Source organism: Aotus nancymaae, unplaced genomic scaffold (assembly GCF_030222135.1).
Source record: "Aotus nancymaae isolate 86718 unplaced genomic scaffold, 86718_ANA_hifiasm-v0.15.2.pri h1tg000041l, whole genome shotgun sequence".
Lineage (NCBI taxonomy): Eukaryota > Metazoa > Chordata > Mammalia > Primates > Aotidae > Aotus > Aotus nancymaae.
Window position 1 is genome coordinate 36,262,422 of NW_026988455.1, and position 60,948 is coordinate 36,323,369.

Consider the following 60,948-nt stretch of genomic DNA (forward strand, 5'->3'; position numbering starts at 1 on the left):
GGTGATGACGTAGTTTCTAGGTGCGGAGAGGGATGGGCGTGACCGAGCTCCGGGGGTGGGTGGGGTGGGGAGGGTGTCCGGGCGAGGCGACCGGCCTTACAGTAAGGAAGGTATGAACTTTCTTCCATAATCTCTCTAGGCCTTCCTTTCACCGGTTAATGAGCGTTATCTCATCTAACTTCCTAAGGGTGAAATCTTTGAAGGCATTCCCATCTTCTAACCAAGTCCGGGCTTGTTAAGTGTTTGGTGAATTGTGTTTCCAAATGAGTCTAAAATACACTGTTGCAATTGCTGTATTGGATACTGGAGAAGAGAGAATTTATTGCACCCTTGTAAAAAGCATTGGCTTCCTTGAACATTGTTAAGAAGAAAGCTAATGGTTGCACATAATATAGGAGCCATAGGCCAGGCATGGTGGCACACGCCTGTAATCCTGGCACTTTGGGAGGCTGAGGCAGGTGGATCACGAGGTCAGAAGTTTGAGACCAGCCCTGCCAACATGGTGAAACCTCATCTCTACTAAAAATACAAAAGAAGTTTAGCCAGGTGTGGTGGCAGGTGCTTGTAATCCCAGTTACTTGGGAGGCTGAGGCAGGAGAATTGCTTGAACCAGGAAGGTAGAGGTTGCAGTGAGCCAAGATGGCCCCATTGCGCTCCAGCCTGCCCAACAGAGCAAGACTGTCAAAAAAAAAAAAAAAAAGAGAGAGAGAAAAAAAGAAAGAAACTGGAGGCAAGCCGCCCTGGGCAGTCAGTCAGCTTCATTTTGCCCCCTGCCTAGTGCATCTTGTGCTCTCGGGTGCAGCCATTTGGCAAAAATTGATAATATGATCTTGACTGATATTTCTAAAAGCTCACAACTACAGAGTTGAGTGTGCACAGTATGTACTTTGTAGAAGTGGAATTCTGCTCATAGTAGCAACACCCATGTGAGCTTGAGCTGGCATCTGATACTAATGTACTGGGTAGTGTGTGGCTTGAAACGGAGAAAGGGAGTGAATAAAACAAGTGTTCCACATGCATCTAAAACATAGTTGTAACAACTGAACAGCACTTTTCCAAAGCAAAAGACCTTTGCAATATACATGAATTCCCGGTTATCTGGACCAGTCAGAAAATAAGGCTAGAATTTTTTTTTTTTTTGGACAGAAGTTCCCTCGTCACCCAGGCTGGAGTACAATGATCATGTCTCACTGCAGTCTTGACTTCCCAGGCTCAGATGATTCTCCTGCCTCAGACTCCTTAGTAGCTGGGACCACAGACATGTACGACCATGTCCAGCTAATTTTTGTATTTTTTGTAGAGACGGGATTTTGCCATGTTACCCAGACTGGGCTTGAATTCCTAGGCTCAAGCGATCCTCCTGCCCCGCCCTCCCAAAGTACTAGGATTATAGACGTGAGCTACTGTGCCTGGACAGATTACATTTTACGGGAAACACTGTTGATTGTCTACTCTACTCAGTATCCAGTCTTTCCCTCTTTCTCAGTAACAAGAACTCAAGATCATTGAATCTGGTGCTTAGCTATAAAATGATGTTTTTAGATATTTTTACAGATAAGAGCACCAATTATAAAGTATGCAGAGGTCACCTGGTGGGGCTTTCCGATAAAGTTTTTCTTTTCTTTTTCTTTCTTTTCTTTCTTTTTTGAGCCACTCTGTGGCCCAGGCTGGAGAGCAATGGTAAGATCTTGGCTCACTGCAACCTCCGCCTCCCAGGTTCAAGCAATCACCCGTCTCAGCCTCTTGAGTAGCTGGGACTACAGGCACGTGCCACCATTGCCGGCTAATTTTTTTTTTTGTATTTTTAATAGAGCCTGGGTTTCACTGTGTCAGCCAGAATGGTCTTGGTCTCCTGACATTGTGATCCTCCTGCATTGGCCTCCCAAAGTGCTGGGATTACAGGTGAGAGCCACCGTGCCTGGCCTCCAATAAAGTTTTCCTAAGGGCCCTGAATTGACTGGGAAGCACATGGTTTGTACCCTTCCCTTATTTATTTTCATCCTGCATTGAATGCTAAGGTAATAGTTGGAGTTGCAGCAGCCATCTTGCGACCTTGAAGCAAGCTTGAGAATGGAAGTCATAAAGTAAGGTTGTTGGACAGAAAGAAAGAACCTGCATCCCAGATGAACCTGGCATTGCTGTTCTATCCCCAGACTGCCTATCTCCGTGAGGAAGAAAAAAACAAACAAAAAACCAAATATCTCTCTTGTCTTAACACTGTCATTTCTGGTTTTTGTTACTAGTTGCCAAGATAAATTTTTTCTTCAGGATATTACATGTAACAAAGTTATCTGAACACTGTGGAGATCACAACCTTACTTTAATTTGTGTATATTTCAACTTCTCCTTGTTTCAGATTTGATGAAAGCTAAATTACAGGAGTTCTTATGGGAGAGCATATGTTTAAAATGATGTAAAAAACTCCCTGAAAAAAGGTGAAGACACTGAAAAGAATTCTCTGAACATATTTTAATCTTTTGTTCCTCTTCCTTTTATAATTCCGAGTCATATCAGGATGTTTTGTTTTGTTTTGTTTTGTTTGTGAGACAAGGTCCTACTCTGTCACCCAGGCTGGAGTTCAGCGACTCAATCATGGATCACTGCAGCCTCAGCCTCACTGGGCTCAGGTGATCCTCCCACCTCAGCCTCCTGAGTAGGTGAGACTACAGGCACACACCACTGTGCCTGGACCACTGCGCCTGACGAAGTTTTGTATTTGTTATAGAGATGGGGTTTCGCCATGTTGCCCAAGATGGTCTCAAACTCCTGGACTCAAGTAATCTGCCTACTTTACCCTCCCAATGTTCTGAGATTATAGGTGTGAAGCCACTGTGCCCAGCAGTGGACTTTAATGCCTTACAGACATATTAGGAACATTGTACACGGAAATTTTGGCTAACAGAGAGTCTCATTTAATTGAGTGTCACCAGAGAGGGCTCTGTGTAGTATAACCAAACTCCTAACTGGCCATCAGTTATCAGGCTCTTGAGAGTAACTAATGCTCTCCAATTCTCTGTAAAACTCTTTGCAGCTGGTTGAGTAGCATATATCCAGTAATTATTTGTGTTTCTGCCCAAGTATCTCTGTACAAATTATACTTGTTACTGTAATGATATACTTTGATGAAATGTGTGGTTTGGTAACTTTACGAGGAGGAAAGAAAAGGATTATTTCTATGAAAACTAAGTTGAATGCTTGGAAAATTACATATAAATTTCCCATACATTTTGCTTTTGGATTAGGTGTGGGGAAGCCAATGGTAACTGGGAATCTGTTAAGATACTGCTAGCAGATTGCTTTGAAAGGATCTTTAAAAGATAGTGTATTTTGGCTGGGCATGGTGGCTCATACCTGTAAGCCTAGCACTTTGGGAGGCCAAAGTGAGAGGATCACTTTAGCCCAGGAGTTCAAGACCAGCCTGGGCAACTTTGGGAGACCCTTTCTCCACAAAAAATAAAAATGAGCCAGACACAGTGGCATATACCCATAGTCCTAGCTACTCAGGAAGCCAAGGTGCGAGTGTCACTTGAGCCCAGGAGGTCTAGCTATAGTGGGCCATGATCACGTCACTGCACTCCAGCCTGGGTGACACAGTAAGATCTTGTCTCAAGAAAAAAAAAAGGGGGGTGCATTTTGAGTGTGGTGTGGAAAAAATTCCAATGAAAAAATTCATGCGAAGCTCCGAAAGAATGGACCCAGAGGCAAAGGGGGACTTAGCCCTTCTTCTAAAATTGGTTAATTTATGAGTATTTAAGTATTTTAGTTGAAAACAAAATATTTAAGGTGTATGTACTTGTTACTAATACTTCATTCTGTCAGGCAGTTTAAATTTGCCATTCCGTTAGGATGGATAAGAGTGCTTTTGCTGTGTATATAGAATTCACACTTAGTACAGGCGTGTCAAATAAAGGAATGGAAAGCCAAGGGGATTAAGCAGTGATTTAATGGACCAGGTAGCATTCCTACTACTGTGCTAGCCTATGCCGGGGGGAGGGGAGAGGTGAGGCAGCGGCAGGGGGGCAGGTGTTACTAATCTATCACAGTCCTCAGCTGGCTTCACTTTAATATTGAAACACCAAGCAGCCACTACCAATCAGTTGGCCCGTGAAAGGAAATCTCTTTGCCAACCATGGTTGAGAGTAGGAGAGTGATGTAGGTGAAAGTTATGGATTGGCACGTTGCTTGAGACCAGACGGTTTGGAATTGTGTCAGGAAGATACACAGGAGACCTTCCCAGGACATCCACCATCACGTGGATTGCTAGGATCCATCCGACTAAGCATCCTCTGTAGGCAGCGGTCCCTGCCTCATCACTCCATTGGTGCTTCCTTCATGGGGACTATAGTGGAGAGGATGCACTTGTCAGAGAAAGGGAAAGTCGTGTCAGGGTATTCCCCAGAATCACTGTGGCTGAGTCACCCCTCTCAACAGAATAGTGTTATGGTTGGGCCCTGGTGGCAGAATGTCCAGTTTGACCCTGGTGTCAGCACTTCCTAGCTATGACTCTGGCAAGCTACTTAGCCTCTCCAAGTTCCCATGTTAACAATAGTGGGTTTATAAGGACTATATGTAATAATGCATGGAAGGCATGAAGGACTGGTTCTCAGCACCTTCAAATCCTCCACGATAGGGTTTCATGAACATGAATCTATGAACTCCTCTTCAGAATGCTATGCACGTTTTTTTTTTTTTTTTTTTTTTTTTTTTTGTCCAGGATCTATGACTTTCATCAGATTCTTAAAGGAGTCTGGGACTAAAAGAAAATGCAAAAGCAGAGCAAAACAAAGCAAGGAAAACGGAACACTTTCTTGTTTGGAGCAGTGCTTCTCAAACTTTAGTGAACCACCTGCCGATCTGGTTAAAATGCCAGTCCTAAGGCAGCAGGTCTAGGGAGGATCAGGCTCTGTGTTTTTAAGAAGCTCCTGGTTGGTGCTGTGACTGCTGATTCATGGATCCCACTTTGAGTAGTGAGGGTTTAAAGCCCAGTTCTGGAGGCTGAGAAGTCCAAGATCAAGGCACTGGCAGATTCAGCGTCTGGTGAGGGCCTGCTTTCTGGCTCCTAGACAGCACCGCCTCTGTCTGTCCTCACACAGTGGAGGGGGCTGGAGGGATCTCTGGGGCCTCTTTTATAAAAGCACTAATACAGTTCATGGGGGCTCAACCCCTATAATCTAACCATCCCCCCCAGGAACCACCTCCTGCTATCATCACCTTGACAGACAGGATTTTAACATATGAATTTTGGGAGGACAGGAACATTCAGGTCATAGCAGCATCCACATCTTGATTTTCTTTGTAGTGTGGAGAGGCACTGTAACATGGTGATTAAAAGCATGAGCTATCAGGACAGACAGCCTAGGGTTGCTTCCTGGCTTTGTCCCTTCTATAATGTTGATGAAGCTACTGAACTTCTGTCTCAGTTTCCTCATCTGTACAATAGGGGTGAGAACAGTATCTCACAAGGAAATTTTATCTCACAAAAACCCATCTCTACAAAAAATACAAAAATTAGGCAGATGTGGTGGCACGTGCCTGTAGTCTCAGCTACTCAATAGGCTGAGGTGGGAAGATCGCTTGAATCTGGGCTATCAAGGCTGCAGTGAGCTGTGATCATGCCACTGTACTCCAGCCTGGGCTAGAGTGAGACCCTATCTCTCTCTTTCTCTCTTTCTTTCCTTCTTTCTCTCCTTCCTTCCTTCCTTCCTTCCTTCCTTCCTTCCTTCCTTCCTTCCCTCTCTCTCTTTCTTTTTAGATGGAGTCTCGCTCTGTCATCCAGGCTGGAGTGCAGTGGCATGATCTCAGCTCACTGCAACCTCTGCCTCCCAGTTTCAAGCAGTTCTCTGCTTCAGCCTTCAAGTAGCTGGGATTACAGGTGCCCACCACCACACCCAGCTACATTTTGTATTTTTAGTAGAGATGGGGTTCCATCATCTTGGCCAGGCTGGTCTTGAACTCCTGACCTCATGATTTACGTGCTTCAGCCTCCCAAAGTGCTGGAATTACAGGTGTGAGCCACCACAGCTGGCCTGAGACCCTATTTCAAAAAGAAAGAATAATAATATAAAATAAAATGTGTAGTTTAATGGATTTTGACAAATGTTTGTGGCTGTGCCATCAACATCACAATCAAGATCGAGAACATTTCCATTAGCCTAAAAGATTTCCCTGGGTCCACCGGAAGTTCCTCCTGCCCCAGGCAACCAGTGATGTGATTTCTGTCAGCACAGGGTAGTTGTAGACCTTCATGTAGAAGAAATAAATAGAACTTTACATATGTACTATTTTATGTCTGGCTTGTTTTGCTCAGCACAATGTTTGTGAGATTCATTATTTTTGTTATGTGTATCGCCAGTAACAGTAGCAGAATCTTAAAAAATAATCTTTCAGACAAAATGTCAACCATTTATTTGTACATTATAAATTAATAATATATGCACTTTGAAAAGTGTTTTTTTTTTGGAAAAGCAGCTCATAGGTTAGGAGTACTACCAAGTGCTAAAATATCTGAGTAGCTGTGAGTAATTGTGAGGACTGTGGATCAGTGGGAAGGCTGGTTGCAGTGCGGGCCCTGCTGCTGACTGTGAGTCTGAGCAAGGCCCATCACCAGCTGAGGCTCAGTTTCCCCAAGTGGACTAGTCTTTGCTGTCTCCTGAGGCCCATCGTAGGTCTGACACACATGCTGTTTTGGGGATGGCCACTGGGCAGCGGGGCCAGCAGAGGGAGCAGGAGTCAGCAGATGAACTGCAGAGCTTGGCCAGTGCCTTGAAAGGGCGCAGGCACCGCCTCATTCTAGAGATCAGCATATCCTGCACTGGACTGAATTTTAAAGAGACTTATGACTTTAGATATGTTTTGCAAAGAGATTTCTCTTATCAGGTGAACTTGAAGTTTCTTCTTTTTATTTTGTAATCTAAGAAAGATCTTACTGCCAACAAAATGGGGGCATAAACAAATAAGAGATCTCTGATCTTAGAAGCAAATACAATAGAATCACATTCAAAATTTATTTACATTAACCTTTAAAATACATTAACTTTTCATGGTTATCACCCTAGAGAAGAATTTTACAAAAATGCCAGAAAGGGCTTCTTTGGAGTATACAAGAGGATGTGTGTAGGTCGTATATAAATACTATGCCATTTTATATAAGGGACTTAAACATCAGGGATTTTGGTATCCAGGAAGGGCTCTGAAATCAATTTCCCTAAAATATCAAGGGATGACTGTATATAGTTGTCAAAAATAAATTATTTTAAAATATGCCATAATCTACAAACAGCATTGAGTTTTTAAAAGCAGTAACTTGATTCGTGTCTGAGGCCTTCTCTGTAAGCTTGGTTAAAGGGACGTTTTATCCATGAAATTCCCCTTCCTACCATCCCGACACTTTTAGCTCACAGAGTTCTTTCTGTTCTCTGTTTCCTTTGCTTCTATAACCATAACTGAGATTGCATGAAATATTTGTGGTCTTATATTTGCTCCCCAATTCTTCTCTTTATAATATTGAACAACCCAAAATCAGAGAGGGGAATTAGGGCGCATGTGGCTTGCTGAGAAACATCCTGTGGACGTTTAGGATAGCTTCAGAGTACCACCCCTACCTCTCTTACAAGAAAACATTGTTTTGGAACCACCACTTTGGTGAAAAGTTTTGTGATTTTCTAACTAACTCAGCCATATGACACATACAAATAGGGAAGGTAAATATATTATAAATGGTATTTTCCAGGCAAAATTAGAAGAGTACCAAAAAGGCAAATTGTAAAAATAAAACTTTTGCTGAGACTCATGGAAGGAGCAGTAGGAAGGGACTGAGGGTAGTGAGATGAAAATAAGGCATCGTGGCTCACACCTGTAAATCCTAGCACTTGGGGTGGTTAATTACTTGAGCTCAGGAGTTTGAGACCAGCCTGGCCAACATGGCGAAACCCTGTCTCTATTAAAAGTACAATAAATTAGCTTTGGGCATGGTGACTTGGTGTGTAGTCCCAGCAGGAGGGAGGCTGAGGCAGAAGAATCTCCTGAACCCAGGAGGCGGAGGTTGCAGTGAGCTGAGATCGTGCCACTGCATTCCAGCCTAGGTAACAGAGCAAGCCTCCATCTCAAAACAAAACAAAACAAACAAAAAAGAAAACAAAATGAAGGGTGGAAATTAAGGAAAGGCTGTCTAAGCAGAGACAACCTGTAGCTCCATCTTCTATTAAAAAACAAAACAAAACTCATTTGCCAGGTACGGTGGCTCATGCCTGTAATCCCAGCACTTTGGGAGGCTGAGGCAGGCAGATTACCTGAGGTCAGGAGTTGGAGACCAGCCTGACCAGTATGAGGAAACCTCATCTCTACTAAAAATACAAAAATTAGCTGGACGTGGTGGCATGTGCCTGTAATCCCAGCTACTTGGGAGACTGAGACAGGAGAATCGCTTGAACTCAGGAGGCAGAGGTTGCAGTGAGCTGAGATCGAACCATTGCACCCCAGCCTGGGCAACAAAAGCAAAACTCCATCTCAAAAAAAAAAAAGAACAAAAAAACTCACTCTTTTATGTCAAAAAGCGAATTGACAAACCTTTATAGAAAAGATGGATGAGTTATTTTAGCTACCTCTTGTCACAGAGGAAGAAAGAAAGCATCCTGAGTATTTTTATTAAGACAGCATATCACTGATAATAAAAACCTGACCAAAAAAGCACAAGGAAAAAAAAAGCTACAGAACAACCTTACTTAAAATTCTTGATGCAAAAATCCTAAGTCAAATACCAGCAAGTAGCTTCTAACAGCACATTGGAAGAAAGTAAACCATGACCAAAGAAGCTTATCCTAAACATTCAGGGTGGTTCACAAGTAAGAAGTCTATACAAATAATTAATCACATTAAAATGTAGAGAAGGGTCTGATGTACAGGCTGGGCTTTTTTCCTTTTTTTTTTTGACAGAGTCTCACTCTGTCACCAAGATTGGAACGTGGTGGCACGATCTTGGCTCACCGCAGCCTCTGCCTCTCGGGTTCAAGCCATTCTCCTGTCTCAGTCTCCTGAGTAGCTGAGATTATAAACCCCCACCACCATGCCCAGCTAATTTTTTGCATTTTTAGTAGAGATAGGGTTTCGCCCTGTTGCCCAGGCTGGTCTTGAACTCTTGAGCTCAAGCAATCTACCCCCTTTGGCCTCCCAAAGTGCTAGAATTGCAGGCATGAGCCACCAAGCCCACAGGTTGGGCTATTTTGAGACCTTTTTAGGGCTTGGTACTCTTTTTAGATACTAGATCAAATTAAGAAGTAAAAGGAGAAAGAAAAAAGATTTGATCATATCTATAGATGCTGACAAGTTATTTAATAAAGTTCAACATTCATTCCTGAATAAAAAGAGGCAGAAAATTCTTGATTATGGTAAACAATGTATCAAACCACGTTAGAAGAATGTCTATTATGGTAGGTTTAAGAGAAGTCCACTATTATCATTATTATTTTAACATATTTTGTAAGCATTTTTCATAAGCTTAAGCTAATAGAATTAGATCCAAAAACAAAATAGGTGATATAAATATTAGAAACAAGGAGGCAGAATTATAACATTTATATATCTAAATATTCTGAGAGAATTGTTTTTAAAAACTCTAGTACAAATGATAAGAACATACAGTAAATTGTCTGTTTACAAAAGTATACAAAATCATTATCTTTCCGCATATAAATAATATGATACAAATAATAACATAAAAATACAATGCAAGAAATGCTAAGTACATAACAATATGCTACGATTATGTAGGATTTATAGGAAAAAAAGTATATCTTGGATTTGGCAGTGGATTCTTAACTATGATACCAAAAGCACAATAAAATAAACAATAGGGCTGGGCAGTGGTGGCTCACACCTGTAATCCCAGCAATTCACTGACTGTGCTTCACAGTCAAAAACAGAAGCGAGCAAAGCAAAGCCAAAAAGAAGAAATGTGTGGGTCCTGGAGGGGGATTAAAAGACACCCTGACAGATGATCCTGCAGATTATGGTGGTGATGATGAAGCAGCATCATTGTCTGGGGTAAACACTTGAAGATGATCCTGCAGATTACGGTGGTGATGATGAAGCAGCATCATTGTCTGGGGTAAACACCTGAAGATGGTCCTGCAGATTACGGTGGTGATGATGAAGCAGCATCATTGTCTGGGGTAAACACCTGAAGATGATCCTGCAGATTACAGTGGTGATGATGAAGCAGCATCATTGTCTGGGGTAATCACCTGGCATTCATTGTCTTACAGCCACAGAAAACAGGACTTGGCCACACAGAGTGAGATTCAGAGTGAAAGTTTAATAGGTGAAAGAAAGAGAAGAGCTTTCTGCAGAGACAGGGCTCCTAGAGAAATGGGTTGCTGCTTCCATGGTGAAGTGCAGGAGGTTGTACAGGTAAGCTTGGGGAGGCTGTGTTTGATTTACATAGGATGCAAAAGATTAGTCGGACCAGGTGTGCCATTTGCATAGCATGTGAAAATCTGGCCATCCCCACTCTCATCTTTTATTATGCAGATGGATTGTCTACCTGGCTCGCACCATGTTGTATGTTCCTTTACTGTGCACATGGTGACAAGGAAAAGGGAAGATGGAGTCTCCATGTTGAACATACCTGGCCCACAGGTAGCCCTTTTGCATTGGCACAGCTGCTGGCATTCACCCATGCAAGCTTCCAGCTTGCTTATCTCTGTCTGCAGCTCAATTTTTCAGGCTGCTCTTTGTTAGAAAAGAAATGATTTGGGGGCTGCCTTTTTTGAGGGCTGCCAAGGAATCTTTTACCTTCACTATCTGCCTAGATAACTTCTTTCTATCTCCTGTATCAATGATGGAGGATATGCACAAACTATGAAGACGTCAGGTGACATTGCGTCTTTTCCTGGTGTCTTCTTTCAGTTGTACACAATCCTTTCAAATCACAGAACAAATTCCTTTCTTTGAGTTCTGCCAGGTGCTACAATCAGAAGTGCAGTGTCTTTTGTGTTGGTTATTTAACCCCTTGACACCTAGGTGTGAATGTACAAATGAGGGAATTCGGCTCTTGCTGCCAAGGGGTTAAAATCTGGAACCTCAGTTGCTACTTAATCGTAGTTCAAAACATGACAAACCTAATAATGTCATTGTTGTTATTTGATTTTATAGCAGCAGTCACTAAATTGGAAACCAAAGATTGCACCATGACCAAAAAATTCTATGGCATTTACCAGCACCATTCAGTAATACAGCATTAACCATACCTCCTTGAACTGCTTCATAACTTCTCAAGAAAAGCAGTTTGCAGCAAGGGCATATGGTGTGCACCTAGTATCAAAATGGAACGTAAGGGGCGTGGTGGCTCACCTCTGTAATCCCAACACGTTGGGAGACAGAGGCGGGTGGATCACCTGAGGTCAGGAGTTCAAGACAGCCTGGTCAACATGGGGAGAACCTGTCTTCCTAAAAAGACAAAAATTAGCTGGGCATAGTGGTGTGCACCTGTAATCCCAGCTACTAGGGAGACTGAGGCAGGAAAATGGCTTGAACCCAGGAGGCAGAGGCTGCAGTGAGCCAAGATGGTACCACTGAACTCCAGCCTTTTTTTTTTTCTGTCTTAAAAAAAATTAAATTTAATGACCAAAACCCTGCAACTTTGAAGCTGAAGAAGGTAAACCTCTTCCATTATTCCATTACATGTTGTGGAATCTCTTGAGTATAAAGACTGTCCAGTTACTTATCAGACTATTTCTACAGATGGAGTGCTTCGAATGGGGAGGGAAACTCTTCACCTGTTTTTATTGGCCTGAGTTAAGTGTCTGAGAAAGAAATCTTTGTTCTCCTGGGAGAACAACTTTACCAGAGTTTTGGCATTTCCTTTCCTTTATAAAACGTGCTCAGGGGCCGGCGCGGTGGCTCACGCCTGTAATCCCAGCACTTTGGGAGGCTGAGGCGGGTGGATCACGAAGTCAAGAGATCAAGACCATCCTGGTCAACAAGGTGAAACCCTGTCTCTACTAAAAATACAAAAAATTAGCTGGGCACGGTGGCGCGTACCTGCAATCCCAGCTACTCAGGAGGCTGAGGCAGGAGAATTGCCTGAACCCAGGAGGCGGAGGTTGCGGTGAGCCGAGATCGCGCCATTGCACTCCAGCCTGGGTAACAAGAGAGAAACTCTGTCTCGAAAAAAACAAAAAACAAACAAACAAACAAAAAAACGTGCTCAGTGAACTACAGTTTGGTAAATTGTTATGTTAACAATTACGATACCTGTAGTGTTTTATAAAGCAACTAATTTAATAAAATCACTATTGTGAGGACTTAAACAAAGATATAGAATAATTTCATCATCCTCCTCCATCAAAAAAAATTCTCTATGTTACTGCTTTGTAATCAAACATTCCCCCATCCCACCTCTGGCCACCACTGACCTTCTCTCTGATCCTATAGTTTTGTCTTTTCCATAATGTCATATAAATGGAATCGTACAGTATGTAACTTTTAAGGTAAAATTCACATAAGATAAAATTAACATAAGATAAAATTTTAAAGTAGAACTTTACTTTTTAAAGTAAAGTAATTAGCCTGGGCAACATGGCAAAACTCTGTTTCTACAAAAAATTAGCCAGGTGTGGTGGTGCACACTTGATGTCCCAGCTACTTGGGAGGCTGAGGCAGGAAGATCACCTGAGCCCAGGAGTTTGAGGCTGCAGGAAGCCATGGTTGTACCACTGCACTCCAGCCTGGGCAAAACAGTAAGACCCTGTCTCAAAAGTGAACATAAATAAAAATAAAAATAAAAATAAAATGAACAATTCAGTGCCATTTAGTACATTGACAATATTGTGCAATATCACCTCAATCTAGTTCTGAAACATTTTCATCACCCCAAAAGAAAAGCCCATACCCATTAAGCAGTTGCTTCCTAGTTTCCCTTTTCCCCAGCCTCTGACAACCTGCTCTCTGTCTCTATGCATTTATTGGTTCTGTATATTTCATATAAATAGGATCATACAAGACGTGACCTTTTATGCCTGGCTTCTTTCACTTAGAATAATATTTTTGAAGTTGATCCATGTGATAGCATGTATCAGTATTTTATGCCTTTTCATGACTGAATAATATTCCACTGTATGGGTGCATCACATTTTGTTTATTTATTCATCAGTTAATGAATATTTGGGCTATTTCCACTTTTTGGCTATTGTGAATAGTGCCGGTATAAAGATTCATGCACAAGTATTTGTTGTTAGAATAACTGTTTTAAATTCTTTTGCATATATACATAGGAGGAGAATTGCTGAGTTATATGATAATTTTACGTTTAACATTTTGAGGTGCTAGCAAACTGTTTTCCACAAAAAACATCTACATCATTTTACACTCCCACCAACAATGTCCAGTTTCTCCATATCCTTGCCAACACTTGTTATTTTCCAGTTTTTAAAATTATAGGCATCTTAGTGTATGTGAAGTGGTATCTCATTGTGATTTTTGATTTATGTTTTTCTAATAACTAATTATGTTGGGCATCTTTTCATGTGCTTGTTGGTCAGTTGTATATTTTCTTTAGAGAAGTATCTGTTGAAATCCTTTGCCTGTCTTTTAATTGGGCTGTTTGTCTTCTTGTTGTTAAGTTGTAATATTCCTTTTAATTTTCTGGATTCTAGACCATTACCAGATATTTGGTTTGCAAATATTTTCTCCCATTCCATGGGTTGCCTTTTCACACTGCTGATAGTGTCCTCTGATGCACAAAAGTTTTTAATTTTGTTGAAGTCCAACTAATCTTTTATTTATTTATTTATAAGACAAGAGTTTTGCTCTTGTCACCTAGGCTGGAGTGTGTTGGCACGATCTCAGCTCACTGCAACGTCCACCTGCCAGGTTCAAGCGATTCTCCTGCCTCAGCCTCCCTAGTAGCTGGGATTACAGGCACAAGTCACCATGCCTCAGTAACGTTTTGTATTTTTAGTAGAGATGGGGTTTCACCATGTTGCTTAGGCTGGTCTTGAACTCCTGACTTCAGGTAATCTGCCTGCCTCAGCCTTCCAAATTGCTGGAATACAGGTGTGAGCTACTGGGCCCTGCCTGTATTATTAACAATGAAGATTTCCTTTGCTAATTTGAGGTCTGACTCTTCCTGTAATTTCTTTAGTGCAGTTTACCTGTTAAATTGTTCTTCTGGTTTTAGAACTTTAGGTTCTCAGGTTCTTCTAACCTCTTTTTAATTTCTCCTGGCCTTTTCTTCTATTGTTGTTCTTTCTCTTTTATCTTCTCTGCCATTTTTTGCTTTTCTGAAATTGTAATCTCTGGTTTTACTTCTGCTTCATTTTTTTCTTTTTTGTCTTCATCATCATCCCAGTTTTCTTTGACGTCCGCGTTCTCAGCTTCCCAGTGGTCCCCACTAGCAGTGCTGCCGCCCCCTACCTTCTGTACCAAGGCTCCCACTGAGGACTCATCGGCACCCTGAGAGTCAAAGCCCCCCACCGCTGCCGCTGGGCCTGGGGGCGTCAGGGGAGAGCTAGCCGGGAGTTAGTGCTGTGGAGGGGAGCCACTCTATTTGCTGTCTTGATTGTGGTTGTGGATACTGGCCTCTCTGTATTTGGCAAGAGAACTGCACATCCAAAAAAATACATTTTACTATATATAAATACAAATATTAAAAACCAGGCTGGATGTGGTGGCTCACACCTGTAATCTCGACACTTTGGGAGGCCAAGGGGCACAAGGGATGAAAAACTACATATTGGGTACAGTGTACCCTACTGGTGACAGTGCACTAAAATCTCAGGCTTCGCCACTATACAATTCGTCATGTCATCAAAAACCACCAGTACCCCAAAAGCTACTGGAATTTAAAAAATATTTTAAAGAAAGAACTATTTCCACCTGTGGCAGAGAAAATGGGGTATAGGGTATGGACAGAAACAGACCTGGATTCTCCAGAGACCAAGGAAACCAGAAGAGAGTTTAATTTGGTTCTATGTTAGTGTGGTGTCAAAGCAGGGTGAATTTGCATCAAAGAAGTGTGAAACTTTAAAGGCAAAGTAGGTCATGAGAAAAGAGAATTAAAAAGGGAGATCTGGAGACTGTTTGATGATGTAAACCTCTAACAAGCTAATTGAACAAAGAGAGGCTGTTTCGCTGTGTTTGCCTGGTCATGGTCATGTGATCACTGCTCATATTGGTTCAGCAGGCTGTCTTGCCAATTGCTGCTATAGCAGGGACAGGGGACGGTCAGCAAGTGTGCATTGCATCAGTGACGTGGAGCCCATGCCCTTTCACTGGCCAGTTGGTAGTGGTTGCGTGGGGCTGGGGATCCCCCTCTTGGATCTTTATTGCTGGCCTCACTTCTATGTATCACACAAGTCTCAAAAAGATAGAGAAGACAATAATACCTAATACAATGAGAAAATTATTTTATCAATATGTTAAGTGAAAAAAGCAGAATATGAAACTACGTATATAGACCTAATTCGTTAAACATACGTATAGAAAAATGACTGAAATAAAACACATCAAAACAGTAAATAATAGTTGTCTAAGGATGGAAATTACAGATGACAGTCTTTCCTTTACATTTTTTCTCTTGTTTTCATTGATAAAAATGTTTTACTTCTGTAATTGGAAAAGGGGAAATAAATATAATTAACTTGTAAGAAATGTCAGTTCATCTTCCATGTTCAGAGCTCTGCACGTTGCTCGGCAACAAATGGTTGTTTGCTAATTGGTATGTAAAGGGCAATCAACATGTTAATTGTTGGCTACCTTCTCAGATCGCTAGAGGAAGTTCAGAGCTTCTCAACCTCATTTCACCTCCAAGAAAGGGGAACTCTGATGTGGGTCCAAGACCTAAAGGAGTTCTCAAAAGCCCACCTTAAGCCATGGTGAATGGAGGTGGGAGAAACTTCAAAGCCCCCTCTTTCCATGGCATGCTTCCTTTTATATCACATTCCATTACTTCCTTTTCCTTCTCTCAGCTGCTGTTAAAAGATGGACTTTTGTGTTAGGTTGTTAGGGTTGCCAAAGTAAAGTGCCACAGACTTAAATAAATTATTTTTTCACAATTCTAGGATCAAGGTGGCAGCAGGGCTGGTTTCTTCTGAGGCCTCTCTCCTAGCTGGCAGATGCCCTTTTTCCTGTGTCTTCACATGGTCTTCCCTCTCTGTGTGTGTCCGGATCTCTTCTTATACGGATATCAGTCATATTGGATTAGAACCCATGCTAACGACCTCATTTTAACTTCAAGGCTCTATCTCCAAATACAGTCATTTGGAAATACTGGGGGTTAGGGCCACAATGTATAAATTTCGGGGGGACATAATTTAGCCTATAATAGGATTGAAGTGTCTCCTTTCATAAGGAGCCAGATCTCTGCTCATAGAGATTCAGGAGAAAACCAAGGTAGGGCTTAGGAGAAAATAAGCAAAGTAGAGGCTGCTTAAACTTTCTGGGTTTGGTATAGCTCACCAGGTTAAGAAATCTGGGAGGAATTTGAGTAATCTGAACCCAGTCTGCATTTGCCCAGAGTGCTCCTCTGGGCACAGAACCCTCTTAAATCTCTGGCTGCATTGAGGCTGTTTGAGAATTTGAAATCTCAGTCATCTCCTCCTATGGCACATGGTGAATATGTCATTCTGTTGAACTGATCACCAAATTATTGGATGTGTCTACGAAAGCAAAACAGATTTGAGAGCAGAAATGTTAGAATCTTAGTAAGTGACAGGGGCTGGAGGATGAAGAGGTGGCGGGGTAAAAGGATGGGGTACTTTGGTCATAGCATCCTTGAGAGACTGATCGACAACAAGCAGCAGCATCCCAGGCAACTCTTATGGAACTTTAGTGTGATGAAAGAGATTATCTCTCTCCTCTGCCTAAGGGGTGATTATCCATAGAATGTATTCAGACTTAGCTAGGTGTGGTGGCTCGTGCCTGTAATCCCAGCACTTTAGGAGGCTGAGGCAGGTGGATCCCGAGGTCAAGAGGTGGAGACTATCCTGGCCAACATGGTGAAACCCTGTCTCTACTAAAAATACAAAAATTAGCTGGGCGTGGTGGCATGCACCTGTAGTCCCAGCTACTTGGGAGGCTGAGGCAGGAGAATTGCTTGAACCCAGGAGGCAGAGGTTGCAGTGAGCTGAGATCACACCACTGCACTCCAGCCTGGCGACAGGGCGAGACTCTGTCTCAAAAACAAAACAACAACAACAAAACAACAATAAAAAATACCAAGAATGTACTCACACTTCTTCCCAATAATAGAGATAAACCCTAAAAGTTGTGCGGTATGGTACTGATTTCTTTGATCTATCAGAGTTCAGGTCTATAAAGTTTGCCTTTGCCCAGACAGCAGATGGTGCCATTTTTCTAGGAAATTGAGCCAGATTCAGCTTGAACTGCCGTTTGGCCTTCAGCGTTGCAGGCACCGTGCTCACAGCATGTTGTATAGGGCTTCACAGGGAACCAGTTTCTGTTCTAGGAAAGTCTAGTGCTCTTACCTCCAATTGAACACACTGAAATCTTCAAGTTTCTCAGCTTAAGTGAAAACTCTTATTTTTAAAATGTAGGGATAATTAGAAGAAAATTTTAGTATTTCTTTTAGAATAATTTTCCCCTACTCCTCAACTATCTCTTTCTCACATCTTGTTCGAACATAGCAGCTGGAACCATCTCATCTTTCCTTTGAAAGGCCCTCTCACAGTCTTCCACTGTTATATATGGCGGTTGGACTAAATTCTATAGTGAAATTGTATCTTTTCAGGAATGAGTACTTCTGAACAGCTGCTTTACTTTTTTGGGGACATGTAGCTGCGTATTTATCTTTTAAAGTATAAATACATTCCTTCAAAAAATATATATACATATTCTGAAATATTTGGAAGCCACTTGCAGGTATTTTGACACATCAGCCCTAAATATTCAGCGTATAACTCCTAACAATACTTTCTTTTATGTAACTGCTAAACCATAACCATATCTAAGAAAATTAACAGTAATCTCCAAGTGTTACCTAATATCCAGTTCATTTTCAAAATTTCCTAGTTATTGCCCATATACCTTTTTATTATTTATTTATTTAGAGATGGAGTTTCACTTTTGTGGCCCAGGCTGGAGTGCAATGGCGTGATCTCAGCTCACTGCAACTTCCACCTCCTGGGTTCAAATGATTCTCCTGCCTCAGCCTCCCTAGTAGCTGGGATTACAGGTGCCTGCCACCACTCCCGGCTAATTTTGTATTTTTTTTAGGGGTTTTTCCATGTTGGTCAGGCTTGTCTCGAACTCCCAATCTTAGGTGATCTGCCCTCCTCAGCCTCCCAAAGTGCTGGGATTACAGGCGTGAGGCCTCCCATATACCTTTTATGACTGGTTTTATCCAACTGCATCCAATCAAGACTCACACATTACATTTAGTTGTTTCGTCCATTCATATATACATATATGTGTGCATGCATTATATATATACACACACATATGTAAGTATGTATATATGCACACATATACACGTAAATACATGTATACATATATACACATATAAATATATACATATTTAACAGTCACGGTCTATTGTCATTTGGATTGTCCCACATTCTAGATTTGTTGCCTCACAGGGTCATTCTTAATCTGCGTTTTTCCTCGGATGTTAGAACCTGAGGCAAGGCCTGTATGCTACAACTCTCCTTGGAAGTGCAGGACTAGGGAGCAGGAGTGGGTGTGTACAGTTGGTAATGAGGCAGGGAAGGGGAGTGAGGCGATATGAGTATGTGTTATCATGCTGCCCATTCTCTACTATTAACTAGGTTGGCTACTTTATCTTGTGTGATCATCTGAAAGAGCATGTCAATGGCTGTTTCTTAGGATGCTCTGTCTGAAGGAGACAACAGGGAAGAATGTATCCACTGGCTTTCATATTCCACCGATGCAAGAGTCATGTGCACTCTACAGAGTGTGAATCTTGCCCTCCTTTTAGTTTGTGCAAGAGCAAGCCTGGACCTGGCTGCAGAGTTTCACACCTCTGTCTAGGGGGAAGCCTGGGATGAGAAGCAGCAATGTAGGGTGCTGCCCACATAAAGTTTACTGGAGCCCAGGCAGACTTGGTTTCTGCAAGGATGCCTGGAGCTGAACACAATGTCCCTGGAGACGGGTGAGGCTGAGAGGATCTGATACATAAGTGCATCTGATGCAGTATCTTTTATATCTTTAACTAGTTCCTTTCTCCCTTGTAGTTCCTATAAACTGGAAGTCAGCTCTGAAACCTTGATGAGATTCAGGTGGAACCTTTTGGCCAGATAACTTTATAGATGATGTTGTGTACTTCATATTGCAACACATCAGGAGGCACAAAATGCCCCATTGTTTCGCTATTAATGATGCTGAGTTACTTGGTTTTGCTGTGACAAGTAGATCTCTGATTATAAAGGCCCATTTCCCCTTTGCAATTAGCAAGCAACAGGAGATACACGACACTGTCCTTTTCCCAGTAATCTTTTAACTAATGATTTTAACATCCATTGATTATCATTTTCTGAATCAATTATTTCATTGAGGGGTGCAAACTTATTAGCTGACATTCTTCTCTCAAGAAGATTTTCTAGATCACCTGAGGATTAGTTACCATTGCTCATATGAAGCAGCAAAAATAGTTCTTTTGTTTTAATTTCCAATTTTCAGAGTAAGGAGTTGAAAGTTGAAATAATAGTCATAATCTCCCACGGTGCCAAATTAATTTTGTTGTGTTTTGCCTTCTTTGAGTATTGTATATAGACTTGAGCCTTTTCATTTAGTCAATATTTAGCAATTCATTATACTTCTTGAGCTACAATTTCCCAAAATTTGAGAAGTAGAAGCTCTGAAAACTGGTTGCTGTGTTTTACTGATATGCCCTTATCATTCTTTAGTAAAGGCTTCCTTGCTTTCTGGCAAAACAAGATGTTTCATCTTGTTCTCTCCTTGCCCCAGACTTAGAATCTGACTTTTGCTGAGGATATTTGATTCCTTTTATTGGGGAGTGGTATTTAGAAGCCAAGATGCCGCGATCCAGATACTAGGTATGCTAATTGCTACTGGAGTTTTAGTACTTCTAGACTCTTTCAGGGGTCAGAATTAGGAAATCTATTTTTAAAAATCATGAGGTCATCTGATCTCTCCCTGTGATGAAGCCCCTGGGGGAGGGGCGGCCACCCTGTCTGTGGTTCAGCTGACATAGCCTTCCCAGCCCCCTGGCTCTAGAGAGCCTGGGAAGTCTGGACAAGGAGGGCTTCCCCCAACACAGCACAACTGCTGTGCCAAGGGGCAGCCAGACTGCTTCTTTAAGCAGGTCCCTGACCCTGTTCCTTCTGACTGGGTGAGACCTCCCAACAGGGGTCTCCAGACACCTCCTATAGGAATGTTCAGGCTGGCATCAGGTTGGTTCCCCCTGGGATGGAGCTCCCAGAAGTAGTAAGCTGCTATCTTTGTGGTTTCATAACCTTCACTGGTGATACCTCCAGGGAGGGACTGAGGTAACCAGGGTCTGGAGTGGACCCCCAGCAAACCACAGCAGCCCTATGGAAAAGTGGCCTGACTATTAAAAGGAAAACAAACAAACAGAAAGCAACAACAACCACATCAACAAAAAAGACCCCACAGGTCAGCAATCTCAAAGATCAAAGGTAGATAAGCCCACAAAGACAAAGAATCAATGCAAAAACACTGAAAACTCAAAAAGCCAGAGTGCTGCTTCTTCTCCAAATGATCTAATACATCTCTAGCTAGGGCATAGAACTGGGCTGAGGCTGAGATGGCTGAATTGATAGACGTAGGCTTCAGAAGGTGGGCAATAATGAACTTCACCGAGCTAAAGAAGCATGTTCTAATTCAATGTAAAGAAGCTAAGAATCAGTACAGGAGCCTATAATCAGAATAGCCAGTTTAGAAAGGAACAGAACTGACTTGATGGAGCTGAAAAACATGACATGAGACTTTCACAATGCAATCACAAGCATCAATAGCAGAATAACCACGTGGAGGAAAGACTCTCAGAGCTTGAAGACTGTCTTTCCAAAATAAGACAGGCAGACAAAGATAGAGGAAAAAGAATGAACAAAACCTCTGAGAAATATGGGATTATGTAAAAAGATCAAACCTATGACTGGTTGGGGTACCTGAAAGTGATAGGGAGAATGGAACCAAATTGGAAATCATACTTCAGGATATCATCCAGGAGAATTTTCCCAACCTAGCATGACAGGCCAATATTCAAATTCAGGAAATTCAAATTCAGGAAACCCCACTAAGATACTCCATGAGAAAATAAATCCCAAGACATATAATCTTTAGATTCTCCAAGGTTGAAATGAAAGAAAAAAATGTTAAGGGAAGCCAGAGAGAAAGTTCAGGTCACTACAAAGGCAAGCCCATCAGACTAACAGTGGACCTCTTAGTGGAAACTTTACAAGTCAGAGGAGATTGGGGGCCAATATTCCACATTCTTAAAGAAAAGAATTTCCAACCCAGAATTTTATGTCTGACCAAATTAAGCTTCATAAGCTAAGGAGAAATAAGATCCTTTTAGACAAGCAAATGCTGAGGGAATTCATCATCACCAGGACTGCCTTCCAAGAGCTCCTGAAAGAAGCACTAAATATGGAAAAGAAAAACCATTACCTGCCACTACAAAAACACATTGAAGTACACAGACTGGCAGCACTATGAAGCAACCACATAAACAAGTCCGCAAAATAACCAGCTAGCATCATGATGACAGGATCAAATTCATATATAACAATATTAACCTTAAATGTAAATGGGATAAATGCCTCAATTAAAAGACACAGAATGGCAAGCTGGATAAAGAGTCAACATCCAATTGATATGTTGTCTTCAAGAGACCCATCTCACATGCAAAGTCACACATAGGCTCAAAATAAAGGGATGGAGCAAAATTTACCAGGCAAATAGAAAACAGAAAGAAGCAGGTCACAATCCTAGTTTCTGACAAAGCAGACTTTAAACCAACAAAGATAAAAAAGGATTCAAAGAAGGGCATTATATAATGGTAAAGTGTTCATTTAACAAGAAGAGCTAACTGTCCTAAATATATATGCAACCAACACAGGAGCACCCAGATTCATAAAGCAAGTTCTTAGAGATCTACAAAGAGACTTAGACTCCTACACAATAATAGTGGGAGACTTTAACACTCCACTGACAATATTAGACAGATCATTGAGACAGAAAATTAACAAAGATATTTTAGGACCTGAACTCAGCTCTGGATCAAATGGACCTGATAGGCATCTACAGAACTCTATCAGTAGAATGCACATTCTTCTCATCCCCACATGGCTCTTACTCTAAAATTGATCATGTAATTGGAAATAAAACACTCCTCAGAAAATGTAAAATAACTGGAATCATAACAGTCTGTTGGATCACAGTGCAATAAAATTAGAAATCAAGATTAAGAAACTCACTCCAAACCATGTAACTACACAGAAATTGAACAACCTACTGCTGAATGACTCCTGGGTAAATAATGAAATTAAGGTAGAAATCAAGAAGTTCTTTGAAACTAATGAGAACAAAGAAACAACATACCAGAATCTCTGGGATGCAGCCAAAGCAGCGTTAAGAGGAAAATTTACAGCACTAAATGCCCACATCGAAAAGCTAGAAAGATCTCAAATTAGCAACTTAATATTACAACAAAAAGAACTAGAGAACTAAGAGCAAACAAACTCCAAAGGTAGCAGAAGACAAGAAATAACCAAGATCAGAGTAAAACCAAGGAAGATAGAGACACAGAAAGCCCTTCAGAAAGTCAATGAATCCAGAAGCTGTTTTTTTTTTTTTTTTGAAAATAAAATAAAATAGACCACTAGCTAGGCTAACAGAGAAGAAAAGAGAGAATTAAACAGACACAATCAGAAATGATAAAGGGATATCACCACTGACTCCACAGAAATACAAACCACCATCAGAGAATACTATAAACACCTCTATCTACATAAACTATAAGATCTAGAAGAAATGGATAAACTCCTGGACAAATACACTCTCCCAAAACTGAACCAGGAAGAAATTAAATTCTTGAATAGACCGACAACACGTTCTGCAATTAAGGCAGTAATAAATAGCCTACCAACCAAAAAATGCCCAAGACCAGACAAATTTACAGCTGAATTCTACCAAACAATTGAAAATGAGGGACTCCTCCCTAACTCATTTCATGAGGGCAGCATGATGGTTATCAAGGGCTGAGGGTAGAAGGGAAAAATTGCTTTCAGGAAGTTAAAAGGGAACTTTTTATAGTGAGAGGAATATTCTACATATTGTTTGTGATGCTGATTATTGTATGCATTTATCAAAAATTATACACTGAAAATGGGTGAATTTAATTACTTGTAAATTATATAAAACCGATTAAGGAAAAGAAAAAAGCATAAGTTCATAATAATATTTCTAATTTAAATTTAACATTATAGATTATTTCTTACCTTCTTTGATTTTATATTAATGTATTTTTTTTTGTTACACTAAAAATCTTAGTTACCAATAACACGAAATGATTTATTTATAGTAGTCGTCTCTTGTGTGGGGGGGATATGTTCCAAGATTCCTGTTCCATGGTGAGCGGAGATTGAAGAAAACGGCTGACAAATCCAGTTTCTCAGAAAGAAACACTTAATAGAAACTTACGAACAGAAACCAGGTCTCCAAGGGGCAGATCCTCATGCTGTTAACCCACAGACCTGGGGTTTATATACTATAAGAAAAGGATATACATGTTCTATAAGGCAAACTACCAGGAAAATACAAATATGCTATTTATGTCATAGCCAGTAATTTGTGTGATAACATCAAGTTAGTTTAGACCTAAGGGCAGGACTTACAGTAAGGGTATGCTCTTACATAAGGAATAGTAGATAAAGAGCCATTCTAGTAACTGGGATTAACCAGAAGTCAACATGGCAGATTACCATCTAAGATGGAGTTACATTAGCCTCCATAACTCGCCAATGAATACCTGAAACTGTGGATCATACCAAACTATATATATATTACATTTTTTCAATCTGATAACAAAGAAGGCTACTTAGTGACTAATGAGCAGGTGGCATATACAGCATGGATGTGCTGAACAAAGGGATGTTTTAAGTCCCAGGCAGGGTGGAGTGGGATGGTGTGAGATATCATCACACTTCTTGGAAAGGCACACAATTTAAAACTTAGGAATTTTTTGCTTCTGGAATTTTCCGTGTAATATATTTGGACTGAGGTTGACAGTAAGTAACTGAAACTGTGGAAAGCAAAACCACAGATGAGGGAGGACTACTGTTACTTGCTTCACACTGTAACATTTAAAACAACAGCACCAAAATTACTACTACTGCAACCTAAGTGAAAGTTAAAATTTCTTGTAGTTCTTTTTGTCTTCATAACACATCTAAGGATGTATAGCAGTGTACTAAGCTTAAAAGCTGCTTGAAATATTTTTTTCCTTTGTGGTTATGTGAAAATGTTGATATCTATATAAATTTGTTTCATTTTGTTTTATATAAACATTTATTGGCTTGGTGCCATCGCTTGCGCCTGTAATCCCACCTCTTTGAGGTGGGCAGATCACTTGAGGTCAGCAGTTCAAGACCAGTCTGGCCAACATGGTGAAACACTGTCTCTACTAAAAATACAAGGAGTGGTGGCAGGCACCTATAATCCCAGCTACTGGGGAGGCTGAGGCAGGAGAATCGCTTGAACCCGGGAGGCAGAGTTTCCAGTGATCTGAGATCGTGCCACTGCACTGCAGCCTAGGTGACAGAGTGAGACTCAGTCTCAAAAAAAAAAAAAAAAAAAAGTGGCCGGCCATGGTGGCTCATGCCTGTAATCCCAGCATTTTGGGAGGCTGAGGTGGGTGGATCACGAGGTCAAGAGATCTAGACCATCCTGGCCAACATGGTGAAACCCCATCTCTACTAAAAATACAAAAAAATTAGCCAGGCATGGTGGTGCCTGCTTGTAGTCCCAGCTACTAAGGAGGCTGAGGTGGAAGAATCACTTGAACCGGGAGGCGGTGGTTGCAGTGAGCCGAGATTGCGCCACTGCACTCCAGAGCCTGGTGACAGAGCGAGACTTTGTCTCAAAGACAAACAAACAAAACAAATAACAAACAAAAATACATTTATTTTCAGTGAATTTTATTTTTGAGTTATGTATATAAACATAAGAATCAAAAATTAAAATTATGTGAAGATATTCAGAGAAGTCTCACCTCCATTTTTAATCCCTCTACCTGATTCCACCTCTGTCCCCTATTGATGACCATTTTATTATTAGTTCTTAGTTTATCCTTCATGTTTATTTTTGCAATAACAGACATGTGTCTTGTTTTTTCATCACAAAATGTAGCATACTGTTCCACAATTTGTCTTGTTTGCTTAGTAACACACCCAGAAGATCACTCCATATTCGTATACTGAGGTCTTTTTCGTGCCATTTTCATGGCTGCATAGTACTCCATTGTATAGATCTGTTATAATTGATTTATCCATTTCCTTATTGGGAGGCACATGAGTTGTTCAGAATTATTTTTAAATTTTTGATAATATTGGATAACAATTATAAAAAATACTTACCTGTCTTGACATAGTAGTGTTTATTCTTTTTTTTTAATTAATTTTTTTTATTGCATTTTAGGTTTTGGGGTACATGTAAAGAACATGCAAGATTGTTGCATAGGTACATACATGGCAGTGTGATTTGCTGCCTTCCTCCCCTTCATCTATATCTGGCATTTCTCCCCATGCTGTCTCTCTCCAACTCCCCACCCACCGCTGACCCTCCCGTTTCCCCTCAACAGACCCCAGTGTGTAGTGCTCCCCTCCCTGTGTCCATGTGTTCTCATTGTTCAACACCTGCCTGTAAGTGAAAACATGTGGTGTTTGATTTTGTGTTCTTGTGTCAGTTTGCTGAGAATGATGGTTTCCAGGTTCATCCATGTCCCTACAAAGGACGCGAGCTCATCGAGTAGTGTTTATTCTTTTTTTTTTTTTTTTTTGAGATGGAGTTTCGCTCTTGTTACCCAGGCTGGAGTGCAATGGCGCGATCTGTTCATTTTTAATGCCTCGATTCTGATCAATTTTTGCTTAATGGTTGTTGATAGTTTGCTTTGAATTTGAAAATTAGATCCTCAAACTTATAATTTTTTTTTCTTTTTGTGAGGGAGTCTCCCTCTGTTGCCCAGGCTGGAGTGCAAGGGCATGATCTCTGCTCACTATGATCTCTGCCTCCCGAGTCCAAGGGATTCTCCTGTCTCAGCCTCCCAAGTACTGGGATTACAGGCATGCAGCACCACGCCCAGCTCATTTTTGTGTGTGTGTTTTTAGTAGAGATCAGGTTTCACCATATTGGCCTGGCTGATCTCAAACTCCTGACTTCAGGTGATCCACCTGCCTCAGCCTCCCAAAGTGCTGGGATTACAGGTGTGAGCCACTGTGCCCGGCCAGTAATAATCGTCTATAAAACAGGACTGAGTAGATGAGAGCAAGGTCCCAGGGAGCTTATTAGGTAAACCGTCTTATTTGAACCTATTCAGAAACTCATGTTCTGAAGGTCTTTTTATGTCTTATTTTGCTCTTTTGTTTAAAGCTACTTTTTAATTATCAGAGAAAAGTCAGTTTCTACAAAAATAGTTGTCAATCTGGAAATTGGATCGTGTGCACTTCCGTGATTGAGGTAGCAAAGCTTTACCACTCCAGAGACAAGTTAGATTTGGTGGAGAGAGAGAGTGAAAAGTAAAAATGCTAGGAGTCTAGGGAGATGGTCAACACATCCATAAAGCAGTGTGCACAAATACACAGGTAAAAATATGGCTGCACATGTCTGTAATACCTGAAAACATGCCTTTAATAACTAATACAATTTTTCTGCTTTTCTCACTCAGTGTTATAGCATAAGCATTTTCCCATGTTGTTAAGAACGCCATAGTGTGTGATTTTTAAATAGGAAATAATGCATTGTGTGGAGCAGAACATTAGAATTTTTCTTTTATTAGTGAGTCTCTATTCAAACAGAATCCACATAGAAATCCCATATATGGTTCAGACAAGATTCTGATGCTTCATTAGGCAGTTTTGGCCATTAAATTTTGATCTTTTATAGCTTTTCTTGTTTTCTTTTTCTTTTCTTTTTTTTTTATTGCATTTTAGGTTTTGGGGTACATGTGAAGAACATGCAAGATTGTTGCATAGGTGCATACGTGGCAGTGTGATTTGCTGCCTTCCTTCCCTTCACCTATATGTGGCATTTCTCCCCATGCTCTCTCTCCCCAACTCCCCACCCCCCACTGTTCCCCCTCACTCCCCCCAACAGACCCCAGTGTATAGTGCTCCCCTCCCTGTGTCCATGTGTTCCCATTGTTCAACACCCGTCTATGAGTGAGAACATGCGATGTTTGATTTTGTGTTCTTGTGTCAGTTTGCTGAGAATGATGGTTTCCAGGTTCATCCATGTCCCTACAAAGGACGGGAACTCATTGTTTGTGATGGCTGCATAATATTCCATGGTGTATATGTGCCACATTTTTCCTCTCCAGTCTATCATCGATGGGCATTTGGGTTGGTTCCAGGTCTTTGCTATTGTAAACTGTGCTGCAATGGACATTCATGTGCATGTGTCCTTATAGTAGAACGATTTATAATCCTTTGGATATATACCCAGTAATGGGATTGCAGGGTCAAATGGAATTTCTATTTCTAGGTCCTTGAGGGATTGCCACACTGTCTTCCACAATAGTTGAACTAATTTACACTCCCACCAACAGTGTAAAAGTGTTCGTATTTCTCCACATCCTCTCCAGCATCTGTTGTCTCCAGATTTTTTAATGATCGCCATTCTAACTGGCATGAGATGGTATCTCAATGTAGTTTTGATTTGCATTTCTCTAATGACCATTGATGATGAGCATTTTTTCATATGCTTGTTGGCCTCATGTATGTCTTCTTTTGTAAAGTATCTGTTCATATCCTTTGCCCATTTTTGAATGGGCTTGTTTGTTTTTGTCTTGTAAATCTGTTTTAGTTTGTTGTAAATTCTAGATATCAGCCCTTTGTCAGATGGGTAGGCTGCAAAATTTTTTTCCCATTCTGTTGGTTGTGGATTCACTCTAATGGCTGTTTCTTTTGCCGTGCAGAAGCTGTGGAGTTTGATTAGGTCCCATTTGTCTATTTTGGCTTTTGTTGCCAATGCTTTTGGTGTTTTGGTCATGAAGTCCTTGCCTACGCCTATGTCCTGAATGGTTTTGCCTAGGTTTTCTTCTATGGTTTTTATGGTGTTAGGTCTTATGTTTAAGTCTTTAATCCATCTGGAGTTAATTTTAGTGTAAGATATCAGGAAGGGGTCCAGTTTATGCTTTCTGCATATGGCTAGCCAGTTTTCCCAACACCACTTATTAAACAGGGAATCCTTTCCCCATTGCTTGTTTTTATCAGGTTTGTCAAAGATCAGATGGTTGTAGATATGTTGTGTTGCCTCCGACACCTCTGTTCTGTTCCATTGGTCTATATCTCTGTTTTGGTACCAGTACCATGCTGTTTTGAGTACTGTAGTCTTGTAGTATAGTTTGATGTCCAGTAGTGTGATGCCTCCCGCCTTGCTCTTTTTGCTTAGGATTGCCTTGGCTATGCGGGCTCTCTTTTGGTTCCATATGAAGTTTAAGGTGCTTTTTTCCAGGTCTGTGAAGAAGGTCATTGGTAGCTTGATGGGGATAGCATTGAATCTGTAAATTACTTTGGGCAGTATGGCCATTTTCACAATATTGATTCATCCTAACCATGAACATGGAATGTTTCTCCATCTGTTTGTGTCCTCTCTTATTTTGTTGAGCAGTGGTTTGTAGTTCTCCTGGAAGAGGTCTTTTACGTTCCTTGTTAGTTGTATTCCTAGGTATTTTATTCTCTTTGTAGCAATTGTGAATGGCAGTTCATTCTTGATTTGGCTCTTTTAAGTCTGTTATCGGTGTATAGGAATGCTTGTGATTTTTGCACATTGATTTTGTATCCTGAGACTTTGCTGAAGTTGCTTATCAGTTTCAGGAGATTTTGGGCTGAGACGATGGGGTCTTGTAGATATACAATCATGTCGTCTGCAAATAGAGACAATTTGACTTCCTCTTTTCCTAATTGAATACCCTTTATTTCTTTTTCTTGCCTGATTGCTCTGGCTAGAACTTCCAGTACTATATTGAATAGGAGTGGTGAGAGAGGGCATCCTTGTCTAGTGCCAGATTTCAAAGGGAATGCTTCCAGTTTTTGCCCATTCAGTATGATATTGGCTGTTGGTTTGTTGTAAATAGTTTTTATTATTTTGAGATATGTTCTGTCGATACCTAGTTTATTGTAGGTTTTTAACATAAAGGGCTGTTGAATTTTGTCGAAGGCCTTCTCTGCATCAATTGAGATAATCATGTGGTTTTTGTCTTTGGTTCTGTTTATGTGGTGAATTACACTTATAGACTTGCATATATTGAACCAGCCTTGCATCCCCGGGATGAATCCTACTTGATTATAGTGGATAAGCTTTTTGATGTGCGGTTGTAATCAGCTTGCCAGTACTTTATTGAAGATTTTTGCATCTATGTTCATCATGGATATTGGCCTGTAGTTTTCTTTTCTTGTTGAGTCTCTGCCGGGTTTTGGTATCAGGATGATGTTGGTCTCATAAAATGATTTGGGAAGGATTCCCTCTTTTTGAATTATTTGGAATAGTTTCAGAAGGAATGGTACCAGTTCCTCTTTGTATGTCTGGTAGAATTTGGCTGTGAACCCATCTGGACCTGGGCTTTTTTTGGATGGTAGGCTTTTAATTGCTGCCTCAACTTCAGCCCTTGTTATTGGTCTATTCAGGGTTTCGACTTCTTCCTGGTTTAGGCTTGGGAGGAGGCAACTGTCCAGGATTTTATCCATTTCTTTCAGGTTTTCTAGTTTATGTGCATAGAGTTGTAATAATCTCTGATGATGGTTTGAATTTCTGTGGAATCTGTGGTGATATCCCCTTTATCATTTTTTATTGCATCTATTTGGTTATTCTCTCTTTTCTTTTTTATTAATCTGGCTAGTGGTCTGTCTATTTTGTTGATCTTTTCAAAAAACCAGCTCCTGGATTTATTGAGTATTTGAAGGTTTTTTCGTGTCTCTATCTCCTTCAGTTCTGCTCTGATCTTAGTTATTTCTTGTCTTCTGCTAGGTTTTGGGTTTTTTTTGTCTTGCTCCTCTAGCTCTTTCAATTTTGATGATAGGGTGTCAATTTTAGATCTCTCCTTGCTTCTCATGTGGCCACTTATTGCTATATAGTTTCCTCTAGAGACTGCTTTGAATGTGTCCCAGAGATTCTGGTATGTGGTGTCTTCGTTCTCGTTGGTTTCGAAGAACATCTTTATTTCTGCCTTCATTTCATTGTTTATCCAGTCAACATTCAAGAGAAAGTTGTCCAGTTTCCATGAAGCTGTGCAGTTATGGGTTGGTTTCTGAATTCTGAGTTCTAACTTGATTGCACTGTGGTCAGAGAGACTGTTTGTTATGGTTTCCATTCTTTTGCATTTGCTGAGGAGTGATTTACTTCCAATGATGTGGTCAATTTTAGAGTAGGTGTGATGTGGTGCTGAGAAGAATGTATATTCTGTGGATTTGGGGTGGAGAGTTCTGTAAATGTCTATTAGGTTTGCTTGTTCCAGGTCTGAGTTCAAGTCCTGGATATCCTTGTTAATTTTCTGTCTTGTTGATCTGTCTAATATCGACAATGGTGTGTTAAAGTCTCTCACTATTATTGTGTGGGAGTCTAAGTCTCTTTGTAAGTCATTAAGAACTTGCCTTATGTATCTGGGTGCTCCTGTATTAGGTGTATATATATTTAGGATCATTAGCTCTTCTTGTTGCATTGATCCTTTTACCATTATGTAATGTCCTTGTTTGACTCTTTTGATCTTTGTTGCTTTAAAGTCTATTTTATCAGAGATGAGAATTGCAACTCCTGCTTTTTTTTTTGCTCTCCATTTGCTTGGTAAATCTTTCTTCATCTCTTTATTTTGAGCCTTTGTGTATCCTTGCATGTGAGATGGGTTTCCTGGATACAGCACACTGATGGGTTTTGGCTTTTTATCCAATTTGCCATTCTGTGTCTTTTGATTGGGGCATTTAGTCCATTTACGTTTAGGGTTAATATTGTTGTGTGTGAATTTGATACTGCCATTTTGATGCTAGCCGGCTGTTTTGCCTGTTGGTTGATGCAGATTCTTCATTGTGTTGATGCTCTTTACCATTTCGTGTGTTTTTGGAGTGGCTGGTACTAGTTGTTCTTTTCTATGTGTAGTGCCTCTTTCAGGAGCTCTTGTAAAAGCAGGTCTGGTGGTGATGAAATCTCTGAGTACTTGCTTGTTCACAAAGGATTTTATTTTTCCTTCACTTATGAAGCTTATTTTGGCTGGATATGAAATTCTGGGTTGAAAGTTCTTTTCTTTAAGGATGTTGAATATCGGCCCCCACTCTCTTCTGGCTTGTAGGGTTTCTGCTGAGAGATCTGCTGTGAGTCTGATGGGCTTCCCTTTGTGGGTAACCCGACCTTTCTCTCTGTCTGCCCTTAGTATTTTCTCCTTCATTTCAACCCTGGTGAATCTGATGATTATGTGCCTTTAGGTTGCTCTTCTGAGGAATATCTTTGTGGTGTTCTCTGTATTTCCTAGACTTGAATATTGGCCTGCCTTGCTAGGTTGGGGAAGTTTTCCTGGATAATAGTCTGAAGAGTATTTTGCAGCTTGGATTCATTCTCTTCATCACATTCAGGTACACCTATCAAACGTAGATTATGTCTTTTCACATAGTCCCATATTTCTTGTTGACTGTGTTCATTCCTTTTTACCCTGTTTTCTCTAATCTTGCCTTCTTGTTTTATTTCATTGAGTTGATCTTCGACCTCTGATATCCTTTCTTCTGCTTGGTCAATTCAGCTGTTGAAACTTGTGCATGCTTCATGAAGTTATCACATTGTGTTTTTCAGCTCCATCAATTCACTCATATTCCTCTCTAAGTTGTCTATTCTCGTTAGCATTTCGTCCAGTCTTTTTTCAAGGTTCTTAGTTTCTTTGCATTGGGTTAGAACATGTTCTTTTAGCTCATGGAAGTATCTTATTACCCACTTTCTGAAGGCCAATTCTGTCATTTCATCACACTCATTCTCCATCCAGTCTTGTTCCCTTGCTGGTGAGGAATTGTGATCCCTTGTAGGAGGAGGGGTGTTCTGGTTTTGGTTGTTTTCATCCTTTTTGCGCTGGTTTCTTCCCATCTTTGTGGATTTATACACCTGTCGACTTTGTAGTTTTTGACTTTCTGATTTTGGTAAGTTTAAGCCTGAAGCAGCAGAACTCGTAAACCCCCCCCTTTTTTTTTCCCCAGGTGTTCTGTCCCTGGGAGTTAGGGCTTTATGAGTTTTCACTGTCCTGCTGCCATTTTCCCTGCCCACAAGGAGGCAGCCTAGTCACTCTCAGCCTGCAGAGGCTTCGCTGAGCTCCTGTGGTCTCTGCCCAGCTGCCATGTGAACTTCCCTGCAGTCCTGTTTATATGGGTATAGTTAGAACTGCTTCCGCTATGTTGGCCCGCCTCTGTAGTGATGGACTCTATCTGTAATGGCGGGTTGCCTTGGTGATGGCAGATTGCCTGGGGAACTGCAGGCTGCCACCGTAATGGCGGACACCCCTCCTCCACAGAGCTGGACGATCCCAGGTTCAGTTGTGTTTGCCGTGAAAGTCTCAACCCAGAGCATTTCCAATTGCTGTTTTTTTGTTTTTGTTTTTGTTTTTGTGGGGGTAGGATCAGCCGGGCCTGGTCACCTGGCTCCCTGCCTCAGAGCCTTTTGTTTTTTAGTTGAACGGTCGACTCTCTACCAGGTGACCTGGTCGCCTGTTGAATAGGCGCCGGGATCTGTGTGATTTCCCGTGCGGCGACCCACTGCACCGGCTGAAACTGCAGCTCTGAGATTCGTGGCGCTTTTTTGCCTGGGAATCTCCTGGCCTGGCTCCCTGCTTCAGCTCCCCTTGCTGGCTAAGAGGAGACACAGTCTTGTTTACTCTGCACCAGTAGCCACTGTGCTGGCTGAAACCGTGGCTCTGAGATTCATGGCACTTTTCTGCCTGGGAATCTCCTGGCTTGGCTCCCTCTTTCAGCTCCCCTTGCTGGTTAAGACGGGACACAGTGTCATTTACTCTGGATCAGGAGCTGCTGTGCCAGCTGAAACCACAGCTCTGAGATTCATGGCGCTTTTTTGCCTGGGAATCTCCTGGCCTGGCTCCCTGTTTCAGCTCCCCTTGCTGGCTAATAGGGGACACAGTCTAGTTTACTCTGCACTGGGAACCCCTGCGCCAGGGCACAGGCCAAACAGCCATGCCAGCCAAAACAGCCACGCTGGCGACCCATGGGGCTCCTCCGCCTTTGAATCTCCTGGTCTGTGGGCAGTACAAATCCGTCTGGAAATGCGGCGTCCACTCACCCTCTGCACTTTCACTTGGACCTGCAATCCTGAGCTCCTCCTAACTGGCCATCTTGGATCCTTCCGCTTTTCTTGTTTTCTTTCTTGTTTCTCCTTTGTTCTGATTCCATCAGTGAAACATCTTCTCTTCTCACTGAAGTTATCAATTCGTTTTGTAGTTTTCTTCTATTTTCTGCATTGTCTCTGTTTCCTCCAAGCTACATTCTTCTGTTTGTTTCAGTCTGTCTATTTCACAAGTAAGGCTTTCCTCCTATCCAGTGGTTTGTGGTTGTGTGTTGATATTTCAGAGTGAGGCACTAACACACTGACTAGAATCTCTGTGCAGGTGGGTGAGGCCTAGGGGGACCCCAAATGCCTAAGCCTATAGATGTATTCTTTGGGACCATTCAGTTCTTCTGGAGAAAGGTCCTGGAGTTCAGTCCTGGAGTTCAGTCCTGCAATCCAGTCCTGGAAGATGTATTAATAAGCCTGAGGGCTGGTTCTCTTGAACACAAAGCTGAAGAAGAGTGCTGAGGGTCTTGCAGCTCAGTGTGCAGACTGTCACTTAATCTAATTGCAGCCATCATTATCACAACCCTCTGCCACACTTGAGCCTTCAAGTACTGAGTCTTTCTGTTTTGGTTATCTAGAGATTAAATCTCTTGTCTCTTTGGGGGAACAGTTGAAGGTGATTGCCTGACTGCTCAAAGATAGGGAGGGATGTGGGACTTTTATTGTTTTCCCTAGAGATTTTCCAACCAGTATTTTGCCACACGCTTCTCCACCACTGTGACTGAGACTGCCAGTTTCTTTCTTTTTTTAATTTAGAAAATCTTTGCTTGACACTTTTGTACATATGTATGGGGTATAATTTGATGTCTCGATACATGTATATGTTATATAATGAGCCAATCTGGGTATTTAGTGTATCCATCACCTCATGCATTTAGCATTTCTTTGTGGTGAGAACATTTAAAAGCCTCTCTTTCAGCAATTTAGACTGCCACTTCCTGAGTCTTTCAGGGGTTCTGTGGGGGTAGATCAGCTTTTTCTTATTGGTATCTTCCTTCACATGCACTTGCATTTCAGCTTCTTTCAGCTCTGCCAACTCAAGTCTCATTTCTCCATCTGTTTTCTACTGCTGATCTTTAATCAAAATATGTCCACTATTGTCCCTTCTATAGTTCTCTTTGTACTTGGTCATTCATCTTTTACTGTTATATTCATGGAGTTTTAGAAGCATGCAGAAGTCTATGTATCTAGTCCTTCATATTTAACTGAAAATCTCAAGCAGTTTAAATCTCCACTGTTTGGGACAATATATGCTGTTTGTGAAATATATGATGATCCCCAAAAGTCCACCATAAATCCTAGTATACATTGTACCATAATTACCAAAACATTACCCCAGTGTTGTGCAGTTGGATGAACTCTCATTTGATAATATGGTAATGGCACAATGAGCATTTTGTGCGTAAATTATCATCCACAGTTATGGTTATTTTTCTGTTTAAATTGTTTACGTTTGCATTTCTTCAAGTTTTTTTTTCTCCCAAATATGTATTAGAGCTCTTTCTTTTGTAAATTATCTATTATAGATAATATTTATATTATATATGATTATAGTATTTATATATCATATATAATATGTATGCATGTATATGACATATTTATATGTGTCAACTTGTAATAATTATAACATTTTTCTGGATTATTGTTTGCTTTATAATTTCTGCATACTTTTGCAGATGGAGATGACTTTTTTTTTTGAGATGGAGTTTCCGGCTTGTTGTCCAGGCTGGAGTGCAATGGCGTGACTTTGGTTCACTGCAACCTCTACCTCCCAGGTTCAAGCGATTCTCCTGCCTCAGCCTCCCAAGTAGCTGGGATTACAGGTGCCCACCACCATGCCCGGCTAATTTTTTTGTATTTTTAGTAGAGACAGGGTTTCTCCATGTTGGTCAGGCTGGTCTCAAACTGCCAACCTCAAGTGATCTGCCTGTCTTGGCCTCCCAAAGTACTGGGATTACAGGCATGAGCCATCACGTCCAGCTAGAGATGACATTTTTAATTTTGGCACAAACACATCAGATTTTTTCTTTTAAACACAGGGTCTCGCCTACAGGCATGTACCACCACACCAGGCTAATATTTAAATTTTTTGTAGAGACAAAGTCTCGTTCTGTTGCCCAGGCTGGTCTTGTATTCCTGGCCTCAAGCAATCCTCCTGTCTCAGCCTCCCAAGGAGTGAGCCACTGCATTGGCCAATATTTAGTAAATATGTCTGATTTTGGAGATAAAGAGTCGAGAATCAGAGTCAAAGGTCAGATTTCAGAGACTGCAGCAGCTTATTATGGGAAATGTGGAGAGAGAAGCATTGGGGGAATGGGACAAGAACTGAGATTTGGGAAATGCTTACAGCAAAGGGGAGAAGAAGAGGATTTGGTGAAGATGAGTCAGCGAGGTACCTGAGAGGGCTGTATTGGGGTCTAAGTACTACACTGAAGAGTTAAGGACTTATGAATGGACGCTGGGCATGGTGGCTCATGCCTGTAATCCCAGCACTTTGGGAGGCTGAGGTGGGTGGATCACCTGAAGTCAGGAGTTCCAGACCAGCCTGTCCAACATAGTGAAACACCATGTCTACTAAAAATGCTCACACAAAAAATTAGCCAGGCATTGTGATGGGTGCCTGTAATTCCTGCTACTCTGGAGGCTGAGGCAGGAGAATCGCTTAGACATGGGAGGCAGAGGTTGCAGTGAGCAAAGATGGTGCCACTGCACTCCAGCCAGGGCAACAGAGAGAAACTGTTCTCCAAAAAAATAAAAAATAAGACTTACGAATGGGTAAAATGATCCTGCCCAATCATACACTTTCTTGCCCATATGTTGAAGCCCCAAAGCCATTCCTGCAGATGCTCCTGGACACATCTGAAGACAAACAAGGTAGTGAGAAAATGTGTTACATTTTCTTAATGATGTAAGTTTATCTCACCAGAACTGCCTTTAGCACTTAAAAGCGCTGCCTTCTCAAGTGAAGCTAGTGCTGCAGATTAAGGATGCCACTGAATCCCAGTCCTCAACCATTCCTTTTCTCTTCCTATTTAAGGAAGAGTTGTTAGGTAGCTGAATTACCAAGGCTATTGCTTCTCAAATAGAAAGTTTAGTTCCATAGAAGAGTAGTGTGTACCTTCCATTAGGAAGTGTCACTAGGAGCTACAAAACTCCCCACAGTTGGTAGGAAACTGATTTTTCAAATTGGGTATTTTGACTTTGCTTCTTCCCATTCTTGGGCTTGTTCTTGCTATCTTCATCCACCTCCTATCTTTAACACCACCACTCTAGTAAGAAGAACTCTAAATCGCTGTTTTGCAAAGGTGACTCCTGGCAAAAATCCACTATGTTTTTTGGGGGAGGAATTACTTAGAATGCAGAAGCAATGCTGGATTGATGAGATTGTAGAACTTCCCAAAAGGGCAGAGCAGACCGAGGAAGGGAGCACAGGATGAAAGGTTTATGAACCATATCTTTGTTGAAGACAATTCTTGCTCCATCCTTTGTTAAATGTACTTAGTTACTTCATAAATATTTCAGGACAAACTGTATTCATAGAAAATAGTAGAGGCTACATGGTCTTTAGTCCCGTAGCCTAATTTTTAATAGCATCACGTCCTTGTTTCTGTTAGATTTCTGCTGATTTCACTCAGAACAGTGACATAGGAACACATCCTTAGTGGTATAGCCTCTCATCTTTCAGTGTCTACATTTAGGATAGTCTCACAACGTTACCCCTGTGATGAGTCCTTGGATTTTCTAAGAATTGCATTTTACTAACAACTTGATCACATATATTTCCATGGCCTTAAAATCAATGCCCATTAAAGTGACCCAAGCCTAAATCTTGGCTCTTGATTTTTCATTCTAATGAAAATTACTGTGATGAAGGAGCAGTGATTTGAATAAACAAACATTTACTGAGTGCCAACTGTGTGCAAGACCTAGTGATGCTGTTTTTGTTGTGCTGTTTGTCTGAGTAGAATGCCACGTGTGCACTGATGCAGGGAACAGAGGCAGGCAGGGTAGAGGAAAGCTTGGAAAGTTTTCAAGATTAATTAGCATGAAGGTGGGGCATTTGGGATATCTGGCACCAGATAGTAATCAACAGTACTAATTAAACTCTCATATTAAATCAGTTATGGTGGATGAATTGGAATCCATCAGCCAGTAGGCTAAGGATGCTGCAGCTGTTGTGAGTTCTCTTTACGTGTTTCCATAGCTCATGTGTTGGTAGGTTGCATTTTATTCTTTTGGATTTCTATTAAAGAAAATAATCCCCAGTTTTTTTCAGTTTTACTAGAAAAATTCTACTACAATAATATGGTAGTAGAAATTAAACTTTCTACTTAAAATGAATGCAGTTAAAGTAATCCAAGCCTAAATCTTGGCTCTTAATTTTTCATTCTAATGAGAATTCCTGTGATGAAGGAGCAGTGATTGAATAAGAGAAAGATGTGTGAACATACAAATCACCTGGAATGATACATTCTCATTGTGTAGTCAACACTTTGTATTTTCAGTTTCTTGGTAAATAGGTAAGGATACTTACATGACTGCACAGGACGTGTGAATGGAGCTTGGGGCATGAGTTCTAAATTATGTCACTTCATGGATAGACTCTATGATATGTTTGTTTATTAATATTTCTGTTGAGAAATTAGATGGCAATTGGAGCTGAGTGAGCTGGTTGGTGGGGTCAAGAATGGGTGCATATTTCAGCAGCATCTTCCTGGCGGGTTCAGCTGAGTGGCATGTGAAGGCTGGTGTGGCCTTTCTTTGGTTTGGCTGGAGCTGTTTTTCTTTAGATTGATCGCACTATAATTTGGGCATTAGTCCTAGGGCACTGAGACAATATTTGTGCCATTTTGAAGGGAATTTAATTCCACTGAATGTGTTAAATGCATATGATTGGTATTCAATACATTTAATATTCAGCAACCTAGGACAAGACATGAAAATTTAAAATGTACACGTCTTTTTTTTTTTTTTTTAAGAAAAAGTCAGTGATTAAGAATGTTTTTAGTGGCTGGTTGTGGTGGCTCATGCCTGTAATCCCAGAACTTTGGGTGGCCAAGGCAGGTGGGATTATCTGTGTTCCAGTGTTCAAGATCAGACTGGCCAACATGGTGAAACCCCGTCTCTATCAAAAATGCAAAAATTAGCTAGGTGTGGTGACAGGCACCTGTAATCCCAGCTACTTAGGAGGCTGAGACAAGAGAATCACTTGAACCCAGGAGATGGAGGTTGTAGTGAGCTGAGATCACACCACAGCAGAGTGAGACTCCATTTCAAGAAAAAAAATAATAATAAAATAAAATGTTTTTAGTAAGCAGCCACATGTATTCACATAAGATGATGCCTTGGAGAGGGAGAATAATCTGTCCTCTGTTTTTTTTTCTGTAAATTCATAGAGCTAGAGCCTGTCAACTCTAGAGGATCACTCAGATTTGGATTATTTTTGACAAGAATCTTTCTTTCTTTCTTTCTTTCTTTCTTTCTTTCTTTTCTTTTTCTTTCTGAGAAGGAGTCTTGCTCTGTCACCTAGGTTGGAGTGCAGTGGTGCAATCTCAGCTCACTGTAATCTCCGCCTCATGGGTTCAAGTGATCCTCCTGCCTTGGCCTCCCAAGTAGCTGGGATTATAGGTACCTGCACCATGCCTGGCTAGTTTTTGTAATTTTGGTAAAGAAGGAGTTTCACCATGTTTGCCAGGCTGGTCTCGAACTCCTCAGGTGATCTGCCCACTTTGGCCTCCCAAAGTGTTGGGATTACAGGCGTGAGCTATCATGCCCGGCCAAAAATATTACTGTAGGTGGTGGTGAGTATATGTACAAGAAGTCATAGAACGCTCGGTTCTTTTGTTCTGTTAGCAGTCACTGATATTTTTCTACATCTCTTAGTTTATTAGAATTTGTAAAATATTGATATTTTAATTATTTCTTTATTTATTAACTGGCATATTTTGAGAGAGAAACTTCCCCTTCACAACTATTTGGTTACCCTGAGATATAGTTTATATGGAAAAGTCAGGATAAATGTTTACTTGGGGGGCTAAAAAATGATGGATGTTTTTTCAAACTAACAAGATGTTATTAAGTTTGCTTCAGATAGTCAAAGGTATTTTAAGAAATTTAAAAATATTAAAATAAAGGTAAGAAAAGCCATTTTATGCTAACCCAGCTGTTTACTTTTTTGGGTGCCCCTAACTTCTTACACTTTAGGGCTCCCACCTGGAATCATGTGACTCCAGCCTTTGGAATTTCTTGTGATGCAGGTGCTTGCAATGAATTATTTAAGCTTTTGTCCCTTTTAACATGTCTTTATTTTATTATAATTTTTGAAGGATCATCTAGTGGGATATAAAATTCTACATAGTTTTTTTTAACTTTTTAATTTATTTTTGGGATGGAGTCTCGCTCTGGCACTCAGGCTGGAGTGCAGTGGTGTGATCTTAGCTCACTGCAACCTCAGCCTCCTGGGTTCAAGCGATTCTCCTCCCTGAGTAGCTGAGATTACAGGCACATGCCACCACACCTGGCTAATTTTTGTATTTTTACTAGAGATAGAGTTTTGCCATGTTGACCAGGCTGGTCTTGAACTCCTGACCTCAGGTGATCCACCTGCCTCAGCCTCCCAAAGTGTTGGGATTACAGGTGTGAGCCACTGTGCCCAGCCTAGTTTTTTTTATTTCAACACTTTAATAATGTCATTTGGTTGTCTTTTGTCCTTCTTTTTTTTTTCTTTTTCTGCTGAGAAGTCAAGCATCATTTGTTTCATTGGTTCCTGCATATAATATGTCATTTTTTTCTGACTACTTAAAACTTATTTTCATTTTTGGTTTTTAGTTGTTTGACTACAGTGTGCCTAGCTGTTTTTATTTTTAAATTATTTTTATTAACTTGCTGAGGGCTGCTGGTATTCCTGTATTTATTCTGCCTGAGGTTGAGGTATTTAATCAGTTTTGGAAAATTATTGGTCGTTGTCTTTAAATAGTTCTAGTGTCTTCATTTCATCTCTTTTCCTCTTCTTTTGAGACTCCAGTAACCCATATGTTAGACTGTTTGCTATTGTCCCTCAGGTCTTGGATGCTCTATTCTACTTTCCCCCATTCTTTTTGTATTTCCTTTGATATAGTTTCTTTTCTTTGAGGAAACAATTTCCTTAATTTTATCAGAATCCAAGCTACGACAAGAAAAATACCCCAAAGCACATGGAGACAGAAGATGAGACACAACTCCTCCCCACTGTCTCCATGCTTAGAGTGGGGACAAACTGGGGATGAGACAGCTGGGGGACACCTGAACCTCAGTCTGCAGGCTCCAGGCCTGTGCATGAGGAGGGTAGTGGGGAGGCAGAGCTCATCCCCCCAGTTGGGGTAAACAGCTGAGGGAAGACCTCCTTGAAAGACTCTGTCTCCTCACCAACACTCCTGCCCAGGGACAGGGAGCCCATGGCAGTAAGGGGGCTCTGGGGCCATGGCCATGTTTATGATTGAGTGTTGGCATCGCCTCTTCGTTGGGTGCCAGATGTTGTGGTCCGTGAGATTGGCACATCTGCCGGGGGTCTCTTGACCAGCAAGAGGGTCCCAATACCTGGAAGAGAGAGTGTGCAGAAGAAAAGAATGACAGAAAAGAATGAGGTCTGGAGGGCTGTCAGGCCACACCCAAGACAGCAGTTTATTCTCGTGCACAAGAGTTTATATATGTTTTTTCATACAGTGACTGACGTAGGTCCCATTACAAAAGTTTTATCAGGAGGGAACAGAAAATTACAAAGTAAGCAGGGGAGGGGGTAGTATACAGGTTTATCTAAAGGTCACTGAACACAAAACAAACAAAAGATTCTTATCCTATAAAGATTCTTATCCTCTTATCAATAACTACAGTTACAGTAAGTAACATCAAGGCAAGCGATAATTTGAGGGGTAGCAATTTTCTAGTAACATGTGAGTGATCACCGGATTTAGTGAATGCAGGTAAACAGAGTCATAAAACCAGCCCAGAACGGGAACTTCAAGAGAGACAATAGTCTCATAAATGGTCACGCAGGCCTCACCCAGACATGCCATTAGCTCAGTGGATCAAGAATAGGCTTCTGCAAACTCAGGCCTCTATCACTTCCTCCTTTTTTCCTCAGCTCGACTACCCTCAGTGGGGGGAGAATATGTCCCGGCTCTAACTCCATAATGGCGGAGACACACGGAGGGGTCTCTATGCTGGTGGAGTGATCCCCATAATTGAGAAGCAGCTGGAGTGGAGGCAAAAGAGACACATGATGTTCTTGGCAGAATCAGTTGGGGCAGGGACCTGGGAGGGCCCCATGGACCAAACCCTGTGGTCACAGGAGGGGACCCAAAGTGGGGCTAGTGAGTGAGGTCCTGAGTGAGTGGGTCAGCAGCTGAGGCCCTTTCTTCAGCTGCCTACACCCCCTCCCATACTGCTGCCAGAGAGGCCTGCCTCCAGGGAAATGGGGGTAAGAAAGCAGCCCACCCTTGCTGCAGAGAGAGCTAGGTGGCTGAGGCCAGTAAGGAAGGGCTGGTCAGGCCTTGCCACCTGCCTCAGAGGTCTGTGGGAAGAAGACAGGTCAGGAAAGGTGGGGACAATGGCTCAACGGGCTCAGATCCAAGATGGTGCCAAGATTCCAGCTTGCTCGCTGGGTCACCCATGAGCTGGGGAACTGAGCTGGAGACTAGCAACTCTAGTTAGACAGGAGGCAGCAGCTTTGCAAGAAATTCCTTCACAGCTGCCAAGTTCTGAGTACAAGAGCTGTGCATGACACCAGGATATGTCTTGAACTGGACCCTGGCAGGTATGACAACAGAATGGAGCTTCTTGGCCATCAGGACCCCAGACCATATGGACACTATGGGGTCCAGCTTCCCATGGCACTAAATGATTGTCAGGTCCTAGACACTGCTGTTGACTGCCTGGGGGAAGACCTAGTGCAGAGGCAGCCAGCAGCTCAAAGCCACAATGCCAGCCAGCGGGCCAGGTGGAGGGGCAGAGCCTTGCCTTGTGAAAAGCTACCTAGAAAATTTGATTAGCAGGGACCACATTCTTCATCTAGTGCTCAGTCAAGGCCTTGACTTGGGGGAGGGAGTGTGACTCGATGTGGGGAAGCTGTCAAGGGGCTCAGGAAGGGAGCCAGACAGATGCACTGCCCAATGCTTTCCTGGGGGGACAGGGAAGGGAGGAGGCTGGGGAGAGGCTGGGACCTTAAGTTCTCTGCTGCCTTATTGATGCCAGCCTCGTCCTCTGAGGCATCTGGACTCAGCCCCATCAGGTCAAACTAGGAGGGCGTCACCATCTTCATGTTCAGTGTCACAAGGATCCTGGGCACATGGGGACAGATATGGATGTAATTGACAGGCAGCCAGATGGCAAAGAGGGCTCAGCCCAGCTGTGCCTTTAGGAGGGATGGGAGAAGAGGCATCAATGGAGGAAGAGAGTGGTATGGTTTCTTTAGACTTGAATTCAGGTTTATAATTTATTTCCTCTGCAGTCTCCAATCTGTTGTTAAGCTTGTTCAGTGAATTCTTCATTTCTGGTATAATTTTTACTTTCAGCATTTCCGTTTCTTTCTTTTTATAGTTTCCATCTCTTTGCTGAAATCCCCGTGTGCTTATGTGTTCTGTCCACATTATCTATTAAAGCTTTAACATGTTTATTTAAAAGTTCCTGTCTGATCAATCCTGCATCTGGATCTGTTTCTGATGATGGTTTTTTCACTTAACCTCTTATAGATCACATTTTCTTGTTGCTTCATGTGACTTATAATTTTTGATTGTATGGTAGTCATTTTCCTTAAATAACAGTAGAGATTGAGATAAAGAACATTTACTCCTTCTTTCAGGCTCTGAGTAGGTCACACTCATTTGTCATTGATTTGGATTTGGGCTCTGTTGCCACTTTAGTTTGATTCCATTCTTCACCGGCTTCAAATGTTTTGAGGGTAGATTCAGGACTTCCTTTTCAGTAAGAATTATAGTCTGAACACTGGTGAAATTCTAAGGATCTCCTTTCCCTTTACGGATGAACTGTCCGAATTTTGAGCCTTGGGAGATCTTTCTTTGCTTTATAGCCTGGCTGTCTGCTTTTGGGGTCTTTGGGAAGTTCTCGTTGCTTTTCAGTTTTGCCTGTAGGGCTCTGTGCCTGGAGATAACTGGTCTGCTACCTCACTCACAGTCTTTGGAAGGCTGCTGCAATAAACTCAAGAAGGCTGGGTTGCCTCAGAGAGATTTCTTAAGGTGTTCTGCCTCACCCTAGTCTGTGGAAGTCTCCCTAGCACTCAGTATGGGCCCATGTGCCTTAGATATTTATTAACATAGAACATGCACTTTCCCCCAGTGTACTGTCTTCACTTAATATATCCTAGAGATCACTCTACATCCAGATACTTCTCAGTACTTTTTATGACTGCACAGTATCTCATTGTATGGCTCTAACATATGTTGTTCAGTCATCACTTTTTACGGAAAGTTTGATGTTCTCAGTCGTTTATTATCATCATAGTGTTGCAATGAATAGCCTTTCATATTTTTCCAGTCAATCTTTGCGATACAGCCCTAGAGGTCAATTGCTTGGTCAGACAGTGAGTGAATTTGTAGTTCTGGATTTGTGTAAGTGGAGGGAAAGAAGATATTCTAGGCAAGGGGAATGGAGTAAACAAAGGCATTGAGGTGGAAATACAGATGGCAGGAAGCTGGGTGATGGTATCAGTACCCATGATACTGATTGTTGCTGTGTGCAAGTGGGTTCCACTGCTAAGGCAACATCTTTATACTTCTGTCCTATTGGTACTGGGCAAACATGGCCTAATTTTGACCAAGAAAATGGCATACTCCAAATGACAGTTTAGAGAGATGAATATTGCCAAGTTGTGCATGATAGCTGGAGAACTGTCTTGAGCCATGGAAACTGACTAAGTGATTAATGGGATATTCCAGGTGTGAAGTGTTCAGAGCTACTAATGGGACAAATGGAGAAAATGGTCCCAAATCTCTGAGGAATTCTTCCCCTCTCTGTGCTGTTTATACTCAAGCTTCTTTCTCCTAGAAGATTCTGGCACTTATATGCACCTTTTTTTCCTTCATAAGCGGTTGTGTGTGACTTATGAAGGAAGAAAGAGCAATGCATCATATGTTACCATAGGGAGAAATATCACTCAGAGGTAATTGAAATATGAATGTAGAATTCAATATAGTATATGGCTCTCATTGGTATGAAGAGAAGAAATTCTTCCTGGAAATCATCTTCCATTAGGAGGACTTTATTCATTAAGGTTAAAGTGATCTTCAACTTTTGGGGGGGTTACAGATGTGTATCAGTGATGACAAATGAGGATGTGCCATAGGAACAAATAGCCTTAAGCTCTCCTTGGAATACAACATCAAAGCTTTATTTCTTCCTCACACTACATGTCCATTTTGGGTTGGCAGGAGGGACCAGCTGATTGCAGACCATCAGGGGCTGAGCTAATGGAGCTGCTGCCATTTTGACCATTGCCAACCATGATACCAGAGGGAAAGGAAATGTGGTAAGCTTTGTCTCTTCAAGCTTCTGTCCAAAAGTGCCCCAAGTCACTTCTCACATTTCAGTACCCCAAGTCACATGGATGTATTTACTTCTAGAGGTGAGAGAGTGCCATCTTCTTATGGGCCAGGAAGAGAGAAAAGCAAAAGATGTGTGATCACGCTGATAACTAGCACAGAATTACTCTAATAATCTTATAAAAGCTGTGGACTCTCTCTCCCACAATATGCACAGATGTACACATTGCTGATACCATTTCATTTCAATTTCAAGTGGTTCATAGGCATCCTGAAGCCCATATACTGATTCTATAAAGATTCAACTACAGGATGAGAACTGTAGTTCCAAATTATATACTCATTGCTAATTTCTCTACCAATATTTACCTATGAGCTTTCTTGCTCTCTTGCTCTCTTAAAAGCAATCTCAGTTCTTTTCACTTACTATGTAAAGTACTGTAAGAATCTAGACAGTATTAGACTCTGGGAGTGTATTCTAGAGCAGCATAATCTAGCACAGTAAGTGAAAGTGTCACTTGACAATACTATCACTTCTTAGCGATGTGATTAGTCAACTTGTCAATGAGATTGGGGCAAATTACTTAACATTCTGCATCTAAATTTTGTCTCTTCTAAAATAGAAATTCTAAAACCTTCTTCACAGGGTTGTTGAACATTTAAAGGGATGGATATTTATGGGTTAGGACCAATATATACTTTATCCCCTATAACTTTGCAAAGTTGAGTGGCATTGTGTAGGTATGGGGTAGAGAAAGTGGTGATACTCGTGTAAGCTTAAAGGGTTATTAGAAGAAGGTGGTCTTGTGTAATACCACAGAAAGACACGGGCTGTGCCCCTCCTGCTGATTTATGGCCGAGCTGCAGGAGCAAACATATGAGACCGTTGAAAATTGAATGAAATCATAAGCCTAGTATGGATCACTGCCAAGTGATTACTTCAGAAAATAAGTGCTTTAAATTCAGACAAGGAGAAGATTGCTATTAGCAGGAGGGATCATGGGAAGACTTTGTGGAAGAGGTGAGGTTTGAACTTGAAGGACTGAATTTGGGTTGGTGGTGTAGAGGAAGCAGCCATTTTGCTCAGAGGGAATGATGGAACAAAGCAGAGGAATTAAATGAGATGATGCATGTGAACATACATGGGCTTGTTGAGCTTCTGGGAAATGCCTCACAGGATTGTAATGACCAGGCTCAGGGTAGAAGTTGGGGAGTAGGGGCTTAGGCACTGGCGCACTTGGAAGGGGCTCGGTGTGGGAGAAGATGAGATCCCACGGGGGAATAGGCTGGGGCTAGTCCTGAGCAATTCTGAAGTTTCAGTCCAATCAAGCTGCCACCTTCTATTGTTGACTAGCACCACTGTCCCTCAGGAAGCCAGAGTTCCTACAAGTTCTTCCACTTCTTCTAGGAAAACCTAACTAGTATCTGAAATCCATCATTCCAGGGGTATTTGCATTCTAGTAGGGAGAAAATCATAAGCTAAAGTCACATGATGAATGAGTGAAGTGCTTTAAGTGGTGATAGGAGTTTCTTTGGGTGGCCTTCCAAAGCCATGCACCTTGTTTGCAGCTGCCCTTACCAAAGCTGCCCCACACTTCATTGACACTCTTGACAGGCTCGCTCCCTGAATCAAATGCTTGCCATTTCTGCCCCGATAACTGTCATTATAAACAGGAGGCTCAGAAAGCAATACTGAGCGGAGTGTTCATCCCCAGCTTTGAAGAACCAGCTCAGTGTTAATATCTTCCTTAGTTTACCTAAAGTGATTTTTAAAAATATATTCTTATTATTTTTTAGAGATAGAGTCTTGCTCTGTCACCCAGGCTGGAGTCCAGGCACACGATCATAGCCCACTACAGTTCCTGAACTCAGGTGATCCTCTCTCCTCAGCCTCCAGAGTAGCTAGGAATACAGACATGCCACCATGCCCAGTTAATTTAAATATATATGTGTGTATGTGTGTGTGTGTGTATATATACATATATATATATATTTGTAGAGATGGGGTTTCTCTATGTTGCCCAGGCTGGTCCCAAACTCCTGGCCTCTAGTGATCTTCTGCCTGGGCTTTTCAAAGTGTTGGGATTACAGGCACAAGCCATGACATCAAACCTGCAGTGATTTTTTTTTTTTAAATCATGTAATTTGCTTCGTAACTCAAATTGGGCATTTTTTAACAAAGAGGATATATGGGTACCAAAACATTATTATTGCTTTTTCTATATATGATTTCTCCCAAATGGTCACTGTTCAGTTTGTCTTTTTTTTTTTTTTTTTTTTCCTAAAACAGAGTCTCTCTCTGTTGCCAGGCCAGAGTGCAGTGGCATGATCTTGACTCACTGCAACCTCTGCCTCCTGGGTTCAAGTGATTCTTCTGCCTCAGCCTCCCAAGTAGCTGGGACTACAGATGCATGCCACCATGCCCAGCTAATTTTTGTATTTTTAGTAGAGATGGGGTTTCACCAAGTTGGCCAGGATGGTCTCAATCTCTTGACCTTGTGATCTGCCCGCCTCAGCCTCCCAAAGTGCTAGGATTACAGGTGTGAGCCACCATGCCCAGCCTGGTTAATCTTTTATGGCCCCTATTCCTGCGCCTTATCAGTAGGGAATATTGGAGGTCTATAAGAAAAAGATGTCTAGAAAGAGATGTGGAGCACTTTAAGACTGAGTCCATTAGATTTTAATATGAGAGCGAGGTCTCCTCTCTGATTTTTCTATTTCAGTGACAGGCCATCCTAGGAAACCTAAAATGATAAGATGAGCAAGTGTTCATTTGCCTTTCTCTCCTTATGCACAATTTGATGAACTTGACAAACCATCTTAATTGCTTTTATATTTTTATGAGAATGAGTTCAGTGTATACCAATGATAAGTCATACGGATTTTTCACATCTTTCTTCTGCTTAAATTAATCTGCTAGCACAATTAAGAAGACATGTTTGCTTGAGCAAGGACAGTGCTGAAGGCCGAGCGTAGTGGCTCATGCCTGTAGTCCTAGCACTTTGGGAGTCTGAGGTCGGTGGATCACTTGAGGTTGGGAGTTTGGGACCAGCCTGTCCAACATAGTGAAACTAAAAATACAAAAATTAGTTGAGTGTGGTGGTGCATACCTGTAATCCCATAATTCCAGATACTAGGAAGGCTGAGGCAGGAGGAATTGCTTGAACCCAGGAAGTGGAGGTTTCAGTGTGCCGAGATCATGCCACTGTACTCTGGCCTGGGTGACAGACTGAGACTATGTCTCAAAAAAAAAAAAAAAAAAGAACAGTGCTGAAATGTGTTTTGACCACTAAAATACAGATCCACTTCAGGACCAAGCTAGAGGGGGATGGAAATTCCGGTAGACATTCAACATTCATCTACTAGATGGCTGCCTCTTCCCTAAGAGCATGTCAGTTTCCCATTGGAGAATCTCCCCTCCCCTGTGAGTGGGCAAACAAGTCTAACTGGCAGGGGTGCTTTGCTAATGGAGCTCCCTCTCCATGGAAGAAAACCTCAGGGAGGAAAGCATTTCTCCAGCGCTGTGGTTCTCCCAGTTGCTTGTGCTGCTTTACTTCCTCCAACAAGCCAAGCGCATGCCTGCCTCTGGGCTTTTGCCGTTACTGTTCATCTTGGACTTCTGTTGCCCAGATGGTCCTGTGGATTCCTTCCTCCCTTGCTACAGGTTGCTGGTCAGATGTCTTCTCAAAAATGCATTTGTTGACCATCACACCTACAATAGACTCCCCCGCCCTATCCTGTGACCCTGAGTTGTCTTGTCTTTCTTTATAGCCCTCTTCACTGTTTTTCATGTCTGACTCCTCACTAGAATATAAGAACCATGAGGGCAGAGACTTTGTTTAGCCATAGCTGTATCCAGTGCCTTAGGACAGCACCTAGCATTTAGTATGCATTCAAAAAACAGGTGTTGAATGAATGAGCCCTTTTCTCCCCTCCTTCAGTACAGCCAGGCACAGATAAGTGACTTAAGCTTGACCAATCAGGGCCGCTCCTCTGGAACTGTCAGCACAGTGAGTGGCCGAGGGAGACACTTTAGGTCTTTCCTGGTTGCAGGGACAGTGATGGCAGGAACTAAGCAAGCTGGGTTCCCTCCTCAACTGCTTAGTCCTCTGCAGGGCCCTTTCTCCAGCCCATTACCAGCTAATTCCCCATCCTCTGTCACTTCTGTGGCATACTTGATATTCCACAAATCCCCTCTGGTCTAAGTTAGGTCGAGTGAATCTCTGTTACCTGCAACAGGAACCTTAGCTGATACTCATATGGGAACACATGCTATTCCAGTCCTCAACACACTGTCCTGTTGGGGTTTTACCATATTGGCCAGGCTGACTGTCCCGGCCAAACAACTGTCCTGGCACAGTCAGCACCCAGAAGGTTCCATGAGAAGGTATTGAGACTGGTCCCTGTGTGTGGCTTGTGGAGCCAGCTGCATTACTTTAGAGCTCACTCTTAATATTTTACCCCTATAGATATGACCGGGATGTAGCTGGGCTGTTTCATCATAGGTAGTTTTCATCATTCTCTTTGCTTTCATGTTTGTTTTCCTTCTTCCTGACTTGTTACATATAGAAACGCAATTCCCACTCTGAAATTTTGGTCGGTTTTTGTCTTTGCCATGCATTTTTTATTCACTTCCTCAGAAAGAACTCTGTTGAATGTGCATGCATTTTTAAAATGATTGGATTTCTGTGTTATCATTTATAGTTAGTGGCGGCAGTCTTAAATGTTTTGCAGAAGTAAAGCTTGAGAGTGGCTGGTACAGGAGCAGAGATTGGGGGTTTTTCAGCACTCATGGCTATTGGAAGAGATGGCAGGCAGTCCTTCCAACTTAAATATCATTTCTAGGCTGAAGAAACAAAACCATTATTATGGAATAATAGGAGGCTAAAAACCCTGGATTGAGTTTTTATTCATGGATTCATATGCCATGAATATTAGATAGTGTTCTTAGCGATGCTCCCTCAGTTCGACAGACTTTTCCCCACATTTGGTACTGATGAAAATGTGCAGTACCAGTAAACACTAAGTGTTTTGTTTAAATATTAAACTTTAAAGTGCCACATCAATTTTTAATGGGTAAACTCTCCTTGAAAGGCTCCACCAGGCTGCCCTTCCCTATCAGTGAAACACTTGAGGGGCACCAGCCAAGCTCTCAGGTTACAGGGAAAAGGCTGAGCACACTGAAACCCTCCTCAGGGCACCTCTGGAAAGCCAATCTGTGAGCAGAGGGCAGGCTGGCTCTGAATCACTTAAAGACTCTGTTTCCAAAACTGTGTTAACCAGTCATGTATCAGGAAGTTGCAATCCCAGGAAGTTCTTCAGTCAACAGATTTTAGAGCTTACCTCTTGCAAAGAATTGCTGATTGGAAGAGAATCATCTAGAACATGCCAGCACAGCAGTTTGTATTGATGGTATTGGAGACCCTAGTGACAATGTCTCTGGAGGGATAGTCACACCCTTGCCTCAGGGATGTCATCTGAGGAGTTTCTGCAGTATTTGAATGAGGGGTGGTGACTGTCCTGGCTAAAGGATCACCGTAGATGGTCACTCCTTGTTCTTTATCCTTATGTGATTGAGAGAAAGGGCCTAAAGGGAGTGGGACATGAATTTGTAAAGAGCAGGTACAAGGAGAAGGACAGGATCAGGAGGCCTGACTTGGTACTCGGGAAGAAATACGCTGGTGGTAAAGGTGGGGGGAGCACCATCATGAACACTGTTAACTTCTTGCCTTTCTCCATTGTTTGTTCATTCACTTATGGAAGTAATTTATGGAGGGCTCCATGGCCAGAAAGGCCTTGCTGGGTTTCAGAAATGTCAGGTAGCTGGTGTATTTGAAACTTAGCAAGATGCATGGGGAGTGGTAAGAAATGAGGTGGGGTCATCAGTCTGTGGTCGAGTTTGGAGGTTGTTCTGTCATTGGCCTGAGGACCTATGAGAAGAGCCTCAGTGCTTTAGCCACACCATGAGAGTGCGAGGCTCATGCACCATCCAGAGTCTGCTCTGGGCTTAGAAACTTTCCAAAAAACAAGTCTATGTTACAGTTTTAGACTTTCTAAGGCTATACGTCAATAAGACTTCACTACCAAGTAGTTTGGGATATAAGCGCGACAAAGAGAATTTGAAATTCAGAAATAATAGTAGATGGAATTGCTTGAAAGCTGGCTATCGGAGCTTTGAGAACCAAGGATTTCATAGTGGATTGTAGTATCAGTACAAACTGAATTATGAAAAACATAGAAAGGGAAGAAAATGATACACTTTGAATATTATGAAGAAAATGATACTATATATATATGCTATATATATTTTTTGAGATGGAATCTCGCTCTCAGAGTCACTCAGACTGGAGTGCAGTGGTGTGATCTCAGCTCACTGCAACCTCTGTCTCTCGATTTCAAGCTATTCTGCATCAGCCTCCCGAGTAGCTGGGACTACAGGCACTTGCCACCACACCTGGCTAATTTTTGTATTTTTAGTAGAGACTGATTTTCCCTAAATTGGCCAGGCTGGTCTTGAACTCCTGACCTTGTGATCTGCCCACCTTGGCCTCCGAAAGTGCTGGGATTACAGATGTGAGCCACCGTGCATGGCCTATGGCTCCTGTATTATGTACAACTGTTAGCTTCACCGTCTAAGTGGTTAGGGTGGCCACCAACCACATGTGACTTTTTAAATTAAAACTAAATACTATTAAAAATTTACTTTCTGTTTTAGTTTATTTTATGTTACTGTAACAGAATATCACAGCCTGGGTAATTTATAAAAAATAGAAACTTAGTTTTTACAGTTCTGGAGGCTGGGAAGTTCAAGATTGAGGGTGAGGGCCTTCATGCTGCATCATCCCGTGATGGAAGGTGAGGGGATAAGAGAGAGCAAGAGGGGGCTGAACTGGCTTTTATAACAAGCCCACTTTCACAATAACTAACCCACGCCTGTGATAACAGCATTAATTCATTTATTAGAGTAGAGCCCTCATGACCTAATCACCTCGTATTATGTGGCAGCCCCCAACACTGTTGCACTGGGGATGATGTTTCCAACCCATGACATCTGGGGGACACATTCTAGCCACAGAACCTCCTCGTTTACACTAGCCACATTTCAGGTGCTCAGTGGTTGTTGTATTGGACAGCACAGGTATGGAACATTTCCATCATTTCAGAAAGCTCTACTAGATGGCACTGCAGACAGTGTGAGGGTAAGAAATTTGGGAAATACAATGTTTTTATTAAATGCATTTTCTGGCCAGGCACAGTGGCTCATACCTGTAATCCCAGCACTTTGGGAGTCTGAGGTGGGTGGATCACCTGAAATTAGGCATTTGAGACCAGCCTGGCCAACATGGTGACACCCTGTCTCTACTAAAAATATAAAATTAGCTGGATGTGGTGGCACATGCCTGTAATTCTAGCTACTTGGGAGGCTGAGGCAGGAGAATCACTTGAACCTGGGAGGTGAGTTTGCAGTGAGCTGAGATTGCACTACTTCACTTCAGCCTGGGTGATAGAGGGAGACTCCATCTCAAATGAATAAATAAATAAATGCATTTTCTCATTTCTTCAATGGTTACTCCAGACTTTCAGCTCATTCCAGCTTTGGAATCACTACCCCCTCATCACTGTTGACAGGAGGTTGTGACTCCTCTGCTATAAGAAATGTAGACAACATTAGGTGTGGATCTTTTTGAGAGTTTTATATTTTGTCCTTCTATCCCCAGCACCTAACTCCTTGCATCAGCTGCTATTTCCTCATCCTCTCTTAGAGGAAGAGGCATCATCCCTCCTGTTTATTGCTAATCCCTTCATCTGTGCACTAGAATCAACTCTTCTGTCTTTCAATGAACAGGCTTTATCAATTATCTGCTTTCTCTTTCATGTATACTGCATACAGTTCTGTGAATTTGTATCTCTATATATTTAATAGATTCACAGAAAGTTTGAAAAAAATATAAAGGGAAGTCCTGTATACCCTTCACCCAGTTTTCTCTAATGGTAATATGGTGCATAACTATAGTACAGTATCTAAACCAGGAAATTGACATTGGTGCAATCCTCAGAGCTTATTAAGGTTTTACCAGTTTTGGGATCCAAGATGACTGAATAGGAACAGTTCTGGAGTGCAGTTCCCAGTGAGAACAATGCAGAGGGTGAGTGTTCACTGCATTTCCAAACCAGTTTTTACTGCCTACAGACCAGGAGATTCCTAGGCTGAAAAGCACCACGAGTTACCAGCAAGGCTGTTTCAGCCAGCACAGCAGGTCTCCACATAAAAACTCACATAAATCTGGGCAGCTGTTTCAACTGGAGCCTGGAACACCTGGGAGACAGAGCAACACATTCAACTGAAAAAAAGGGGGCTGAAACAGGGAACCAGGTGATCTGGCTCAGGAGGTCCCACCCCCACAAAGACCAGCAATCTGAAATGCTCTGGATTGAGAGTTTTGCAGCAAGCACAGCTGGACCCGGGATAGTCCAGCTCTATTTGGGGAAGGGCATCTGCCATTACAGAGGCAATCCACCATTACCAAGCAGTCCACTATTACCAAGGCAGTCTGCCATTACTGAGGCAGTTTTAACTATACCTCTGTAAGCAAAACTGCAAGGAAGTTCACACAGCAGCTGGGCAGAGCCCACGGCAGCTCAGCAACACCTCTGCTGGAAGACTGTGACTAGGCTGCCTCCTTGCTGGGCAAGGCATCTCTGAAAAAAGGCAGCAGCACATCAGGAACTTATAAATAAAGCCCCACCTTCCCAGGACAGAGCACCTGGGGAAAAAAGGTGGTTATGAGTTACGCTGCAGCAGACTTAAACATACCTGCCCAGCAGCTCTGAACAGAACAAGAGCTCACAGCTCAGCACTTGAGCTCCTATAAGGGACAGACTGTCTCCTCAAGCAGCTCCTCGACTCCCATATATCCAAAGAGATACCTCATAAAAGAGAGCTTAGGCTGACATCTTGCGGGTATCCTTCTGGGACAAAGATAACAGTAGAAGAAACTGGCAGCTACCCTTACTGTTCTGCAGCCACTGCAGGTGATCCCCAGGCAAGCAGGGTCTGGAGTGGACCTCCAGCAATCCTACAGCAGAGGGGCCTAACTGTTAGAAGGAAAACTAAAAAACAGAAAGAAATAACTTCATCATCAACAAAAAGGACGTCCACTGAGAGACCCCATCCGAAAGTCACCAACTACGAAGACCATAAGTAGATAAATTCACAAAGATGGGAAGAAACCAGCACAAAAAGGATGAAAACATCCAAAACCAGAACGCCTCTCCTCCTCCAGGGGATCACCACCCCTCACCAGCAAGGGAACAAAGCTGGATGGAGAATGAGTCTGATGAATTGACAGAAACAGGCTTCAGAAAGTGGGTAATAACAAACTTCTGTGAGCTAAAAGAATATGTTCTAACCCAATGCAAAGAAACTAAGAACCTTGAAAAAAGGTTTGATGAATTGCTAATGAGAACAAACAGCTTAGAGAAGAATATAAATGAATTGTTGGAGCTGAAAAATACAACATGAGAACTCTGTGAAGCATACACAAGTTTCAATAGCCAAATCGACCAAGCAGAAGAAAGAATATCAGAGATTGAAGATCAACTCAATGAAATAAAATGAGAAGGCAAGATTAGAGAAAAAAAGAGTAAAAAGAAATGAACAAAGCCTTCAAGAAATATAGGGTTGTTGTGCCATTTTTGTATTCCCACAGTAATGCATGAATGATAAGTTTCTCTGCATTTTTACCAGCGTTTGGTGTTAACATTATTTTTTATTTTGGCCATTCTGCTATGTGAGTGGTAGTATTTTATCATAGCATTAATTTTCATTTCACTTCATTTCATTTTTTTTTTTTTTTTTTTTTTTTTTTTTTTTTTTTTTTTTTTTGAGACGGAGTCTCGCTCTTGTTACCCAGGCTGGAGTGCAATGGCGCGATCTCGGCTCACTGCAACCTCCGCCTCCTGGGTTCAGGCAATTCTCCTGCCTCAGCCTCCTGAGTAGCTGGGATTACAGGCACGCGCCACCGTGCCCAGCTAATTTTTTTGTATTAGTAGAGACGGGGTTTCACCATGTTGACCAGGATGGTCTCGATCTCTTGACCTCGTGATCCACCCGCCTTCATTTTTTTTTTTTTTTTTGAGACAGGGTTTAGCTCCGTTACCTATGCTGGAGTACAGCAGCATAATCAAATCTTCACTGCAATCTTAAACTCCTGGGTTCAAGCCGTCTTCCCACCTCAGCCTCCAGAGTAGCTGGAACTACAGGAGTGAGCCCCAGCCCCAGCCTTAATTTTCATTTCCTTAACAGTCCATGATGTTGAACATCTTTTCATGTATCATTTGCCATAAATCCTCTTTGGTGAAATATCAGCTCATGTCTTTGGTGAAATATCTTGCCCATTTTCTAATTGGATTGTTTGTCTATTAAGTTTTGGGAAATCTTTATATATTTTAGACACAAGGCCTTTGTTGGATATGTGACTTGGAAATACTTTCTCTAAGTATAGCCTGCCTTTTCACAGAGTCTTTCATAAAACAAAAGTTTTTAAATTTTGGCAAGTCTTTCTAATATGTATATATACATTATTATTATTATTATTATTTTTTAGATGGAGTTTCACTTGCGTTGCCCAGGCTGGAGTGCAGTGGCACAATCTTGGCTCACTGCAACCTCAGCCTCCTGAGTTCAAGTGATTCTCCTGCCTCAGCTTCCTGAGTAGCTGGGATTGCAGGCATCTGCCACCATACCTGGCTAATTTTTTTGTAGTTTTAGTAGAAATGGGGGTTTCACCATGTTGCCTAGACTGTTCTTGAACTCCTGACCTCAGGTGATCCACCCACCTCGGCCTCCGAAAGTGCTGGGGTGTGAGCCACCGAGCCTGGCCTACTATACTTTAAATTTACATATTTAACCTAACCTGTTCTACTGCTCTTTTTCCATTAGTGCAAAAATTGCATCATAGTCCTCTAAAGGGAAATACATTTCTTTTCCTATTGTTCTATGAGTCAACAATGCTATAATCTGCTTAGTGGTACCCCAAACACACTTGGAAGTCATCTCTGACTCCTCCAATTCTTTGGGCTTCTACCTCTAACCAGCAACTCAAATCCTTGTCTGTTCTTTCTTAATGTTTCTCAAATTCATCCTATTTTGTTGTAGCCTCAGTGCTATTATCTTAGTTCAAACCCTCATTATTTCCTGCCAGGATCATTGCACTCAACTTCTAACCATGCTCCTGGTCTCCCAGTCCTGCCTGACACAAAGCCAATTTCCACATTGCTGCAGAATGATCTATAAGAAATGCAGCCCAATCATATTACTCCTCAGTTTAAAAAAAGTCCTTAAGCAGTTTACCATCCTCTGCAGAGTACAGCTGAGCTCTCTGAACAGGATGTACACCTTCCTTTACAGTCCCTCCTCCACCTCATCTCTTGCAGCTCCCCATACCACACATCAGCTTCAGCCATTCTAATCTGCTTGCAGTTTCTCAAATGCATTGAGATTTCTTGATTCTGATGCTTTGCTCGGGATGTTTCCCAGACCTCTGTGCATAAGGCTTCTTCTGTTCTGCATTCAAGATTTGGCCAAGTGTGGTGGCTCACACCTGTAATCCTAGCACTTTGGGAGGCTAAAGTGGGTGGGTCACTTGAGGTAAGGAGTTTGAGACCAGCCTGGCCAACATGGTGAAACCTTGCCTTTACTAAAAATACAAAAATTAGCCAGGCATGGTGGCCACATGCCTGTAATCCCAGCTACTTGGGAGGATGAGGCAGGAGAATCTCTGGAACCTGGGAGGCAGAGGCTACAGTGAGCCGATTGCTGCCACTGCACTCCAGCCTGGGTGACAGAGCAAGACACTGTCTCAAAAAAAAAAAAAAAAAAAATTAACAAGAGAGCAACTCCTCCATGGAGACGTCCCTGATTGCCCAGTCAGGATTATCTCCTTTTTGCACACATTGCATGCTGTACATAACTCTATCAAGGCAGGGACTATATCTATACTTAGTTCTGGGGCTTAACAAAGTACTTGCCCCATAGCTTACAAACATTATGGAGTAAATAAATGAATCTAAGGAACTGGATCTTCTCTATATTGAAACTACCTGGTTCTTCACCTTCACTAGCCTGTAATCTCTTGAGGGTTGGAACTGTCTCTAGTGTCTGTCCATAGCTTTTGCAGAATGCCCAGCTCACAGGACAGTTTCAGTAAATATTTGTTGGATAAATGAATGAAGCAAAGTGGATATTCTTGCAATTGGTGCAATTTAAGTTAATCTTTTTGCCTTTGCTTATCCCCAGAGGTGGGCCCTGAGCCTGACAGTAAAAAAGTACAGAAAACAACAGAAATTATTGCTGCTTTAATACATTCACATGGCTGAGCGTGCATGTCTGGCTCGGGTATGGTTGTTTCTACTCTAAGCAGCCCCAGGAAGGCAGGAGACTATTTACGTTGTTCAGAATTTTACAAGAACATGCTGACCGTTCCACTATTGGGCAGCTACTGAGTGACAAAAACAGTCTCTCCTCATCTAGCTTGAAGTCAGATCCTGTTTTGAGCTACTGTGGATAGCTCAAAAAGAGATGTTAACCTTTTGGGTAACCCTTTCTGAAATAGATGAGGTTCTTTAAGATATTGCTAAAATAACTGATTACTATGAAATCAAATTTATCTGACTCATTTTAGGTTATAAACTTCTTTCAGATGCATCCAGATTGAATGTGCTGTATGTGAACGTTGGCCAGGGCTGGCTTTCAGGCAAAAAAAGGGAAAATAGAGCACTGTAGTTTAAGGGGCAGATTAATTTTCTGGCAGTAGTCTGCATGAGGTATTTTTTGGAGAAACAATTCAATACAAAATAATTATCCTATTAGGTCTAAATTAACAATTATGATCTTATTAGGAGAAAATATTTATGCTGTTATTTTTGTCATGCAGCTACTCCATTGATGGAGTAGCCCTGATTTCTCCATTTCTTCAAGCTCTCTTGCCTTGCTGCAGAAAAGCCTCATGCCACCTCCCTGCTCCCCAGGCTCCTCCATACCCCACCTTACCCTGGCATTCTGAATGAAAGGAGATTTGTCAGGCATTCATGTAACATATGTGTGTCACCACGTATTCCTTCAAAAGCAGTCGTTTGCCTTTAGTAAAGGGATTGTGGAAAATTAAGCAGAAGAGGAATAGAAAGGCTGTGGGGGCTACACTGAGTCTCTTGTAATCACCTGCCTTAGTGATTATTAGCTTCATTCCAGTTAGCCACTTGGTACTGTGGTCACACCTTGGACCCTGTCATTTTCAGGAATGACTGCATGTGCAGTCTTAATTTCAGATATCCTGTTTTCTCCTGGGACCTCCTGTCCTTCCGGTTTGCTTGCTCACATAACCCACAGGCATATTCCTCTGATGTTTTGTAGACAGCCAGTCAATCCATTGGTCCTCATCACCTTCTTACTACTTTTCTTTCTTATCCCGGTAGATTTCAAGGTTCCACAGAGTCATTCCTTTGCAAACGCTGTCAGCTTTCCTCCCCATTTTCTGTTCATCATACTCACCTGACAAAACCCCAGCCTTGGAATAACCCTCCCATCTGTCTTCCCTGTGCCTCCATTTGAGCAGTTCAATGTTGCTGGACAAAATTGCACAAGTGAATAGACTTAGCTCACTTAAATTGCACCAGAGCATGGATTTAGCTTAATTAATGCCAATTTGAGGCTTAAGTTTATTTATAATCGTTAAATGAGCATTAATCCTACTTAGTGGCCTTCTTCCCGGTATTATTTTTTTCTTTTTTTTGCAGGTCCCCTGGCCCTTCGTCCATCATTATTCTTAGCTGATACCTCATCCTCAGACTTAGAGACCCTTAGTGTCCGTGCACATCAGAACTTGCAGATTCACCTACATTTGCACCCACTTCACCTCATGCCCTTGCAGCTAAAGCCAGTCCTTCGCCTTGTCCCTGGATCATACCCACATCACCTTTCATTTCTCCCGTTGTTATCAATAGCCAGGAACAATTGTGTTAGTTGCATGACAAAGATAACAGCATAAATATTTTCTCCTAAGATCATAATTGTTAATTTAGACCTAATAGGATAATTATTTTGTATTGAATTGTTTCTCTAAAAAAAACTCATGCAGACTACTTCCAGAAAATTAATGTGCCCCTTAAACTATAGTGCCCTATTTTCCTTTTCTTTTTCTGTTTAGATGGAGTCTTGCTCTGTTGCCCAGGCTGAAGTGCAGTGGTGCAATCTTGGCTTACTGCAACCTCCACTTCCCAGGTTCAAGTGATTTTCCTGCCTTAGCCTTCAGAGTAGCTGGGACTACAGGTATGTGCAACCACACCCAGCTAGTTTTTGTATTTTTTAATAGAGACGGTGTTTCACCATGTTGTTTAGGCTGGTCTTGAACTCCTGAACTTATGATCTACCTGCCTCAGCCTCCCAAAGTGCTGGCATTACAGGTATGAGCCACTGCACCCAGCCAACTCTATTTTCTATCATAGCAAATTTTCATTTCTCTGCCTGACTTTTAAGTAGCTCCTAACTTGGGCTTGCCTTATTTTAGTCCTATTTTCACTCATTTTGTGTCCCAATCTATTAGTTAAGGTGGTCTCCTCATTTTCTCATGACATACCTTTATTAATTTATCTTCCCTTCAACTAAAACACTCTGTTTCCTATTCAGCTATCAAGTGGCAGAGAGGAACTCCATTTGAGATGTTTCTGACCCCCAAGCTCTTAAACCCAGTGTCTTTGTTTTTTTTAAAAATTTTTTGAGATGAGAGTCCCAATCTTGCCCAGGCTGGAGTACAGTGGCACGATCTCAGCTCACTGCAACCTCCACCTCCTGGGTTCAAGGGATTCTCCTGCCTCAACCTCCCGAGTAGCTGGGATTACAGGTGCCTGCCACCATGCCCAGCTAATTTTTGTGTTTTTAGTAGAGACAGGCTTTTGCCATGTTGGCCAGGCTAGCCTTGAACTCTTGACCTCAGGTAATATGCCCATCTCAGCCTCCCAAAGTGCTGGGATTACAAGCGTGAGCCACTGTGCCTGGCCCCAGCATTTTAATAAAATTATTTACATTTAAATGATATCTATTTTATTTTGTATTTTAAAGAAATACACAGATGGTAAAAATGGCAGAAATGTCTTGCTTTTAAAAATAATTCGAACATTTTAACTTCATATTACAGATAATTTTAAACATAAAAGTAGAAACTAATATAATGAACACCCATGTAATTATTACTCTGCTTCAATAATTAACATTTTCCCCCTTATTGAATTTATCTCTGTAAGGTCTGTTCTCGCCGAGTGTAAGATGAAGAAACTGAGGCCAGCATGAAAATAATCCAATGCAAAGGGTTTTATTCAGGCTCCCGGGTGAGGTTCTGTGGTCTGACAGGAAGGGCCAGAGAAGTCGTGCGGACTCCTCTTAGATGTGGGGTTTTATAGGGAGTGGAGGTGTTTGATTGGTTGTGCCCAAGGTGAGTGGGACAAAATGGTGGGGAATGGGGCCTGGATGGAACAAAATGGCAGGCAGTGGGGCCCAGATAGGACAAAATGGTAGGCAGGAAGACAAAATGGCAGGCAGGGAGTGGGGCCCAGATAGGGCAAAATGGTATCAAGTAGGTCCTGGCGGGGCTTTTTTTCCCCGGGCTCCCAGGGAGGGTGTGTCTGAGGTCTCCACGAGGGAAGGGGGTGTGTCTGAGCTCCCTGCGGGGGAGGGGTGTGTGTCTGAGGTCTCGGCGACGCAACCAGCCTTACAATCTCCTTCTATTTTTTTAAAGAATTTTAGGTCAAATCTCAGACATCATGATTTTTTATTCTTGAATGCTTAAATATGCAGTTCATTCATTCTTTCTCTCTCTCTTCCTTC

General features: G+C 41.8%; 1 pseudogene; it reads right to left on the reverse strand.

Moving 5' to 3' along the window:
- Positions 1-42,224: 42,224 nt before the first annotated feature.
- On the reverse strand, positions 42,225-51,903 carry LOC105732455 (acyl-protein thioesterase 2-like; annotated as a pseudogene).
- Positions 51,904-60,948: the final 9,045 nt, after the last annotated feature.